Here is a 72,089-nt window from a genome sequence, read left to right on the forward strand (position 1 = left end):
TGCTGTACGTGCTATTAACATATGACTGTTCGGCTAAATATCCGGGCAATCATATTATGAAGTTTACTGATGACACGGCTTCTGACAGCGTTCCTGAGGAATCTTAACCCATTCCTCATGAGCAGAGGTCTTTTGTAGTCACTGGAGGGTTTTTCACAACCTGAATTCTCAGAAATCTGCTTACAGTCATTGATAGCTTCCTTTTTCTGCCCTGTCCAGGTATTCCATACATTTTCTACCCCTGGCCAGTTCAGGTATTTCATACATTTTCTACCCCTAGCCAGTTCAGGTATTTCATGTGTTCCAGCTCAGGCACACCTGCTGCAACTATTGAAGCCCTTGATTAGTATCAGGTGTGTTTGAGACAACACCTGCTCTGTATATTTGTGAGGGATTCTATTCAGGGGGTGAATAATTTTGAGACTGGAGAAGTCATAAGTTGAATTTTCAGTTGAATTTGGGGAAAACATTTGAAGCATTCGTTGTGTTGAACTATTTCAACTGATTTTGTTTGATCTATTCATTTCAGCTGAAAGTCAGTTTTGCAATGGGGGGTGAATAATTTTGATTGCAACTGCATATAAACATACAGTTTTCTATTATTGTTTATATTTCATATTATAATTGTTGATTTTATATTCCTTTTCCTTCATTTAGGTTTTACTACAATAACTAGTATTACATGATTTTATATTGTGAATTGTATCTCTGCGGTGTCCTCAGGTTCCCTAAAATCCACTTATGTTACTGTAAGCATCAGTTTAAGGCTCCATGTGTGTGTCCAGTTCCACAATAACACACAACTCAGAAAGCTAGGCCACAAAGGGTCACAAGTGTCACAGTGAGGTCAAAGGGCAAATCCAGGATAAGAAATCATAAAGCAAGGGTCAGGGTCAGGGTACACTAACAGGCAAACACATTTGATTAGATCTTACACTCAAGAACTAAATATCCTTACATAAACACACAATGTGAAGTTTACAGATGTACTGTATATACTGTGCAAACAGGAAGTGGACTTGTGAATAATGTTTAAGACTTAGGACAGAGGAGGAGACAAGACCTGAGCTGATGTCCCAGCTGTTCTTCTTCTCCATCTTCTTCTTATTATTATTATTATTATGAAAACTTTATTACACGAGCAGAACAACTGAGGTGCTACTACAGCTCCAATCTGTGTTTGGGTTGAATTTGATTGTGTCTTGTGTGTAAGCTGCTTTAATCATCTGCCAAGCAAATAAAGGGAAATCTGAGTCATATTTGTGCAGTGAAGGATTTATTTGTACATGAGCATGTGGATATGCAGGTGTTTATGGAAATCACAAAAACCCTGTAGAACCTGACACCCTGTTTATCCTGCTTGTTCAAAACTCAAGCACTAGGCAAAGTTAAGCAACCGCCTTGAAGCCAAGGACCCCCCAAACATGCTAAATATTTTTAATTATTAATGCTGAATAAAGTATGCTGAAAATTTAAATATCTACGTTAAAACACTGAATAGGGCCCCATTCCTATAGTTCGCCTATAGGGCCCTGTCACAATGTGAAGGTGCACAAAGTGTTGTAATGTGGGGGGAAAACAAACAAACAAAAAAAAAAAACAGGGAAAAAATTCAAAATCATAAGAGAGTCAAGGTTAAAAAAGGTAAAAATGTCAGGTGATCAGCGAACTGGGTAAACTAGACAGGACAAAGGTAACAAATAATAAATAAATAAATTGATCAGGTCAACAATAAAAAGACAAAATAGGAACAGATCCACGGTGCAAATTCTTTCCAAAACCCAATAATGTAATTAGCATTTTTCCTTCCCTCACCCTCATGAGAAAGTAACAGTTACCTGTAGGCTGTAAACGCTGCAGTCCGTTGGTATTAGGTCATTATGTATGAATGTAGGATCATTGCTAATAAATTATGGATTAATTAATTAATTTATTTATAAAGCACCTTTAATAACAGAAACAAACCAAAGTGCTGTACAAATAGTATAAAACAGATTCATAAACAAACATTTAATAATACCAAATACCGGTGGACAAATGAGAACTTTACACCCTAAGACTGACGTAAAAGATAAAGTATAAAAGTGGGTCTTCAAAGAAGATTTGAACATAGCAATAGAGGGTGAAGATCTAATATGAACAATGGGATTATTCCAGATCCTGGGAGCAGCTACTGAGAAAACCCGGTCACCTTTGGCTTTAAAACATGAACAAGGCACTGAAAAGAATACTTGACTGGATGATCGAAGAGATCTTAAGGCAATATTCGGGGTAAGGAGATCACACATGTACTGAGGATCAAGTCCATGCAAAGCTTTAAAAACGAACAACAAAATGTTTAAATCAATGTGGAAATCCTTTTAAAGTCCTTGTTAAATTTAGCTGGTCTGCAAACTAGGGCACATAGAAAGGAGGGAGGAAAATCAACCTTGGAAAGCTGCACCATTAAAACAGTTCGTAAAAATTGCTGGTGTTCCACCTCCACGACCTACAGCTCTTGGAGAATTAAGAAAACAAACAATCTAAAGGAGGAAGTTCCTTCAGGGCAGGAGAGTCACCAGGTCTCCCTCGCACGAGTGGCCAATATTTGCTCATCAACAGAGGTATCAGGGAGACTGGAAGTAGAAAGTTTCCATGAGCAGGGATGAACATAGCGTGGGTGGCGAGCAATTCCCAGTGCCACAGGTTTTGTAAACTCTGGCCGCCAGGGACGATGATGAATTCCAATGATAAACCTCTGCAGATGAGTACCGATAAAACATTGTAGGAAAGATATTGTGAAGAACAGCGCATAACAACTGTAGTTGACATGCCAGGAAAAAAGATTACAAAATAAAATGTCCATATGAAAATTAAAAGTCCATATGAAACATAAACTATGTAATCCAGTTTGCAAATTCACAACGTCGAACAGTATAATCCAGAAAGACAAACAAATATCAACCAAAAACACTTTAGAGCCTCAGCAGATAAACACGCCAGCGTTCACACTTATTCACACGTAGGGTCGATGTAGCACAGCCAGTCCAGCTACTGGCATGTGTTTGGGAGGTGAGAGGAAACCTAGGGTTAGTGATATTACCAACTGTTGTGCTGGAAGTTGCATTACTCAGGATCTGTCCTGACTGGATTGTATCGGACAGCACCCTCCTCCAAAACCACAGAACCTGAAACAAAAGGATGCACAACTATAAATTCCATGTTATTTTACTGAATACATTCTACACCACTCGAATGTGTCTTTAATTGATCAGGATTAAACCCATCAGTGAAGGAAGGTGTTTCTTTTTCCCCCTCAAGATGATTCACTGTATATTTGAATCGGATGTAAAATAATATAGAAGACATATTTAAAAGCAGACAGTGAATCATTACAATATGTTGTACTTTATGTAAATCTCTGGAGAAGTGATGTGATGCAGAGCGATAAGATGCATTAAAGGTTTATTATAATTTTATTAGGACTGGCAAAGTTTACATGTTAATAATTTCATTCTAATGCACGCAGCGAATGCAGCCAGTGTTCTGTTCTTCTGTTTGGAATTCTTATCACCTGAAAATCACTCACTGATGCTGAGGATGGAACCTCATGAACAGCCTAAAGATCACCGTGAGATTACTGAGGATGGTACCACTTAAAAACCATGAAGATGGTTGTGGATGTTCTTGCTTGGATAGCCTTAGGACTGCAATTGCTAACAACAGTTTACACTCAAGTCTCCATCACTGAACAGCTAATATCTTCAGTTTGATACAACAGACTTAAATTTAAGATTATAATGAATACAGAAATAACTCAAGTTTCTCACAAGCTCATGAATTCCTGGTTACACTACTGCACTTTTCGATTGCACTGGTGTCACCCAGATGAGGATGGGTTCCCTTTTGAGTCGGTTCCTCTCAAGGTTTTTTCATCATATTTTTGTTGAGTTTTTACTCACCACTGTCATCTCTGGCTCGCTCATTAGGGATAAATTGATCAATTTAGATATTATTTAATTTAATTTAAAATTTAAATTTTAGATATTTCTGTAAATCCAGATAGAAATGATCTCAAACCAAAAGAAATCAATTTTAATTAAAAAAAATATATCTGGATTTCTGTAAAGTTGCTTTGTGTCGTGTCTATTCTTAAAAGTTCTATACACTGTAAATATAATTGTTTGATGTAACAGTGGTGGAGACGGATGAAAGTGCAGATTGTAGTTTAGTGAAAAAACAAACAATACAAATAAAGTTGTTAGAAACACTAAAACATGAAAACATGACGTCAAGGCAAAAACGTACATAACTAAAGCAATGAACAGCAACGGAAGACAGACGCTAGACAATGGGTGAGGTGTCTCTGCAGAACAAAAACCGCGTTTTCCAATTATTGGACATTTTCAAACCGGCATAAGAGTTTTTCAACCCCCTAACCTGATGTGTTAAAATAACCCAAACCCTAACCATAACCGTAGTTTGGATGGTTGAACAATGTGTATCCGGTCTGAAGACGCCCATTAATGTTCCGCAGAAACCTTTACTTGAGACATTGTGTGAGGTGCTAGACATGACTTACGTAATAGTGCTCATTAAACCCTAAATGTGAAACATGTGACATGATCAGTGAGGTGCAATGGATGATGGGAAACGTAGTTCAGTGCAGATTATTTTGGCATAATCCTACCATTCAGTGTAAAGCAAAAACAAAAGAATTTGTCGTTTCAATACTTTCGGAGGGGACTGTGTAAGCTTTGGGAATTACACTAATATGTAAATAAGTACCAGGTGTGCGTGTTAACATCATGCCTAATATTGTAAATGTCATTAGTAACCGCTGTGGAGAGTTTGTTAGGGGGAATAAAATGTTGGTTAAAGACCTAATGTCAAAAGGCACCAATAAATGACCTCCCATTCTTTATAGTGAGTATGAGTAGAGCTTAAATGAAAAGAAGAACAAGTCAAGTAAAGACTTTCACATGATGCTGAGGATACCCCTTTTAGCAGTGCAGTCACATAAAGAGAGTAGCACAGGAAACGCTTCTTTATAGCTCTGAATGTGACCACACACTGTTCAGAGGGTCCACACCAATTCTGTCAATAATCTCTTCAGTAACATGGGTCTCGTCACATTCATGTAATTATCAGGTTTCTGTGTTCGTGAACACAAGTAGGTTCAGGGGGTGTAACAAGGCCAGATTAAGACAAGAGATAAAGTGAGTAAGGAGACAGTTTACAGCTGTCATCAGGTGCAGAACAACTTTTTGTAATTGCAGTGTCATTTATTATAATGTTTGTTAAATAGAAATGAAAACAAATACATCCTCAAGTTTAGGGCTAATAAGAAAACAAGGATGAATTAGATAGTTATTGAGGATGATGCTGTTTGGGTTAAAAAGCACTTTCAGATAACATCTTGTGTGTTAGTGTTTCCATCTGATACTCACCATGACCGTCCGGTGATGTGGTCAGCAGGAGATGTTCTCCTTGATCATTAGGATTTTCATCTGAAACATAAAGTTAAGTTTAGTGGTTAAAGAACATTTGCAAGGTTTAAAACAGCAATGATTCTCACCTGGACTTGTGTTTGCAGGATTTATTTGTGTATTAGGCAGCGAGTAGGTGTGTGGAGGATCAGGGTTTCTGCAGTTTTCTGCAGAAAAAAAAATCCCAAGTGAACTCACTTCAGAATCTTAATAATGGGTTAAGTCTAGTTAATTTACTGAGAAAATGATCTGTATGTGAAAGCAATGCAGAAGCTGTCATTTTATTCCTTGTAAACATTTACATGGATTTCTTTGTGAGAATAAATCACATCAGTCTTGTACAAAAATTTAAACATCCTTAAAAACTGTCAAAGTGACACAAAGTTATGTTTAATTTTGCTTCTGTAGCAGCCCTCTGGTTTAATTCTGCTAAAGAATTAAACACCATGTAACAGCTTTGTGGTAAACACAGCGTCCTCCTCTAATCATACGGTGCTACTCACGCTTTCTTCTTCTTTTATACCGGTACAGCACAGCAACAATCACTGCAATCACTGCAATCACTGCAATCACTGCAATAGTCCCAGCTGCTCCTACTCCTACTCCTGACCAAACCCCGGATAAAGGAAAGAAAGATCAGATGAACAATTGTGTTATAAAATACAGGTCGAGCAAAAACTACTACAGCTCTTGTTTATCCTAACAGTCACCCCACCTATAATCACAATTATATGACTTATTCAACAAATGTCTTTATGTACTGTATAATCACATTTATGAAATCACAACACAGTTAAACATTACACATCACATTTTGTCCATTTTTCCAATAATGAAATACGGATGTTTTATTTATAAGCAAAAATATTTTTCTCTACTGTAACAAAATGAACACTTAACATCTGTTATCATGAAATAACTAGAGTGCTATTACAGATGCTCTCATATAATTATTAACTGTTAATAACCCAGTGTTTCATGTTTTGAGTAAATAATGCTACAGGGATGCCAGAATTATAAGATTATAAGCTCGAGAACATGTTTTTTTGTTGTTGTTTTAAATAATAAGTAATAAGTAGGTAATGGGATGGTAAAACTGGTTTGTACTTGTTTACAAACAACACATCAATTTTCTAATGTGTACTCAATAATAATCAGTAACTGTAGCAGTGACATATCACCATATTAAAATTACCCATAAATGTAACTTTTCCAGTTAAAATATCATAATATGAATATCATTTAACGTTGAGTAATATCAAACAATTAGACATTATAGTGTACTTTTTAAACTTTACACCATTTTAGTCTCTTACAGCCAAAACATCTGCTTATTACTCCAGTGCTTCCAAAATGAACATTTTTTTCAGATGTCAGCACTTAACACTGATTATGTTCGGGATATATACCCCTCGCCTCCCAGTACACTTGTCGGAGTATTATAGTTCGATAGTAGATAGTTAACGTTACGTACCTCGATAGATTAATTTAGTTTAACGTTAGATTAGTTCTCTTAGACCACGCTGGTGTTTTCCGCTCCCAGTTCCCAGTCATAGTTTCATAGTTTCATGTTTCCTGTTTTGAACCCGTTTCCAGTGACTGCGACTTCGATTTCTGCCTCGCCCCGTTTATGCCTGTTTGACGATCGCCCGACCCGGTGACTGTTTCTGATTACTTCTCTGTTTTACGATTTGTATTTATCTGCATATCTCTCTTTAATAAAGCTCTTAACCGCAATTGCTTCTGCCTCCGTTCACGATTCGTGACACCAAGTTAGAAAATTAAAAACAAAAATAACAAAAAAATGAAGGACAGAATTCATTAGGGAGTAAAAAAGTCCAGTGAACGTAACATACTGAAATAAATGGAATGAATGTTACTGGTTGTATAAGAAATTAAATCTGCTTTACAGATAATTACATACACAAGTATATCTCACCTCTGGGAACTTCCTTTTCAGCTTCACGCTCTTCTTTCTGTTTTTCTGTAAGAGAAAAATCATTTGATCATCTTGGTACAATCACAGCTCTTCTGTGTGAACTCTTCTCAATGATGCTAAAGTGTTTTACTTTGTACCTGTAGATCAGGGACACATGTAGGTCAGGTCACTACTAATGTAGCTCAGTGTTTACATTCTCAGTCTTACCTTTAACTCCAGTACTGTTTTAACATGCCTTATTAACTCACCCTCTGCACTAAAATAAAAGCTTTCATATTAGTAACACTATAATATGTGATTATAATAAATGATCAAATATTTTAGAATAATGTCAACTGAATATTTTGACAATGAATATCACTTAAATAGTATTTCATAGGTAATACATTGTACAAATAACCAAGAGAATGATTTCAGCTCCACTGTTCCTGCTGTCTGGGGTAAAGACGTTCTGATTTAAAAATCTACTGCACATTCGTGTAATGAAAATGATTTAGATGTAAAGTTGTGATGCTTCTACAAGTGTGTGATGAAACAAAAAAGATGGACAGGTGTTGTGTGTTCTCCTGGCTCAATCTAACACACACACATAAAGAGCTTTGTAATTAGCTGTTCAGTGCAGAAGTCCTCAACTAGTAGTTAAAACACTGAGATCATTAAACTGCCCCATATGAACCGCTTTTGTTATACAGTAAGTAGGGATGCACTGAAATGAAAATTCTTGGCCGAAGCCGAAACTGAACACATTTTTTACCATTTATTTTGACTTTTTTTCACCATTGCATAAATTAAATAATCAAAATGTGCTTTTTACTATTTTGTCTTGTTTTTCAAAGCAAAAATCAATTTCAAAAACTACAATTTGAAAATATTTATTTAACACTGAACATTTTTTTCATTCCAGCAGGCACAGGCTACCAACAAGGCATGATATAACTTTAAATAAATAAAAGAGTAAAATATAAATATTGTGATGTGGTCATCTTTGAGCCCCTTGAATAGCCGATGTTGGGCCTGTAACTGACTGCTGAAAGAATGGAACACTCTGTAGACTACAACTAAAAGTGCATTAAAAAGTGCATTAAAAGAGTGCAGGAACTGGTTCTATTGGGTTCTATAGGGCTGATTATATTGGGGATATGTACCGCTCGCGCCCTGTACACCTCGCCGAGTATTAGAGTAGATATAGTAGAGTTAGATACGATGTTAATTTTCTGTTCCTTGATAGATTTAGTTAGTTTAAACTATAGATCAGTTCATTTCGTCCCTTTGCTTGTCTTGACTAAGTTTTTTGGATTAAGATGTGGATTTGTCTGCCTGTCCTTAAATAAATACGTCTTTACCTGCTTCCGTACTCTACTCCTTTACGTCTCGCGACGTGACAGAAACAAAAAAGTAAACATCCGAAGAGCACGTAGCTCGTGCACGCGCGCGCCCCCTCATCGAGGTCGTGACATTCGCGCGTCTCACTCTGGTTGCTAGGCTACTTGGTCGCGTCATCAAACACGTCACTGTTCAGTCAAATTTATTCGGCCTTTTCACTTATTCAGCCGAACACCGGAAATGCTTTTTTTTTTTCACTATTTTCGGCCGAATAATTTCGGTTGCCGAACATTCGGTGCATCTCTAACTGTAAACTTAGTGTCTTTCCAATTCTCCCTCATGTCCAGCTTTGATTTCTGATGTGTGTGATGGTCAGTGTGTGATCTACTGAGACTCACTCACTTACCTTCGACTGAGAGATAAACACGGCTGATCTCTACTGTTTCTGTCTTGCCATTTGTCTCTGTGTGTATCTTGTAGCTCCTGTAGACAGCTGCATCAGTATGTGTCAGATTGCGCAACACCAAGGAACAGTTCCCCTTATGCAGCTCTTCCTCAGGAACGTCCACACGCCCCTCATATCCCTCACCCTGATAGGTCTCCTCACCGCGTCGCTCAAACACAGTCTCAGATTTGATCTTCCAGATAACATACGGTGTTCCAGTGACTTCAGTCTGCAGTTCACACGGCAGGACAGCTGTAGACCCCACATGTCCAGATACAGGGAGCTCAGGTACTGCAGAGAGGGGGTCTGAGATGGGAAAATTAAAATCTAGATTACTTTCTTTCTTTTCTTTCTTCTTTTCACCCTTACTCTGCAACACCATGGAACAGTTCCTCTTACGCTTATCTTCCTCAGGAACGTCCACACGCTTCTCAAATCCTTCACCCTGATAGATCTCCTCACCGCATCGCTCAAACAGTCTCAGTTTCGATGTGCCAGATAATATGCGGTGTTCCATTGACTTCAGTCTGCGTTCTGATTTAAAAATCTACTGCACATTCGTGTAATGAAAATGATTTAGATGTAAAGTTGTGATGCTTCTACAAGTGTGTGATGAAACAAAAAAGATGGACGGGTGTTGTGTGTTCTCCTGCACTGTTAGCCCAGATTCATATCTACTTAATTTAATTACAACATACTTAAATTATTTAAGTTTGAGTGCATTTCTAAAAATTAAATAGATTCTACTAATTTGTAGACATATTTCAATGTGAATAATTTTAAGTTAAATGGATTAAAATAATTAAGTTTTTGTCCTGACCACGCCTCCACACAGGTCAGCTGTTGCAGAGTCAGGGGAAGACATTTTCTCTCGTGGTTGCAAGTGAATTCGAGGATCTGTTGAGCAGTTAGAAAGTATGTTTTAGCCAGTTTTTATTGTTTCTATTTTCCATTGAGAGGCTGTTTGTGAGAAATAAACAGTATAGTTTGAAACCATTCCGGATGTTTTCTCACTCTTGAACTTGAACCAGGTGAGTTCAGGGGACATTTTTTCTTCTGTTAATTTTTATTGTTTTTTTTTTTTTTTACTTTGTACCTGTAGATCAGGGACACATGTAGGTCAGGTCACTACTAATGTAGCTCAGTGTTTACATTCTCAGTCTTACCTTTAACTCCAGTACTGCTTTAACATGCCTTATTAACTTACCCTCTCCACTAAAATAAAAGCTTTCATATTAGTAACACTATAATATGTGATTATAATAAATGATCAAATATTTTAGAATAATGTCAACTGAATATTTTGACAATGAATATCACTTAAATAGTATTTCATAGGTAATACATTGTACAAATAACCAAGAGAATGATTTCAGCTCCACTGTTCCTGCTGTCTGGGGTAAAGACGTTCTGATTTAAAAATCTACTGCACATTCGTGTAATGAAAATGATTTAGATGTAAAGTTGTGATGCTTCTACAAGTGTGTGATGAAACAAAAAAGATGGACAGGTGTTGTGTGTTCTCCTGGCTCAATCTAACACACACACATAAAGAGCTTTGTAATTAGCTGTTCAGTGCAGAAGTCCTCAACTAGTAGTTAAAACACTGAGATCATTAAATTGCCCCATATGAACCGCTTTTGTTATACAGTAAGTAGGGATGCACCGAAATGAAAATTCTTGGCCGAAGCCGAACACGTTTTTTACCATTTATTTTGCCATTTTTTCACCATTGAATAAATTAAATAGTCAAAATGTGCTTTTTACTATTTTGTCTTGCTTTTCAAAGCAAAAATCAATTACAAAAACTACAATTTGAAAATATTTATTTAACACTGAACATTTTTTTTTTCATTCCAGCAGGCACAGGCTACCAACAAGGCACAATATAACTTTAAATAAATAAAAGATTAAAATAATATTTTGATGTGGTCATCTTTGAGCCCCTTGAATAGCCGATGTTGGGCCTATAACTGACTGCTGAAAGAATGGAACACTCTGTAGCCTACAACTAAAAGTGCATTAAAAAGTGCATTAAAAGAGTGCAGGAACTGGTTCTATTGGGTTCTATAGGGCTGATTATATTGGGGATATGTACCGCTCGCGCCCCTGTACACCTCGCCGAGTATTAGAGTAGATATAGTAGAGTTAGATACGATGTTAATGTTCTGTTCCTTGATAGATTTAGTTAGTTTAAACTATAGATCAGTTCATTTAGTCCCTTTGCTTGTCTTGACTAAGTTTTTTGGATTAAGATGTGGATTTGTCTGCCTGTCCTTAAATAAATACGTCTTTACCTGCTTCCGTACTCTACTCCTTTAGGTCTCGCGACGTGACAGAAACAAAAAAGTAAACATCCGAAGAACACGTAGCTCGTGCACGTGCGCGCCCCCTCATCGAGGTCGTGACATTCGCGCGTCTCACTCTGGTTGCTAGGCTACTTGTCGCGTCATCAAACACATCACTGTTCAGTCAAATTTATTCGGCCTTTTCAATTATTCAGCTGAACACCGGAAATGCTTTTTTCGCTATTTTCGGCCGAATAATTTCGGTTACCGAACATTCGGTGCATCTCTAACTGTAAACTTAGTGCCTTTCCAATTCTCCCTCATGTCCAGCTTTGATTTCTGATGTGTGTGATGGTCAGTGTGTGATCTACTGAGTCTCACTCACTTACCTTCGACGGAGAGATGAACACGGCTGATCTCTACTGTTTCTGTCTCTGTGTGTATCTGGGCGCTCAAGTAGTCAGCTGCATCAGTAGTTGTCAGATTGCGCAACACCAAGGAACAGTTCCCCTTACGCAGCTCTTCCTCAGGAACGTCCACACGCCCCTCATATCCCTCACCCTGATAGGTCTCCTCACCGACTCTCTCAAACACAGTCTCAGATAAGATGTGCCAGGTAATATACGGTGTTCCAGTGACTTCAGTCTGCAGTTCACACGGCAGGACAGCTGTAGACCCCACATGTCCAGATACAGTGAACTCAGGTACTGCAGAGAGGGGGTCTGAGATGGGAAAATTAAAATCTAGATTACTTTCTCACCTTTTAGACAATGATCTTATGTTAAGAGCTTTATTTCATCTATTTTATAACAAAAAGTTACTTACTCACACACACGGTACCCAAGACGATGCAGATGGAATAAAAGGAGGTCATGATGCCCCGAGAGTGTCTGGAGGAGCGTGTGAACATTTTCTAAAACAAGGAAAGGAAGGTGTGAAAAGAGAAATATATTTGAATATCAAAAGGTAACAGAGTGCTTATTGGTTTATATCAATCATTTCTCTTTTTATTTATTTATGCTATATTACTTATACAATATACTGTAATATTTAATTTCAGATTCCAATAGGACAGATAAAGTCATATCCTTGTAAATCACCACCAGTTCCACAGCGTCAAATACATCAATACTTTCACATGATAATCACCATCATCTCCTCCAATGGGCTTTTCTCAAGTTTCCCCTATGGAGCACGCAGCAAATATCCTTCAAATTTAATTTATATATAATCCATATATCTAAATTTATAATATTAATCTCTCTAATATATATATATATATATATATATATATATATATATATATATATATATATATATATATATATATATATATATACACACACACACATATACACACACCATTGTAACTGATGCTATGAATACATATTTGAGGTTCTAATTAGGTTTCACATTTATAGCTAATGTATTTAATCTTATAGTATGAATAACAAAATACAGTTAATAGTAATAACTATTTTCTCTATATATATAACTATTTATCTATTTATTTCTCTACAGTAAACAATTGTTTAAGGTAACAACAACAACAATAATAATAATAGTAATAATAATAATAATAATAATAATAATAATAATAATATTATTATTATTATTATTATTATTATTATTATTATTATTGTTATTATCATCATCATCATCATCATAATAATCTAAAAAAATAAAACAATAAAAAAAACCTCTCCTACTTAATACTGTAGGTCTGTAGGATATCAAACCCCAAAACAAGCAGCGAGTGTTCACTGTGATTAAAAAAAAAATAATTTTTTTAAAACCCTGTGTTGGTCAAATTTATCTACAACTGTTTAAACCATAGTTACATCATGCTGGCTCATAACACCTTCCAAATATTTCCAAACACTTTTTACTGTCAAACTGAATGTACTCTAAAGATACAGATGGAGAAACTGCTGAAAATTTTCCTTTTATGTATTCCATAATTATTGACACCCATATTTTAAATAATATATATTGTATAAAATAAACACTGCACAGCTAGTTAAGTTTTCTGTTCAGACAGTCCTTACAGTATGTTCAATTTATGTTGAAATGCAGTTCATTGGATGTTTACTGGCAATGATTTCTACAGTGAAGTGTTTTTTATATACAAAATGTACAAATTAAAATATGCCCTTATAACAAATACACATGAACTCCACCTATTTAAAATGAGCATTTCCTGTTTGAGAATTGAATATTCTGTAGAATATGCCTACAGTAAAAACAGCATGTATCAACACACACACACACACACACACACACACACACACACACACACACTATTCCTAGTGTCCCTGGCAGCCTAAACTACATTACACTACACCAAATCTTGGTCAAAGAAGCTTTTTTAAAACAATATTTACACACACCAGATGTTGGAGCAATTCCTGTTGCAATATTATTATTGACCGCTGAGTGGCAGTTGACTCAAGGGGATACATTAAGCACCTGTGTAGTAAGTCAGGTGATTGGGAATGGGGAGAGACACAGTTTCTTGACCGTTTGTGGATCTTGGTGTAAACATGTTCATGATGGATTATGTAATTTAATAATTTCTGGAAAAAATAAAGAAAGACCATGTACAAGACAAAAAGGATTTGGATTTATTGCACGTGTTAATGATTTGCTCACTCTAGTTACCAGTCACCTCTGGCTTTGCTGGGAAGTTATTACACTAGACACTAGTCAACAACTATAATTCAATTCAGTTCAGTTTTATTTGTATAACGCTTTTAACAGTGGACATTGTCCCAAAGCAGCTTCACAGAAATATATAACTTCAGGATATAGATTTTAAATGTATGAATTTATTTAATGAGCAGACAGAGGTGATGGTGGTGAGGAAAAACAGGATCCAGACTCAGAAGTAAGCCCGTCCTCATGACCACGGATAGTAGAATTATAAATAAATGTCTTCTATAACTGTGCTAACACTACATGGTCAGAGAGTGCAGTTGTGTAAGCAGGAAATGAATGACAGTTTTTATTATAGTGAAGTCTGTAACTTCCATGGACGCGCATAAGCACCAGTTAAAATACACGCTGTGAGTAATGTATTTGGTCTAATTTACATTTTTGTGGTCGTGAATTATTATTTATTTAAATTCAGAGTCGTGTGTTATTTTAATTAACAGTATTTTATCAGCTTTCTTCATTCACACTCAAGCCTTAAAATGACCTGAAGATAATATCTACACATCACCTTAATCATTTCACCATAATCATTTCATTTTGATGAACTGTGTGGGGAATTTATACTCGAGATATAACTTTATTAAAATGGTGACATTTATTTTCCCAGATAAAGTTAAATATTGACATTTTTCAGTATTAAAATTTAGTAGCAGTCTATGTGGAAGTTTAAAGATGTGGTTTCTACACTGTAAAGAAACAGATCTAGACTAACACATGGTCCAGAGGTGAGGATCCCGCTGTCGGAGAAGCGGCCGGGTTACAGTGCCACTCTCAGTGCTGTGAGGTGATCAGATGTTGAAGTGTTCAGGTGTTGAATCAGGACTCTGGTGAAAACTCTGTGCCAAATTAAATATACGGATCACACTGATGATCCTCTGTGACCCTTAACAGGAACAGCCTCAACACCACAGTGTATATAGAAGATCAGATTAAACCAGTAAGAGACTCCTGTTAGAGCTATTAAACGTGTTGTTTTGTTAAACGTTGAGTATCACCCTTCAAAAAGATACTTTTTCTAAAGTATAAAACACCTAATAGAAGCTGGATAAGAATTTAATAATAAAACAGTTTTACCTGAATTCACTCGATCAGAGCTTGTCCAGAAATGCCTACGTCACTGCAGAACCCGAGGCTGTATACTGGTGAAGGCGGAGCGTCGTGTTTACAGTCTTACACCCCTTATAACTACTCCCTCTATAACCACTTCCTCTATAACCTCTATAACTACTCCCTCTATAACCTACTATACTCTTTTATTGTTTTTTGTATGATGTAATTATTCCTCATGATGAGTTAAAGAGTATTTAATTAAATTAAACACATTCCGTTGTATTACATTATTCATAAACTAGAAGTCTATAAAAGTCAAATCTAACACAAGGAAGTCGATTCTTTTAGTTTCGTTTCATTCATTCTGTTTGGGTGGAGAAGAGAGTCGACTTTTTTTTTTTTTTTAATCCACACCCTCTCTAGTCTACTTACGTCACTGTAGTATCTCAGCAGGAAATGTCCTGAACTTTACAGGTCAGTAACAATACTTTATTTAATCTGACTGATGCTGTCTTTATGTGTATTTATATATTTGTTTAGTGTTGCATCATATAACTTAATCCCCCCACCCCCCACCCCCGCTTATTTATTTTGGAGATTTCCCCCTGATGGAAAAGTGAAATTAAATTGAAGACTAAGGAGACAGTGCATTTCTTGAATTGTTAGTATAAAAGGTTTATTGAACAGACACTTCTCACTCAAGATGATCAGCTGATCACTTCTCAGCAGATAAATATTTAAATAGCAGAATCAAGTTTATTGTCTTGTGTATAGAGAGACAAAGTTTGTGAACCCTTTGGAGTTACCAGGGTTTGTGCACTGATTACTGATATACTGTGATCTGATCTTTATCTGAGTCAGAATTATAGACAAACACAGTTTGACTAAACTAATAACACACATGTAGTAGTAGTTTTCAGGAGTTTATCGAGCATACTGAGTAATAACTCACAGTGCAGGCTGGAAAAAGTAAGTGAACCCCTGCACTAACAACTTCTCCAAAAGCTAATTGGAGTCAGGTGTTTAAATTGAGGAGATGAGATTGGAGGTGTGGGGTGTACAGGTGCTTTATCCTTTTTTTTTTTTTTTTTTGCCTGGTTTTTGACATTGAGTTTGGTTGTCCCTGTACCCGTTTATGTGCATTCTATCCACCATTTGTATATATATATATATTTTTGTGACGTATCAAGAAACTCTGGACTCCACTTCCCATCAGCCACTGCACTGCACTAGCTGTCACATGACCACCTGCACCTGATTCACGTTTTGTTAATGAGCACTCATGTGTATATAGAGTCCTTGTCTGCACTGTTTGCTGGTCTTTCGTTGTCCTAGACGCTGGTTGTTTATGGCTCGGTGTTTTGTTTCATGCCACAGTGTTATTCCACGGTGTCTTAGTTTCCTAGTATATCTGTTTCAATAAATGTTATTATCTGCACCTGCTTTTGGATCGACCATGATTCGTGAAGGAATGAAAGACCTACTATCAGAAGCAGCAGATCACCACGATGGATGCCTGGTTTGCAGCATATGTGGAGTGGTGTATATAGGACTACTGGAGCAGGGAAGAAGGACAGATGAACTGCTCGCTCAGAGTAACCGCATGCTAGACCTGCTGCAGCTGGACAGACCATGCACCAGGCCACACCCGGTGTTCATAAAGGACTATGCCATGACATGCTGACAGGAGGGGGAATTTGTGGTCGGGGCTGAGGCCAACTCCCACCCTCCCTCCCCTATTGTGGCTCTCGCCCTGCCTCCCTGCTCGGCCGAGGTCGTCGCTCCGCCTCCCTGCTCGGCCGAGGTCGTCGCTCCGCCTCCCTGCTCGGCCGAGGTCGTCGCTCCGCCTCCCTGCTCGGCCGAGGTCGTCGCTCCGCCTCCCTGCTCGGCCGAGGTCGTCGCTCCGCCTCCCTGCTCGGCCCAGGTCGTCGCTCCGCCTCCCTGCTCGGCCCAGGTCGTCGCTCCGCCTCCCTGCTCGGCCCAGGTCGTCGCTCCGCCTCCCTGCTCGGCCCAGGTCGTCGCTCCGCCTCCCTGCTCGGCCGAGGTCGTCGCTCCGCCTCCCTGCTCGGCCGAGGGCGTCGCTCCGCCTCCCTGCTCGGCCGAGGTCGTCGCTCCGCCTCCCTGCTCGGCCGAGGTCGTCGCTCCGCCTCCCTGCTCGGCCGAGGTCGTCGCTCCGCCTCCCTGCTCGGCCCAGGTCGTCGCTCCGCCTCCCTGCTCGGCCCAGGTCGTCGCTCCGCCTCCCTGCTCGGCCCAGGTCGTCGCTCCGCCTCCCTGCTCGGCCCAGGTCGTCGCTCCGCCTCCCTGCTCGGCCCAGGTCGTCGCTCCGCCTCCCTGCTCGGCCGAGGTCGTCGCTCCGCCTCCCTGCTCGGCCCAGGTCGTCGCTCCGCCTCCCTGCTCGGCCCAGGTCGTCGCTCCGCCTCCCTGCTCGGCCGAGGTCGTCGCTCCGCCTCCCTGCTCGGCCCAGGTCGTCGCTCCGCCTCCCTGCTCGGCCGAGGTCGTCGCTCCGCCTCCCTGCTCGGCCGAGGTCGTCGCTCCGCCTCCCTGCTCGGCCGAGGTCGTCGCTCCGCCTCCCTGCTCGGCCGAGGTCGTCGCTCCGCCTCCCTGCTCGGCCGAGGTCGTCGCTCCGCCTCCCTGCTCGGCCGAGGTCGTCGCTACTTTTCTTTGCTTCTCTGAGTGTCGCTCCCCCTTCCTGCTCCACGGAGGACGTCGTTCCTCTCCCTGGCCTTGCGGAGAACCTCGGTCCCCCCTGGAGTCTCATGGACAACATCGCTCACCTCTCCTGTCCCGTGGAGGATGTCGCCCCTTTTTCATGCTCTGCCGAGGACATCTCAGCCTCCCTGTGCCGTTGTGGAAGCCGCCTGGCCTCCTGGTTTTGCTGGGGACTTTTTTCCAGGGGTCCAGGACCACCAGATGGATGTATAAGTTTGGGCGCTCCGGGAGTAGCGCCCTTGGGGGAGGGTTCTGTCACGTATCAAGAAACTCTGGACTCTACTTCCCATCAGCCACTGCACTAGCTGTCACATGACCACCTGCACCTGATTCACGTTTTTGTTTGTGTGTGTGTGTGTGTAGTCCTTGTCTGCACTGTTTGCTAGTTTTTCGTTGTCCTAGACTCTGGTTGTTTGTTTCATGCCACAGTGTTATTCCACGTTGTCTTAGTGTCTTTGTTTCCTAGTACGTCTGTTTCAATAAATGTTATCTGCACTTGCTTCTGGATCGACCACGATTCGTGACAATTTTGCACTTGGTTCACCCGCAGTAGGGGTCTGGCTGCCATTTCTTTTGGGAGAGGGTCCTTTTTCTCTGTTTTTGGCTTAGGTAGTTAGGGAAGTATCTTTGTATTTTCTTTGCTATTTTCCTTTTGAGTAAGCTAGCTACCTAACAAAACAACTCCATTATTTTGGCCTTGGCCCACCCTGAAGTTTGTTTGGTTCTTTGTATAGTTGTATGTATATAATTGTGTTACAATATACCACAACTTTTGTTGAACAACCCTGTTTGTGGTGTTATTCCTGGCTTTCCTTATTTAAAAGGTTAAATTCCATTGAATCCTGAGCTGGTTACTCTGTGCGGCCTAACCTAGACTCCATCCCATCAACGTTCACAGGACTGTAAAAGACACATTATAGAGATGCACAAAGCTGGAAAAGGCTGAAAAGCATTTCTAAACACCTGGGTGTTCATCAATCCACAATAAGACAAAATTTCAAGTATAAACGGAGGAAATGTAGAAGTGTATTTTGAAAAAGTATGTTCTACCCCTCCTGTTGGTGTTCCAGAGACTTGTCATATATCTTTCAGATCTCTGGATCATTAATGATTATTTTTGTAAGAATAAAATGACAGGCTTTGAGTCTTTGACATTGTGTAAGTATACTAGTCTTCTCGTAAGGTTTTTTTTTTAAACACTCTGAAATCCTTACAATAATGTTACCTCTTACCTTTTACTATAAGTAGCAAGCAATTCACAATCATTAAGTGTAAAGTGAGTGAGATATGTAAAAACAATAATTATCATATACTACATCTATAGGAACTTAGTAGGCAATAATGTTTTAAAGCTTAATGTTATCCTGTCAATCATTTTGATTCACTTAACACGTGTTTTCACTCATTTTGTGTTTTATTCACTAAAGCAAAATGGATAATGTTGTCTTTCTAATAAGATCATTATATGTATATGGCCTGTAAAGAGAACCGAGAGCACAATGCAGAACATTCATTTAAATTGACTATCACAATGGGTCTCTTAAAGATTCACAACATTTGTTTGAATTTTGTAATAATATTTGGTAAACATATGGTTAAAAAGATGAACCTTAAAGTAGTTTAAATCACAAGAATGTGTTTTTATTGGTTTGGGAGGCTTTTTTTGCTTTATTGGGGTAGGGATAGTAGAGAAATGACAAGGCAATATAGGGTAGAAGAGTGGGGGTGTGATGGGGAAAATACCCTCTGAGCTGGGAAACGAACCCTTCACTGTAAGAAAGAAGCAGTTGATTTGTCACCTTTCTGTACATTTAGACTCAACAAAGAACTAACAAATAAATAGGTTATTTACATGAAGAATGTTCTGTTCAAGATGAGAAGAAACTGTCTCAGTAAATGTGACTGGGTGGACATAACATGGAATGGAGGATAAATGTCCCATTCCACACAACAGGACTGGTACAGCTGTGGAGTGTTTGTCATGCAGGTTGGATTTCCTCATTAAATTGTACGACATAAAGAAAAACAAGTTCTTATAATAAACTCTGACAGTTCTTATAAATTTGTGGAGCAGAATGTTGATTTAGTTCAGTCTTGTAAGACCCCTGGAGTGTACCTAGACAACAAACCAGAATGGAGCGGGTAAATTGAGGCTACACAGAGGAAGGTCAGAGCAAACTGTACTTTATGTGGAGGCTCAGGCTCTTCAATGTAGATTATGTAAATAGTGTATTGAATATGATTTATGGATTTAGATGTGTGTGTTTTGTTTGTTTGTATGTATGGCTGCTGTGGTGAAACAATCTCCCCTGGACAATAAAAAAAAACATGAACTTATCTTGTCTTATGTAGATGGCAAAATAATTTGTTGGTGCTTTTCCAAATATCCCTTGCCATTTGACTCTAAACTCATCCAAGGAGCACATGGAACATCTGCGATTGACAATGGCAGCGGAACTTCTGAAAGCCTCAGGTCATTTATTTATTGTACAAAAACACCTGTTATTTAGACTATGGTATAAAGTATAGATTTTTATCACAGAAAAACCACACATGTTGTAACTTTTGTAATGGGTGGTGGTGCAAAAACATTTTGAGTGGGAAATATAGCAATGATTGTTCCATGTGGCACGTCTTTCCATGTCAGAGAAGCAGTTCAACACGGTTCAAAAGGTTGACTGGAAATGCTGTAAATAATTTTTCATTTCTTTGGCTCCCATCCACAATCTAAACATCTACATAAGTAAATTAAAAGAAAACAAATAAACATGTTTGGAATATTAAAACTTTCACATATCATCAGTTCTTTTAATTATTTCATTAATAGGACATCTATTTTTTGAAGAAAACCATTCAATCCAGTACGGGTCATTTTGACCCCCTTTATGCATTTGTGTAGGTTTTTTTGGTTCATGCATTGTAGGGTTAAATATCAAAAATCTAAAGAAAAAATTTTTTAAAAAGGTGTGCATCAGACCTGACACGTTCATGAACAGTGGTTTTGTGACTGTAAGTCATTCCATTCAAATGCTATTGACGTTAGAAACGTGTATACCCATGTCATATGTAACTTTAGAGACAGTCCTTAATCTGCCAGTATCGACCGTCCAACGTCAAGCCAACTTTATTCCAGTAATAAACAGTGTTAGGCTTTTAGATTAAGGCTTTTGAGCAGTACACACCAGCTAAGGGGAAGGAGGAAGTGTTGTGCACGAATGCAGAAGAGAGGTAAGCAGGCTGGCCTCGTAGCCAGGCTAAAGGCTAATAACAGATCCATTTTCCCAACACTTTTTCTGGAAATGTCTGCTCGCTTGACAACAAGATGGACTTAATGTTACTTAGAGTAAGGGGAAACAACATAGTGGACTGTGTGTATACCAACAGACGGAAAGCATACAGAGCGGTGCCCCGCCCCCTCCTGGGCTTCTCTGAAATATTTCCATCCTGCTGGTTCCTGCTCACCGTCCTGTGCTGAAAGACTTTTGGATTGAAACCTTCACTTTGAAACTGGGTCCTGGACTTTTGAACGAACAGGCCACAGACTGTTAAAGTCCACGGCATCTCATGTTCACCTACCATCCTTAAAACCGGCTCCCCTCAGGGATGTGTCCTGAGCCCCCTGCTGTACATGCTATTGACATATGACTGCTCGGCTAAATATCCGGGCAATCATATTGTGAAGTTTACTGATGACACGACTTCTGTCAGCGTTCCTGAGGAATCTTAACCCATTCCTCATGAGCAGAGGTCTTTTGCGGTCACTGGAGGGTTTTTCTCAACCTGCCTTCTCAGAAATCTGCTTGCAGCCATTGATTGCTTCTTTTTCTGCCCCATCCAGGTATTCCATACATTTTCTACCCCTAGCCAGTTCAGGTATTTCATGTGTTCCAGCTCAGGCACACCTGCTGCAGCTGATGAAGCCCTTGATTAGTATCAGGTGTGTTTGAGACAACACCTGTTCTGTATATTTGTGAGGGATTCTATTCAGGGGGGTGAATAATTTTGAGACTGGAGAAATCATTATAAGTTGCATTTTCAGTTGAATTTGTGGAAAACACTTGAAGCATTCGTTGTGTTGAACTATTTCAACTGCTTTTGTTTGATTTGTTCATTTCAGCTGAAAGTCTGTAAATTTTGGCAATAAACCTGATTTGCAATGGGGGGTGAATAATTTGGATTGCAACTGCATATAAACATACAGTTTTCTATTATTGTTTATTTCATTTTATAATTGTTGATTTTATATTCCTTTTCCTTCATTTAGGTTTTCCTTCAATAACTAGTATTACATGATTTTATATTGTGAATTGTATCTCTGCGGTGTCCTCAGGTTCCCTAAAATACACTTATGTTACTGTAAGCATCAGTTTAAGGCTCCATGTGTGTGTCCAGTTCCACAATAACACACAACCCAGAAAGCTAGGGCACAAAGGGTCACAAGTGTCACAGTAAGGTCAAAGGGAAAATCCAGGATAAGAAATCATAAAGCAAGGTAAGGGTCAGGGTACACTAACAGGCAAACACATTTGATTAGATCTTACACTCAAGAACTAAATATCCTTACATAAACACACAATGTGAAGTTTACAGATGTACTGTATATACTGTGCAAACAGGAAGTGGACTAGTGAATAATGTTTAATACTTAGGACAGAGGAGGAGACAAGACCTGAGCTGATGTTCCAGCTGTTCTTCTCTTCCTTCTTCTTCATCTTATTATTATTATTATTATGAAAACTTTATTACAGAAGCAGAACACTGAGGTGCTACTACAGCTCCAATCTGTGTTTGGGTCGAATTTGATTGTGTCTTGTGTGTAAGCTGCTTTAATCATCTGCAAAGTAAATAAAGGGAAATATGAGTCATATCTGTACAGTGAAGGATTTATTTGTACATGAGCATGTGGATATGCAGGTGTTTATGGAAATCACAAAAACCCTGTAGAACCTGTAGAACCTGTTTATCCTGCTTGTTCAAAACTCAAATCAACTTCCCTATCAACTGTTCATGAAACATTCACTTGAGGATAGAGAGAGATAGTTTGTATATATTGTAACCGTAGTTTTGACAGGTATAGGTCAAAGGTCAAAAAGATACACATTCTAACTCTCTATATCTAGATCAAAGGTCATGATCATAAAAATATGAATAGTTATGTTAAATCTGGATCACATCCATTCGTGACCATATATGGTGCTGCCATGTGTGTTTTTCCGCCCCACACGTTGCGCACACCTGGTACATCTTTTCACATAGAATATGAAACTCTCTGTGGTAGGACATAAAAATATATATAGTTTTGTTAAATCTGGTTCACATCCAAATCGTGACCATACCTGGTACGGCCATGTGTATCCCACATCCAAACAAAAATATCACACACACACACCCACACACACACACACACACACACCCACACACACACACACACACACACAAACACACACGTGCATGTACAGACAAACGCATGCATACGAACCTGCTTATAAAAGTCGAGCATCCCTCTAGGCTTTATAATACTCTGTACTTAGAACAACGTGTGCGATCTTACAACATGGCTGATGTTTGTCCTAACGCGCCGAAAAAAGCTCACCCTTTTTTGGGAAGAATAGAAAAAATGTTAGAACATGAAAAGATTCAATATTGGGTAATGTCAAACGGATGTACAGCCGGGGTTTTTTTTCGATGCAGAAAAAGGAACCGTTTTGCTTTTCAAGTTCTCGGTCCCGGGACACATCCACTGGAGCCGTGCTACAGAGAACGTAACTTTTAACAAAGGTGACTGGAAAAAGTTCAGAAAATGGTGCAAGGATTTTGACTACATTGTTAGAATGGATTTCTTTTCCCCAGATGCGTACAGACGTAAATGGAACAGTACGTCTCTTCAATGCAAATACTGTATCAGAGCAAAAAATTTCTCCAAGAACCAAGTTTCACTGCACTGTGCTGCTGTATTAACCGGTGACAACGCCCCTGATAACAAAGAGAATTGTGAAGTGAGGTATGATCGAACCAGCTGGCACGATCTGCAACGCTACTTCCGGCAAATCGATGAATTATTCCAAAAAACTGGAAGAGACAAAGAAATGATGCAAATAAAAAAAAGGCTAGAAGAAGTCTTATTCTGAGATCGTCAATATACTATTCTTGATCAGAAACTCCACCTCCCCAAGACTCCTCCCACACGCTATATAAATGAGTCTGATTACATATCGAGCCAAAGTATTCTGAACGTCAACCAGCAATATGTCTTGTGAAATCAACCCCGTTTTCTACACCTCTGATGCAACCCTGTATGCTGCTGCTGATGATGATGATGATGATGATGATGTGACCAGTTCGGGTTTTGAAGACGGTGAAAGCCTAGGAAAAAGAAATCTGACCTATCTGACAACGAACGATGAAGCCGACGGGTGTATAACCAACACTGTGCTAACCATCATACGTGCTGTTACGGGGGAACTGGTGGACAGAGTTATCCAACAAGATCTGAAGGACAACTGTCACGGCTGCGCGATCGATCATCCGAGTCAACTCCAACACGCGTGTTTGTTCGATCCTGAAGAGTACTATCTACACCTAAACACCTACCGATTGCTGAAAAAACTGTTTAAACCATGGTTCAAATACACGTTGGCAAGAGGTCTGAAACTGTGTGGAATCAAACACACTGGAAAAAATTCAAGGCATCGCTGAATCATCGTTGTGTGAATGGCGAGACGAGCCTCACATCAAAACCGTGCTGAACGAGGTCAAGGAGAAAACCAAAGACGTTTTCAACGAGCAAGTGTGCGAAGACGTCGTAGATTACTGGAACTTTCACTCATCTCTGGAACCTGCTGAACCATCACATACATGGGAAAGTTCAAAACAAGCCATGTCTATTCTGACTGCGAGAAAAGCCTGAAGCCGATTAAAACAAAAATGCTGAAGACATTCGTAAATAGCGTGTGTCCTTAACACATAGGTGTGTAACAAGTTTTTTTTTTATATGTATTGCTGAATCAATTGAATGTAAACTAAACATGTATCTAAACCTGCGTGTGTTTAGAATGGAAAATGTTACTTTGATTGAATATGTAATACCTTACTCACGTGTTCTGAGATAAATGCTTATTCTACACTGGTATTTGATCATTCTTGCCTTGACACTCGAAATGACTGAACGATTGATGAAGAATATATATTATACACCGTCAGAACCTGGTTCGTACGGTGGTGTTGAGAGTTTGCAAAGAGCTATTGTTGAGAAAATAGGTAAAAGAGCTAATGATGCTGAAATAAAAAACTGGTTATCAGAGCAGGATGCATACAGTCGACATAAACCAGTATCTACAAAGTTTAAAAGAAACAAGGTTTTTGTGAAGAACATCGATGAACAATGGCAAGCTGATTTAGTCGATATGAGCAACTTGTCAGAGAGTAACGACAATGCGAAATTTATGATCACGTGTATAGATATTTTATCCAAATATGCCTGGGTACGTGTGTTACGAAACAAGACCGGAATCGAAGTAACTAAAGCTTTTGATTCCATTCTAAATGAAGGTAGGGTCCCCAGAAAACTACAAACTGATCAAGGGAAGGAGTTTAACAAAAATTTTCAAACATTAATGAAAAAACATGACATTATTCACTTTGCTACGGGTACGGGGCAAAAAGCATCAGTGTGTGAAAGGTTCAACAGAACGCTAAAGACCAGGATGTGGAGATATTTTACCGCTTTTAACACGAGAAAATACATCGACATAGTTCAGGATTTGATTCAAGCGTACAATCACAATTACCATTCCAGCATCAAAATGAAACCTGCCGAGGTCAACGAATCCAATTCCTTCAGAGTATTTAAACCCCTCTACGGACTGTTCACACCTAAATTAAAGAAACTAAATTTCAAGTTTAAAGTTGGTGATATCGTTAGAATTTCTCGTTTAAAAAGACAGTTTGAGAAAGGATACGAGCAAAACTTTACGGATGAATATTTTACAATCTCCGTACGGATACCGAGAGATCCCCCAGTGTATAAATTACGAGACTATGATGGTGAAAAAATTGACGGAACATTTTATGAACCCGAGCTACAAAAGATCATTATCGGTAAGGACAAGACGTTTAAAATTGAGAAAATCTTGTCTGAAAAGACCCGAAACCAGAAAAAAATCTGCCTGGTGAAATGGGTGGGTTGGCCCGATAAATTTAATTTGTGGGTTCCGGTCGAAGACGTAGTTAACATAACAAAAGTATCACCGTGAACAAAACTGAAAACTATACTCATTAAACCATGGAAGAGTGTGGTTTCTTTGTGACCCTTCCAAGCAACACGTCTTTGGATATTTACCCTAATAATAAGATCTCGCATTACACTACTAAATTCGCCAAATCAATCGATTTGAACGGAATATGGGAAGTATCGCTCGCAGAGGTTCAATATATCCAGAGTTGGTACTCGTTAACGGAGGAAGACAGTATGTGTCATATTATTCAGAGGGATGGAAAGAGAACACTAAACAGTAACTTTAATATCACTCCAGGATATTATAAAAATATCGATGAAGTGGTTAGTGAAATCAACAACAACTTAAAGAAAATGGAGCTCGGAATAGAGCTATTCTATAACCCTATGAAAAATAAAATACGCATCTTATCCCAAAAACATTTTGCGTTCAAAGCTAATGGAAACTTAGCATATATGCTCGGTATGAACCCCGGTGTTCCGATAACGGCCCGAGAACCAGAAGCGCCTAACCCCTCTGATATTCACGCAGGCTTTTATACGATGTATGTATATACAGACGTTATCGAGTATCAACGAGTTGGTGACAGTTTTGCTCCGTTACTGAGATGCGTACATATAACGGGTGAAAACAACAAAGTCGTCACAATTACTTATGATAAGTTGCATTACGTACCTCTCACCAAGAACCACATTACCGATATAGTAATCGAAGTCAAAACGGATCAGAACAAGCCTATACCTTTTAGTTACGGGAAATTTATTGCTAAACTACACTTTAGACCCGCTAAACATTCGTTCCGTGTGTAAAATGATGGATAGGGGCTACGTTCATCCGCAGACCTATGTGGATTATTATGTCCACCAGGCTGGAAATGGTCTTCCTGGGTTTCAAGGCGCCCCCACCATGTATGGGTCGGGGCTAGGAGGACTGTTCAAGGGTCTTTTAGAATGGCGGTTCCGTTCCTCAAAAGGGGTTTTGCTATTGCAAAGCCTCATTTAAAAACAGCTGCTAAAGGGTTCGTAAGTGACGTATTCAACAACATTATGAGCAAGACACAAGCTCAGAATCAAGACGGATCGGGGCTTGTGTTGACTGCGCGTAAAAAATCTAAAAGGCTCCCAGGGCGTCGACATGTGGTTCCTAATAAAAGACGTGAGGTTACTAAAATCAAGATCAGTGTGAAAAAGACCAAGCAGAGAGGCAACAGGCACCCTTACATCTCTCACAAGAGAAATCGGCGGAACATTTTCTAACATCATGGCGTTCTTACACAGTCTATCCTCAGAGTGTACCAAGACAGAATTGGATATTTTCACATTACCTTTTACCCAAAAGAGTATTGAAAAGTACACTTATGTCGAAATACCACCACTTTCCGCTCTTACGGACAACGGGCCCCTGGAGTTCTATGTGGCTGGAAACGGGGAGCATTACCTCGACTTGAACAACACTTTTTTGCATCTGACCTGTAAAATCGTGAACCCCGACGGTTCCAATATAGCTAATGATGCAAAGGTTGGGGTCGTTAACTACCCCGTAGCCTCACTTTTTTCACAAGTGGATGTCATGCTCGGGGATCGTCTTATTTCTCAATCTAGCAGTACATACCCATACCGAGCCACCTTTGAAAGTCTTATCAACTATGGAAAAGATACACTGGAAACACAATTTTGCACCGGGCTATTCTACAAAGACACAGCGGGGCATATGGACGCCACAGACCCGGACGGACGAAACGAAGGCCTCAAAAAAAGGGCCAGTTTCAGAGCTGAAAGCAACACCTTCGAGCTGATTGGACACATTCACTCGGATATATTTTTTCAGGATAAACTTTTACTGAACGGGATCGATTTGAGGATTAAAATGGTTTGCAGCAAAGCTGAATTCTGTTTGATGAAGGAAGGAAATGCAAATTTCAATCTGAAAATACTCAACGCTTCTCTTTTTGTGAAGAAAGTAACCGTCTCACCGTCTGTAAAAATCGGTCACGGACAAGCACTTCTCACCGCCACAGCCAAGTATCCGATCGAAAGAGTCCGTTTGAAGACCTTCAGTCTAGCTGCAGGGAGCCGCATTTGTTCACAAGAGAACCTTTTCCTCGGTCCCTTACCTAAAACCATTATCTTCGGGATGGTTGACAACGACGCCTTCAGCGGGTCGTACAATAAAAACCCTTTTTAATTTTAAACATTACGATGCAGAGTTTATCGTGCTGTACGTAGATGGTACGCAATATCCCGCAAAGCCGTTTCAGCCTGTTTTTCAGTCCGGTAACGTGGTCCGTGAATTCCATTCTTTAATTTTAGCATCAGGAAAGCAGCTGAAAGATCAGGCATTGTCGATAAACAGAGAAGAGTACCTGAACGGATATACTTTATTCGCTTTCAACCTGAATCCCGATGATGACTGTGGGCAACATTTGTCATTAATAAAATCGGGCAATATGCGATTGGAACTCAGATTTCGTCAACCACTTCCGATCACGGTGAATCTAATAGTGTACGCCAGTTTTGACAGCATTCTAGAAATAAACAATCGAAGAAACGTGCTCATCGATTACCAGTAACTCATGGATACCAGAGAACTAACGGAGGTTATGAGAAGTTGTCCTGAAATAGATAAAATATTTCATGGCGTGATGGTCTGTGACGAGCTACCTACAAGTACTCTGAGAAAGTTTCCAGCTTTATTCATCGTAAACACACATCCAAGACACATGCCGGGTGAGCACTGGCTAGCGTTATGCCTTAATGACGAAAACACAGGAGAATTTTTTGACTCTTACGGAAACCCTCCAGACTACGAACTCTTTCCTCGATCGATTCGTTATTTTTTGACAAAGAACTGTTGCAAAATAAAATATAACCCTGTACAAGTTCAAAACTTTACGTCTGTTTGCTGCGGGCAACACTGTGTGTTTTTTCTGTGTCACAAAGCTAAAGGTTATTCATTTAACCGTATTATGTCTATGTATAGCAAAGATTTAATTAGAAATGATAACACTGTTGTGTCATTCGTTAAAAAAATGTACCCTAGAGTAAATAAAAAGCATTCAATTACATGTGTACAATGTGTTAACTCTCTAGATATGTTTCATTTGCATATGTAGTGGAATGTTAAATGACGACGCTTCACAAGAAAAATGTTAAACAAAAGTTATTTTATTGAAATAAAGGGTAACATAACATAACATGCTTTGTCCCTCGTCCTTTTCAAAAATCAAACCAGTCAGTACGGTTAAAAACGGGGGATTTGAAAACTGGTTCGGAATCGTAGTCTTTGCTTTTAGGTGGGGAAATAAGATGAGAGATATCTTTAGATCTTTTTATGTCAGATATTTTGCGTCGAACACCGCCATTAGGTATTGCTGAAAAGGGTATATTTAGGTTGGCTACTGTCTGTAAGAACTCTTTCCAACCTAAAGGCCTCCGATTGTCGGATACTCGATGAGGGGCCGTGAGATTTTTTAGCAAATCCACCATGTGAGATCCTTTGATAGTGTTTCCTTTAAAAATAAATTCACCGCTATCGTTCCACGCAGCCCCGGCTTTTAAAAGTTTTTCCATAACGTACGAAGCGTTTCTTTTGTTTCTCGCAGAAATGTTAGCGAGGACCTCTTGCACGATCTCGTCTTTGGGTGGTTCGGTCACCGCTGCTTCCGTTTTGCTTTCCGATATTTTAGGTAGAGACAGGGTCAATTGGGCGGTTTCCTGCTCTCCTATTTTAACCAAGTTTAAAAAATTTTGCAGCACAGACGCGTAGAGTTTCGCCTTATCGTAATCATTCAGATCAGTCCTTGATAAAATACCACGTATTGCATCGTCCAAGTTGTTTTCAACAGTCTTTCTTATGGATTCCTTCTCCGCGGTGATGTTTCTAAGTTTATCGATCTGATGTTGAGGGACTAAATACATTTTCTCAGCAGTCTCCATGTTAATTGTTGCGGGACGCGATTAAGCTGCTTATAAAAGGAATGGCTACACTGAGCAAAGGCAGAAGAAATCCTCCGGATTGATTAATAACTTTCCTTTTTCTTTCAACGGACGCTCTTTTATCAGCAAATAGTTTGATCCATTTTTTTTGTTTTTTTAAAACCCGATACTGTTTTGTCGTCAGTGGTATGTTTCCCCTGAGCACGTTTAAAGCTAGTTCACATATGCTCAGGATGAGATCTGTGGGCGCATCGCGTAATATATCCTTTCTCCTTCGGGATGGAGACCTGTGTAATGAATTCAGCAACGGGAGGGTTTTTTTCAATCGCTCAGACATTTGGTGTCGATACTTTAAAGTTTTTTCTTCTTCTTCGGAACATACACAACCGGTTTCTCCCTCGGAAACAACCCTGAACGGAGACGAAGTTCTTCTGGCGTTTGTGCTTTCAGGTCAACAAATAAATACCGGTAAGGTCTAGAGACGGCGTCGAGAAAGCATTCTAAAAAATACTTGCTGTTACCCGGATACATTTGACGAGCCAGTATGCTGATCTGTAATTTATCTCTAGGGTTTTTAAAAAGAACCATGTAGTTGGTGTTCAGGTTGATTGTTCTACTGGTCTTTCCTTGAAAAAACAAGTTTTGAACGAGGTAGATGACGCTCAGATTTCTGTGGTGGGTGTATTTTGTAAAAGCCTTTTCTACTTCGTCATTTTTACTGGCGGTTTCCATCAAGTCATCGATTACCAACAAGTTTTTTTTATTTGGAGGAAATAGTTCGTCATCACACAAAGAATCAGGGATTCCTTGAAGAAAATGTATTTTTATTCTGGTCAATAATTTATCGTACAAAGGCTGCCAACACGTATAACACCAGACAATGTTTTCCGGAACAACCGACATTGCCTCTTTACAGTTTTCCAACAGCATTTTGATAAAAAAAGATTTTCCACTATTACTCGGTCCACATACGATACATGAAAAGGGAAGTTGCATCCTAGCGTCAAAAGCAGTCAAGTTCATATTTTCCATTACAAAACACATCAACAGAAACTATACACACATATATACAAGAATAGTCTTAATATCCGTAAGGGAGAGTTGTAAAATCAGATAATAAAACACGCTTATCGTACACAACCCTGAACCTTTTCAACTGTGATTTGTTTCTCAAATGAAACCCCTTTTTATCTCTCATGATTTGGTTATGCGTGGTTACGAGATGACCTGTATGATCCGGATTTTTCACTCGCTCGTCCACCAGTTCTGTTAGTGATTTCAAATTAACAATTTCAGAATTGATACAATTTAAAGTAATGCCTTTAGCTTTCATGGTTGTTTTTCCTTTCATGGTTTTGTAACCGTAGGTTTTAGGACCTGTGCTTACAAATTCCACGATTTGATCGCCATCATCTAGTTCGCTGGTAAGTCCACCCAAGTAATCGCTTAAGGGCGGCATCCAGTCACCTTCCTTACTTTTAAAAATGACGCTATCGGTGTCTGTGTACAAACAACGCTGATCCAATCGATCCATCAAATTGTACAGCTCAAGCCTAGCGTACGCTGTAGTGAAAATGCCGATGAATACATTAGCGTTCAGCGGTTTAATCAGTCTCTCGTCTGCGTAACGCCACTGTACCATAGCCACCTCCTCATTCAAAAAAGAGAACTGACTCACATTATAAATATCGGAGAACATGAACTGTAAAAACTCGGCAGGATCTCAAATTAAGGTCGTGTTAGATCTGTCTGGTCTTTGACACATCTTACCCCACAACGAGTTTAGTGCGAGTTTAGCCACGGATCTTTTGGCAGGATTAACAGTGATAAATTTCGGATCCAACGTAATCCCTTCGTTCTCCTCATATTTGCGAATGTACTCACGTTTAGATGATTCATCAACGATCCAGGACGGATAACCTGAACTTTCCTGTTTGGTCTTGAGGAACATTTTAATATATCTCGTAAAAAGCTTATCAGACCTTTTAGGAACGTGCCACACTTCAAACACTTTTAGAATTTTGTAACCTTTTTCGACGGCTTTCTCAATTTCGATAGATGCCCATGTTCCGGTAAGAGCTCTCTCCTGAGCCGTATGATCGCAATGTTTTAACTGATGTTCGGCACACGTTCTACATAGAGGAAAGAGGAGTTTGCTTTTTACACGAAATGGTAGAACAGGTGCCCACAGACCCCTAGGTGGTAATACCTTTGCTCTAATGATACCAAAGTAATATTTCAGAGGTTGAAAGTCACGATAAATGATGATAGGGTGATCGATCGGGTATGTCTTTGTCTTATTTACGAATGGGTAAAGCGATGTAAAGTCGAAATAATCGATTCTCTCACCGGGTTGAGCTACATAATGCAAGTTTAACGCGTTTGTTCGAACGCCGTAAAGAGCATCTCGAGGGTTTAAACGCTCAGGAAAGTCAAAGTCTTTTAGAAAATTTGCACGAGATTGTCGTTTTTCTTCATTTCATTCCACTCGTGTTCCCACATCAGAGTGACTTGCAAATTGAGAGTGTCTTGCAAATTCTTAATTCTCTCCATCGATTTTTGACGGATATCTCCGAAGGTTGCGTTTGATTTGGTAAGAGGATGCGGGGTCATTGAGGGAAAACACTTTTCACAGCCGTGATAAAAACATCCAAGAAACTCAAAAACCTTACGGTTTTCCCCTTCCTCACAGTAACCATCTACGTAATAGTTACCGAACCTGACTTCACCTTCGTTCAACGCGTGGCGAATGGGTAGGTTTTGCGTTTTTGAAACATATTCGAGCCATTATATGGAAGGTGTTGAGAAAGATTTCTGAGTGGTGATGTAATTATCAAGAGGCGGAATAGCTAAAGTGTCTTTACGCAGGAAGTTGGTTCTAAAGATTTTCATGCACACTGATGCGATCGTTATGCATTTAAAAGGATCGACCTTTGTACTATCCAGAATTTCTTGTCTGAAAGCTATACACCCCTTTCTCAAAATTTCTACATCGTTCACACAGTATTCCGCCATCTCTTTCTTGAAATCAAAAACTTTGTCAGAAACCGTTCTGTACCACTTAAAGAATTCTTCTCTATCCTTAGGCATCATGCCATCTACACCGTAAAACTTAGGGTCAGGATACGGCCCTACGTAATCCTGATGTTCTACGGTGTTCCAGAAATGGGGAAAATAGCCTTTCATGCTTTCCGAAAAACCCATGGCTTTTGGGATGCTACTCAATTTCATGGGTAAGAACGATAGACTATCAATGTAGGACTGACGGTATCGATGAAACACAAAATTTTACCGCCTTGCGCTATGATTTCGGGTGTGATTCCTTCTTTCACTAAATGGTTTAACAGAAGGTATGAATCGAACCCTCTAGCGTTATGGGCTATAAACTTGTATCCGTGGTATGCATTACACCGAAACTTCTTAAAGAAGGCACTGACGCAATCATCCCCTTCAGCTACCCACTCCTCTCCCTTAAAATCAATACAGCATATGAAATTAGCTACATGTGTTCCTGTTTCCTGCCTAGTCTCGAAATCGTAAAACACATAATCCGTATTTTCGCTTTCTTTCCTGGCCCTCTGTATAAAACATCTATGCTCGATCTCCTCATCGAGTTTTTGGCCACAGAGTATGCATTTCGAATGGGCACATACGTGATTCTCTCGATTAGAAGGTTTATCCCTTATCACACGTTTACATTTACTGCAGTAGAATCCCGTTTCACACATAGAATATTCGCCTTTGTGCGATTGAATCTTTGCTTTATGCCTCTCGAAACAGTATTGGGAGCTACACAGTCTCTGACACTCTGGACATTTAGTAACATTCTTAGGGTGTTTGTAACAATCAGGGTCGTGACAAACGTTGCAGCTATAAGCACATTTATGTTTCCATAAAACGTCAAACCCCGAATGGCAGAAATGACAAACATGACTCGTTCCTAAAAGTCCGTTGATACTTTTAACCCCGTAATAGTGGTTGTCATGTAAAAACAAGTAAATGTTTTTTTCGTGGGGAGTCTTGCTAGTTTGAAAGAAAGAGTATCCAGCTTTGCTAGCAGAACAGTGTACGATTACGATTTTGCAATTCAAATGTCTCTCAAATCTCGGTACGTCAGCGAAGCTGACCGCGGTGTTTACGGATAATCCCACATCGTGTTGTAATTGTCTAGCGATTTGTTCGGTTTCAAAATCATTTGTTTCACGATTCAAAAGTTGGCTAACACACAAGGCGAAGCACATGTTGTCTCTGTTGTGAAAAATGTATAGATGCTGCATTTTCTTCTGCAGGGTTTCTGATTTGAATATATGGCCTATTTTCCTTCTATTTCCACCACCCCGAGGTGGTCGGACGATTTGGACGACTGTTTCAAGGGTATTATCAGTATAAATTTCACGTTTACTCTGAATTGCATTTTCGAGCATGGTCAGAAAAGAACATAAATCGATGACACCATTGTCTATTTGAACGCGTGAAGAAACATTGACCGTATCACCTCTAATTTCAACGGTGACTACATCCTTGGCAGAAATTAAATTGTTAGCGATTTCAATCGCGTTGTTTAAAATCTCTAAAACATCATTATAAAAATCTGCAAAGCTGTCAACGTTCGCGATAGAAGAAAAATTCACTCTTCTCCTAATCTCAGTGTTGTTGAATCTTTCCCAATTAATTATTCTAATATTAGGATCTAATCCATCACCCTCTTGCTCTACTTGGATATCGGGCGAGTTTTCCATCTGAGAATCTTGGGTATCGGGCGAATGTGTGTTTTCCATTTGAGAATCTTGGGTATTAGGTGAGTGTATGTTTTCCATTGGGCGGTTGCGTTCATTATCGTTTTCCGAATTTTGTGCAATATTGTCAGGGTTTTCGATTAAGTTAACAAGACCGTCATTTATCCTCATAAGACTTTGATTAAGTTCGTGTATCATATCATGAGAAGATAACGGACTAGGTTCCTGAGCGTTTTCTGGAGTCGAGACGATATTCTGAACGGGAGATAATGACATATTTTCATTGATTTGATTCACCACGTCTATTAAACATGGATTTATCTGCAAAGATTCTCTTTGTTCGATTAGGTTATTTTGTAACTCTAACAGACATTGATTTAATTCGAAAAATATGTCGTGCGACGTGACCGGCGTACTTGATACAGTTTGACTGGAAATTCGTCTGGGGTTTTCATTTTGAGTATTGTTCTGTTCTGACGATCTTAAATTTTCATTCAACTGATTGACTGCATCGATTAGATCAGGGTTTATTTGTACTGAATGACCGTGTTCATTTAGGTTATTATGTAACTCTAACAGACATTGATTTAATTCAGAAAATATATCATTCGGTGTCACCGTTGTGTTTGATATGACGTGATTTGGACTCTGATTAGGTCTCTCACTAACGACTTGGTGTGACGTTATTAAACTTTCGTTCAGCCTGTTGATCGCTTCAGTTAAATATGGGTTCAGGGGTGTGTGCGAATCATTTGAAAAACTCTGGTTTCCGTCATAAAAGAAATCATGCGATAATGGAGAATTTTCGGTTCTCTTTTTTTTAGTCTCCATATCCGAACTGCATTTCAGTCGTTTCTGCGCCATATCTATCATACAATTTTCTAATCAACTTTATGCTCACTGAGAGACATCTATTCACATTTTCAAGCGTGCTGTACAGTAAAGGGATAAAATCTGTACCTCGACCAGATTCAAGTGTATAATCAATCTGTCCAAAGTTTTCCAATAAATCAGTCTTTGCTTCGAAGAATTCACGCCACACTGCGCAGATCTGTTGTAGTTCGATGTCTTGTTGAATGTCGGTTTCCGAGATGATTTCCTCTTGGTCTTCTATTGTAGCACTCGTATCTATAAGTCACAGAACATGTGAAAGAGCTTTTATTTATTTTATTTATTTATTTATTTATTTTTTTGTGCTGTGTAAATAGAAGGTAAATATACAACAACTCACCTGAAATATCTCCGTCGTAATCTCCTGTTAGACACGTTTCCCTCAACTTCTGAATATGATACAAACAATGTTATATTCACGTATGAAGGACTTTTACAGCATGAAACATTCACAATTTTATGTTTTGACTTACGTGTGGAACTCAGATTCAAAAGGTCCTGAGTGGTTGTTTCGGGAATCTCATCATCAGAAATAATCACCAAGCTGTCTATAAAACAGTAAAACATACTTTTAATAACTTAACATTCTCATTTTAGATCACTACATAGATCTAAGAGACAAATTTTAATTACCTATACACTAGAATCAGATGAGCTTAACTCGGTCTTGCACTGTAATATAAATGTAATGAATATTTACAATTTAGATAAAGTATCGTACCAGATTACATAATGACCAGATAAGGATGATGATTTTTGTACTCAGAATGATTAGTTCTAAGTTTATATCAATATCATTGCCTACTGGATAATTACATAAACATTGTATTTCAATTTATATTTAACTATTAATTGAATAAAATACAAATTTTTACCTGCCAAGAAATCCATGGGGTCTGGAAATTCTGTTGAACTTTGCCGATGTTCAAACTTTCGAAGTAGTGAAGAACTGACTCTGGAAATTCGGTCGAACCTTTTCCGATGTTAAAACTTTCGAAGTGCTCGACTTTATAAACAGGTTCGTATGCATTCGAGTGTGTGTGTGTGTGTGTGGGGGGGGGGTGTTTGTGCTCGGGAATGCATCAGAACGGGTGTTTTACGTTGTTGACCTTTTGACCTAGGCCTGACTCGGAGTGCTTCATATTCTACGTGAAAGGAAAAGATCGTGTGTTCCCGGGACCGAGAACTTGAAAAGCAAAACGGTTCCTTTTTCTGCATCGAAAAAAACCCCGGCTGTACATCCGTTTGACATTACCCAATATTGAATCTTTTCATGTTCTAACATTTTTTCTATTCTTCCCAAAAAAGGGTGAGCTTTTTTCGGCGCGTTAGGACAAACATCAGCCATGTTGTAAGATCGCACACGTTTTTCTAAGTACAGAGTATTATAAAACCTAGAGGGATGCTCGACTTTTATAAGCAGGTTCGTATGCATGCGTTTGTCTGTACATGCACGTGTGTGTTTGTGTGTGTGTGTGTTTGTGTGTGTGTGTGTGTGTGTGTGGGTGTGTGTGTGTGTGATATTTTTGCTTGGATGTGGGATACACATGGCCGTACCAGGTATGGTCACGATTTGGATGTGAACCAGATTCAACAAAACTATATATATTTTTATGTCCTACCACAGAGAGTTTCATATTCTATGTGAAGAGGAAAAACATGAGTATGCAACTTTTGTCTGTGTGGGTGGGGGGGGACACGACACATGGTCGATGACCTACCACAGAGTGTGAGAAAAACATGACTATGCAATTTGTGTCTGTGTGTGTGGGGTGGGGTGGGGTGAGGTGGGGGGAACAAATGGTCGTACCAGGTATGGTCACGATTTGGATGTGAACCAGATTTAACAAAACTATATATATTTTTATGTCCTACCACAGAGAGCTTCATATTCTATGTGAAAAGATGTACCAGGTGTGCGCAACGTGTGGGGCGGAAAAACACACATGGCAGCACCATATATGGTCACGAATGGATGTGATCCAGATTTAACATAACTATTCATATTTTTATGATCATGACCTTTGATCTAGATATAGAGAGTTAGAATGTGTATCTTTTTGACCTTTGACCTATACCTGTCAAAACTACGGTTACAATATATACAAACTATCTTCTCTCTGACACTTCTCACTCAAGATGATCAGCTGATCACTTCTTCAGCAGATAAATATTTAAATAGCAGAGTTAAGTTTATTGTCATGTGTATAGAGAGACAAAGTTTGTGAACCCTTTGGAGTTACCAGGGTTTGTGCACTGATTACTGATATACTGTGATCTGATCTTTATCTGAGTCAGAATTATAGACAAACACAGTTTGATTAAACTAATAACACACATGTAGTAGTAGTTTTCAGGAGTTTATCGAGCATACTGAGTAATAATTCACTGTGCAGGCTGGAAAAAGTAAGTGAACCCCTGCACTAACAACTTCTCCAAAAGCTAACTGGAGTCAGGTGTTTAAATTGAGGAGATGAGATTGGAGGTGTGGGGTGTACAGGTGCTTTACCCTTTAAATAAAGACACAAATTCCAGTTACTGACAAATCTGTTCTTCTTGAGAACAGCTGATTAGTGTTGTTACAACCCGCTATCTTGGGACGGGAAGTTTTTGTGTGCTGTGACATGTTTTGTGTGCAGGTCCGAACTTCCTCCCAGACTTTCAGCCTGCCCTAGCATGCCTTGATCCCGCCTCCCAGGATGACATCACTAAATGGTGGCCATATTTAAAGAGGAAGAGGAGTGAGAATGGTGTGGGATGTTGGACGTGGTTACAGGTGGTGGTTTAGAGAGTGTGTTTGTGCTGCTTGTAGTCTGACTGCTGTGTTGTTGTTGTTGTTGTTGTTGTTGTTGTTGTTGTTGTTGTTGTGGTGTGTTTTTTTTTCTTCTTTTTAAACCTTTGCCTGTTTTTTGACATTGCGTTTGGTTGTCCCTTTTGTCTCTGTTTTTGGCTTAGGTAGTTAGGGAAGTATCTTTGTATTTTCCTTGTTAGCTTCCTTTTAGGTAAGCTAGCTACCTAAAAAAAATAATTCTTTTGTTTATTATTTTGGCCTTGGCCCACCCTGAAGTTTTGTTTGGTTCTTTGTATAGTTGTATGTGTATATAATTGTGTGCTACAATATGCCACAACTTCTGTTGAACAACCCTGTTTGTGTTGTTATTCCTGGCTTTCCTTATTTAAAAGGTCAAATTCCATTGAATCCCGAGCTGGTTACTCTGTGCGGCCTAACCTAGACTGGGCCGTAACAGTGTGAACCATGCCTCCATCCCATCGACGTTCACAGGACTGTAAAAGACACATTAGAGATGCACAAAGCTGGAAAAGGCTGAAAAGTATTTCTAAACACCTGTTCATCAATCCACAATAAGACAAAATGTCAAGTGTAAACGGAGGAAATGTAAAATGTAGAAATATTTTGAAAAAAGTATGTTCTGTCCCTCCTGTTGGTGTTCCAGAGACTTGTCATAGATCTTTCAGATCTCTGGATCATTAATGATTATTTTCGTTAGAATAAAATGACAGGCTTCGAGTCTTTGACATTGTGTAAGTATACTAGTCTTCTCATAAGGTTTTTTTAAACACTGTAAAAATCCTTACAATAATGTTACCTCTTACCTTTTACTATACGTAGCAAGCAATTCACAATCATTAAGTGTAAAGTGAGTGAGATATGTAAAGACAATAATTACCAGATACTACATATATAGGAAATTAGTAGGCAATAATGTTTTAATGCTTAATGTTATCCTGTCAATCATTTTGATTCACTTAACACACTTGTTTTCACACATTTTGTGTTTTATGCACTAAAGCAAAATGCATAATGTTGTCTTTCTAATAAGATAATTATATTTATATGGACTGTAAAGAGAACAGAGAGCACAATGCAGAACATTCATTTAAATTGACTAACAAAGTGGGTCTCATAAATAAAGATTCACAGCAACATTTATTGTTGTTAAAAATCTATTTTTTATAAAGAACTAACAAATAAATAGCTTATTTACATGAAGAATGTTCTGTTCAAGATGAGAAGAAACTGTCTCAGTAAATGTGACTGGTTGGACATAACATGGAATGGAGGATAAATGTCCCATTCCACACAACAGGACTGGTACAGCTGTGGAGTGTTTGTCATGCAGGTTGGATTTCCTCATTAAATTGTACGACATAAAGAAAAACAAGTTCTTATAATAAACTCTGACAGTTCTTATAAATTTGTGGAGCAGAATGTTGATTTGGTTCAGTCTTGTAAGAACCCTGGAGTGTATCTAGACAACAAACCAGAATGGAGCGGGTAAATTGAGGCTACACAGAGGAAGGTCAGAGCAAACTGTACTTTATGTGGAGGCTCAGGCTCTTCAATGTTTGTTCAATGTAGATTATGTAAATAGTGTATTGAATATGATTTATGGATTTAGATGTGTGTGTTTTGTTTGTTTGTATGTATGGCTGCTGTGGTGAAACAATCTCCCCTGGACAATAAAAAAAAAAAAAAAAAAACTTATCTTGTCTTATGTAGATGGAAAAATAATTTGTTGGTGCTTTTCCAAATATCCCTTGCCATTTGACTCTAAACTCATCCAAGGAGCACATGGAACATCTGTGATTGACAATGGCAGAGGAACTTCTGAAAGCCTCAGGTCATTTATTTATTGTACAAAAACACCTGTTATTTAGACTATGGTATAAAGTATAGATTTTTATCTGGAAATGCTGTAAATAATTTTTCATTTCTTTGGCTCCCATCTGCAATCTAAACATGTACATGAATAAATTTAAAAGAAAACAAATAAACATGTTTGAAATATTAAAACATTCACATATCATCAGTTCTTTTAATTATTTCATTAATAGGACATCGATTTTTTTTTTTTTTTTTAAGAAAACCATTCAATCCAGTACGGATCATTTTGACCCCCTTTATGCATTCGTGTAGTTTTTTTTTTTGGTTCATGCATTGTAGGGTTAAATATCAAAAATCTAAAAAAAAAAAAAAAAAAAAAAGGTGTGCATCAGACCTGACGTTCATGAACAGTGGTTTTGTGACTGTAAGTCATTCCATTCAAATGCTATTGACGTTAGAAACGTGTATACCCATGTCGTATGTAACTTTAGAGACGGTCCCTTAATCTGCGAATATCGACCGTCCACCGTCAAGCCAACTTTATTCCAGTAATAAACAGTGTTAGGCAGATTAAGGCTTTTGAGCAGTACACACCAGCTAAGGGGAAGGAGGAAGTGTTGTGCACGAAGGCAGAAGAGGGGTAAGCGGGCCGGCCTCGTAGCCAGGCTAAAGGCTAATAACAGATCCATTTTTCCATCACTTTTTTTGGAAATGTCTGCTCGCTTGACAACAAGATGGACTTAATGTTACTCAGAGTGAGGAGAAACAACATACTGGACTGTGTGTATACCAACAGACGGAAAGCATACAGAGCGGTGCCCCGCCCCCTCCTGGGCTGCTCTGACCACATTTCCATCCTGCTGGTTCCTGCTCACTGTCCTGTGCTGAAAGACTTTTGGATTGAAACCTTCACTTTGAAACTGGGTCCTGGACTTTTGAACGAACAGGCCACAGACTGTTAAAGTCCACAGCAGCTCATGTTCACCTATCATCCTTAAAACCGGCTTCCCTCAGGGACGTGTCCTGAGCCCCTGCTGTACATGCTATTAACATATGACTGCTCGGCTAAATATCCGGGCAATCATATTGTGAAGTTTGCTGATGACACGACTTCTGGCAGCGTTCCTGAGGAATCTTAACCCATTCCTCATGAGCAGAGGTCTTTTGCAGTCACTGGAGGGTTTTTCACAACCTGCCTTCTCAGAAATCTGCTTGCAGTCATTGATAGCTTCCTTTTTCTGCCCTGTCCAGGTATTCCATACATTTTCTGCCCCTGGCCAGTTCAGGTATTTCATGTGTTCCAACTCAGGCACACCTGGTGCAGCTGATGAAGCCCTTGATTAGTATCAGGTGAGTAGTTATATCATACACTTTCTGTCAAACTGTCAATCAAAATGTTGTGTGTGATAATTTATGACCCTCTGTGCTTCCCTGACTGACAGGTCTGTAGGGGTGGTGAGGGGGGTAACCCTATGGAGTTTTTTCAGATGATCAATCTGGCTCCTTTGTGTCTGGGGGTGTTGTGGAGAGGTGTGTGTTTGAGACAACACCTGCTCTGTATATTTGTGAGGGATTCTATTCAGGGGGTGAATAATTTTGAAACTGGAGAAATCATTATAAGTTTCATTTTCAGTTGAATTTGGGGAAAACATTTGAAGCATTCGTTGTGTTGAACTATTTCACCTGCTTTTGTTTGATCTATTCATTTCAGCTGAAAGTCAGTTTTGCAATGGGGGGGTGAATAATTTTGATTGCAACTGCATATAAACATACAGTTTTCTATTATTGTTTATTTCATTTTATAATTGTTGATTTTATATTCCTTTTCCTTCATTTAGGTTTTACTACAATAACTAGTATTACATGATTTTATATTGTGAATTGTATCTCTGCGGTGTCCTCAGGTTCCCTAAAATACACTTATAATGTTACTGTAAGCATCAGTTTAAGGCTCCATGTGTGTGTCCAGTTCCACAATAACACACAACCCAGAAAGCTAGGCCACAAAGGGTCACAAGGGTCAAAAGGGTCACAGTGAGGTCAAAGGGCAAATCCAGGATAAGAAATCATAAAGCAAGGGTCAGGGTCAGGGTACACTAACAGGCAAACACATTTGATTAGATCTTACACTCAAGACTAAATATCCTTACATAAACACACAATGTGAAGTTTACAGATGTACTGTATATACTGTGCAAACAGGAAGTGGACTTGTGAATAATGTTTACTACTTAGGATAGAGGAGGAGACAAGACCTGAGCTGATGTTCCAGCTGTTCTTCTTCTCCTTCTTCTTCTTCTTCTTCTACTTCTTATTATTATTATCATGAAAACTTTATTACAGAAGCAGAACACTGAGGTGCTACTACAGCTCCAATCTGTGTCTGGGTTGAATTTGATTGTCTTGTGTGTAAGCTGCTTTAATCATCTGCACAGTAAATACAGGGAAATCTGAGTCATATCTGTGCAGTGAAGGATTTATTGGTACATGAGCATGTGGATATACAGGTGTTTATGGAAATCACAAAAACCCTGTAGAACCTGCAGAACCTGACACCCTGTTTATCCTGCTTGTTCAAAACTCAAATCAACTTCCCCATCAACTGCTCATGAAACATTCACTTGAGGATGATTAGCATAAGAATGAACTCTAGGCAGGGGCGGACTTAGCACTAGGCAAAGGAAGGCAATCGCCTTTATTTAATGCTAAATAAAGTATGCTGAAAATTTAAATATCTATGTTAAAACACTGAATAGGGCCCCATTCCTATATTTTGCCTCGGGCCCTGTCACAAAGTGAAGGTGCACAAAGTGTTGCAATGTAAAAAAAACAAATACAAAAAAACCCCCCAAAACTGACAAACAATTCTAAATCTTAAGACAGAGTCAAGGTTAAAAAAAGGTAAAAATGTCAGGTGATCAGCAAACTGGGTAAACTAGACAGGACAAAGTCAAGATAAAAACATTAAACAGATCAGGTCAACATTAAAGAGGAAAAACAGGAACAGATTCACGGTGCAAATTCTTTCCTAAACCCAACAATGTAATTAGCATTTTTCCTTCCCTCACCCTCATGAGAAAGAGAAAGTAAAAGTTACCTGTAGGCTGTAAACGCTGCAGTCGTTGGTGTTCAGACACGACATAATGGTGGTTGACAGCAGAGCCTCCTAAACTCAAACTTTTATTTAAATCATACTGAATTAGTAGAAATATTCTCCCACTCCAAGTTAAGGCTCAGTTTTAAATTCTTATCTATGTTTATCTAAATCTGTGGACTGTGATTTGATTAGTTATTTGTTCTACTAGACACCGCTCTGTCGGGAAAACTCACCGAGGGAAAATTGCTCTTTTATACGGAAGCCCTAAGCGGCCATGCATTATTACTTTTTTCTTTGTTTTCTCGTGATCTCGACTTAATTTTCCTGTGTACTCGACATCCATCATCCCGAAGTCAATGGGTTTTGAACAGTTAGTGTGATGGTTCTGGAAAGGGACTTTGAGCCACACTGAGTAGGTACTACTAAGCGTCGGTTGCTAATCGATCGCAGATTGCGTGAGGGAATGTAAGCCTTCAGGAGAGAGTTGAGGTAGGAGGATGCTGTTCCAGACAAGGCCTTGAATTTGATACGGGTGGATACAGGAAGCCAGTGGAGGGAGATGGCGAGGGGAGTGACATGAGTTCTCTTGGACTGGTTGAAGACGAGTTGTGCTGCAGCATTCTGAATCATCTGAAGGGGTTTGATGGAGCTGCTGGGAGGCCCGAGGGTAGTGAGTTGCAGTAGTCCAGTTTAGAGATAACAAGAGCCTGGACTAGTATCTGTGTAGCCTGTTCGGTACTTACAGGTTCATCTGCACCTGCAAGAAATTGGTCTGTTCTGGGAAAAATGTTTTAGCACAAGTTGCAAATCGTCTGTGAGAAACATCAAAGTTGAAGGTAGAAAACAAGGAAAAGTTGATGTCATTCAATTGCCCAAACAATGTGTTTGTGTTCAGCCCTGAACAATGCTGCGAGGTGGTGTCAGAAGAAGTGGACAACACAGTGTTATACAAGGTGTACACAAATTTACAGCCGTATCTGATGACACCGTGTGATTCTGTATGGAACATGTCTAACATTAGGCATTCTCAAATGCTTTGCCTAGACAGAAAGTCACTTCAGAGGAGGGTATTCACTGTGGAGGAAAACTATGGGATCAGAATCGTGCTGTCCATACTTCATTCTTTCTAGGGTGTGGCAAAATGTCTAGTGACTTGCTCTCCAGTGCCATTCACTTTTGAAAACTAGACCATGCAGGTAGAAAACAAGACCAAAAACAACCTAGATGTTTAGAGTACAACAAGAAAAAACATCAGAAGACATTTAAGCATGAGGAAAGTAGCCAATGGTCATCTTTTAATAGATAATTGTGTTCATTTCATTTGTGTATTGTAAGCTGAAATTACAGATTTATATGAACTTTACTTACATTTATTCACTTAGCGGATGCTTTTATCCAAAGGGACTTACAAATGAGAAAAATACAAGCAAAGTGATATATCTAGCAGAGAACAATACAAATAGTGCTACCATACAAGATCTTTAATTGGGTTCCAGAAGAAGCAAAGTGCACAGAGTAGAGTGCTTATTTATTTATTTATTATTTTTTTTATTATGAGTTGGTTAGGTGTTGACAGAAGAGGTGGGTCTTTAGATGTGTTTTGAAGATGGTGAGAGAGTCTGTGGTCTGGATTGAGATTGGAAGTTCATTCCACCACTCAGGAACAGTTAGTGTGCAGGTTCTTGAAAGGTGCCTTGTGCCACACTGAGTTGGAACTGCTAAGCGTTGGTTGCTAATCGATCGCAGATTACGAGAGGGAATGTAGGCCTTCAGGAGAGAGTTGAGGTAGGGGGCGCTGTTCCAGACAAGGTCTTGTAGGTGAGCATCAAGGCCTTGAATTTGATGCGGGCAGCTACAGGAAGCCAGTGGAGGGAGATGAAGAGGGGTGTGACATGGGTTCTCTTGGACTGGTTGAAGACGAGGCGCGCTGCAGCATTCTGAATCATCTGAAGGGGTTTGATGGAGCTGCTGGGAGGCCCGAGAGTAGTGAGTTGCAGTAGTCCAGTTTAGAGATAACAAGAGCCTGGACTAGTATCTGTGTAGCCTGTTCAGTTCTTACAGGTTTAGAGATAACAGGTTCATCTGCGTCATGTTGTGCTCCATTTCATTGAGCAAAATGAGGTTGAAGTGGCACCATCCTTGTGGTTAGAGTGGATCGATGGGGTAGGATTTAGTCCATATGTGTTTTTTTTAAATAAAATATAAATGATAAACAAGGTCAACTGCATACATATATAAATTAAATATGAAATCGAAGAAATGAAGAAATCAAATAAACTGTCAGGATCAACAGCAATGGCACCTGAGTGTAAGTAGAGTGTAAAAAAAAAAAAAAAGATTAAACTATTGAATATTTATTTTTGAATACACACACCAAAAACCCCAGAGTGTGGAGGAAATGATTGCTGTGACCCTAAAACATGCCCCAGATCGAGCAAAACCAGCCAATCAGGCGAGTGCATTATAACATTTAATTCTAGCAGTTATAAACAATCAGCCAAAAAAACATTTATTATTCTCACACTGACGGACGGACGACCAGAGACAGACAGACAGACAGACAGACAAACAGACAGAACATTATAATTTGTACCTGTTTGTCAGCATTATAGCTTTGGGTCACACACTTTGATCCAGATGATCAAACAGATAATGGAGGTCCAAATATCGCACGTAATTAACAAAAAGTTTCTTTAGCTTTACGCTTTATGTAACAACTCTCCAAATTTATACTGCAGACAATAATATCAGAACAATATCACAGATCATAAAATATCAACATAATTCAGTTTACATTACTTGATGTCACAGTAAAACATGAACAGAGGGCATTTTCACACACTGAGGTCATGACCTCTGATCTGTGACTGAGATGCCATGTGACGAGGTTGCCCTGGAAACGACACTAGATTATGAGCTCATACTCGTCATTTTTATTTTTTAAGCTTACGTGGCTTTGTCTCTAAAGAGATGGAGCAATAGCTATAGTTTAGTGTTGCTTTTACACTACACACACTGCGTAAGTGGGTGACACCAGTGTTTTAATCTAAAACAAGTAGCTAGCAGAACAGTTTACATATATAGTCTATAAATGTGGTTGGTGAGGGAGAAAGGGTCACGTGATCTGCTTTGGAAAAATTAAGTCACCCACCTAACCAGTTGATCCAGATGAAAAGCGTAATCGAGTACCAAGAGTCACGAATAATTAACAAAGAGTTCCGCTTTAAGCTGCAGACAATATCACAATAATATCAGAGATCCTAATAAAAACCATCAATATGTCATGAGATAACTTCCATTACTCGATGGCACAGTAAAATGAGAATAGAGGGGATTTTTCCTACAGTGAGTACATGATCTCTAAGCTGTGTCTGAGGGGTGTGTGTGTGTGTGTGTGTGTGTGTGTGTGTGTGTGTGTGTGTGTGTGTATAAAGTCTCCATGCAAACGAAGTTCCTTTATGAGTTACATTATGAGCTCATGTGTAGAGATCGAGCAGTATGATGTGTGCATTCACACACACGCACAACAGGTAACAACTATCCGAATTCACCCACTTTAACGTCTGAGTAAATGTTCACACCGATAAAGATAAACAGGTACACATTAAAATATCAGCTTCAAAAGAGACGTGTGTGAATGCTTTTCAGATCATAACACGACTGAATGTGTTCATTTCATTGTTTTAGGTTAGAAGCCAACGAGAAGAATTGCCAACGGAATAACTACGGCCACAGCTGACAATCCGACACACACACACACACACACACACTCTCTCTCTCTCTCTCTCTCTCTCACACACACACACACACACACACACACACACACACACTCACACACACACACACACACACACCCCACACACACACACACACACCCCACACACACACACACCCCACACACACACACACACACACACAGACACACACACAGACACACACACACACACACACACACACACACACAGAAAGAGAGAAAGCGCACAGCATCTTTACAATTGTTCAATTAAAATAAATGCACTTTGTTCCTTACAGTTTCTCAAGTGTCTGTTTTCTCTGGTTAGTCGAAAAGTTCAATAAAATGACGTTCAGAGGACTTTAAGCGAAAGTCTCCTAAGCGTCCCGAAAGGCCGCTGGACGTCCAGTGAACGTCTGTAGCACGTCAAGGAGACCCTACACATGGACGCTCGGGGGACGTTCACAGAGGCCGTTTAGGGGACGTTCTGGGGACCTTTTTTGTCAGCTGGAGCTTTTTGTGTATGATGTAATTATTCCTCATGATGAGTTAAAGAGTATTTAATTAAATTAAACACATTCCGTTGTATTACATTATTCATAAACTAGAAGTCTATAAAAGTCCAATCTAACACAAGGAAGTCGATTCTTTTAGTTTCGTTTCATTCCAGATTATTTGCATCTGTTTGGGTGGAGAAGACACTCAACATTTTTTCTCCAGGCAGCACACGCAGTGGCAAATAGAGATATAAAATGAGTGTGAAGTTTGTCAAATGTGCTGAAACTGCGCATTAATCATATTTAACGACATGAGATTTCATTATGATGAAGTGAATTTATGACCACACACAGGTACATCACACCCTGAATTAAATCCACAGCCAACATAACGGAAGTCTTTTAAAGATTATATAATAATAATAATACTAATAATAATAATAATAATAATAATAATAATAATAATAATAATAATAATAATAATAATAATAATAAGACCTGAAAATAATCTTAAAAAGGAAAAGAATATAATGTGGGCGGAGTAATTTGGGCGGAGTAAAGACAAGCATCAATTTAGGTTTTTCAGCAACGCGCGCAGTGTCAAATATTTCAGTTTGGGGAAAAACACGAAAAGAAATATGTTCATCTAATAAATAAAATATCAGCTCCACTAATAAAAAGGAAATGAATAAAAAGGACCAAAATAAATAAACATTCTGCGTACGTTTTCTCAGAATGGCCGGTTACTATAGAAACTTTATAAAAAACTTTCAGATGTAGTGAAGCCTCTCACAGATAACCTTCGAAAAGATGTTTCTTTTGTTTGGAATTCTAATTGTCTAATTGCCTTTGATTCTCTCAAAGATCTGTTGTGCAGTTCTCCTGTCCTTGCTGCCCAGATTTCACTAAACCATTTAAGCTCGAAGTGATGCCAGTGGAAGCGGTGAGGGTGCTGTAAATTAGAGAGGGAAGGAGATGGGACACCGCTGGTCTTGTGTTTCAGCTTTAAAAAGTAGAAACCGCGGCCATTTAACACTCATTCCACCTGATCATTCTCAGGACTGAATATGAATGTGTAATACAAATATTATCTTTATGATTTGCATTAACACTGCATCTGTTTTGTATGTTGGAAAATTATATAAAAGCAGAAATGTTGTTAAATAATGTCATCTCACTGGCTGTGTATAATTTATTTTTATTTGAAGATATTTTGAGACACTATTATTAAAAAGCCAATCAGACAGAGAGACAGAATGTACCATGTGATTTACCAGAACAATGTTCCTGTAAGTCACGTGGTTCAGTACCTGTTTACACTGTGGCTTGTTTAGAGTTACCCAGTGCAGTCATGCAGTATTATATTAGTGACTGATACGTACTGCAATAAAAACGGTCACAAAGGACACATTATGCCTCTATTTTTGTCTTTTTAAGATAGAAATAGTCAAAACTACATTCTTTTTGTATCCGAGTGCAAAAGAAGAAGAGGTACAACTAAAGGTTTTCTCTCAACTCCCTTATTAAACATTAAGCCTTGGTTTAATAAAAACTGTGGTGAGTTGATGAAGTAAATAAATACAGAGGCTTTTGTTGTTGCCATAATTCTTTTTGGTAAAGATGAGCGTGTTGGTTCTTCAGCTGCTTTGATAGCTTTCTGATTTTAAAAGCCCTGGTGGTGTATTCTGCATACATTTGGCATGTTTTACATACACACCCATTTACACAGAAACTTGTCCCTCATCAACCTCGAACCTGTTCTACGACTCGTGTAGAGAACGTTCAGTTGTGAGTTCACTGATAAATGAAACAGATTTTACCAGCTCTTATTAAGGACCCGAGGCCTTATATGACCTTAAGCTCTGGATCAGATTTGACTTTAGCCGATGTGATCCTTGCAGTTTATGCTGTTAACATGTGTTATGAGAACACAACTGGTTTTGTCATCATAGTCCCCGTGACATTTTAGGGTTAGAACAGAGGAAGAACAGAGTTTTGAGATCAGTAATGAACTGAAAATAGAAACAATGGGGTTTATGATTCCTTCATTTCTCCTCAGTAAAGGAATAGACCTTTAACTGACTCCTGTTTATTCCAATTCTCCTCCTTTTCCTTCTGTTTTCCAGAAAATGGTTAATACCTATAAAATACAGGTAAATACTTACCTAAATACGCTGAATGATAAAGTCGACTTTCACTGTGAATAAATGTGACATTTACAGTGCTGTGAAAAAGTATATGTACATACATATTTATTAATTTATAAATATATAAATTATAATCAGAGGTAACCTTAAACTATCTAATATATTTGAGCTTTCACTGTTGAGAAAGTATTTGCTGATCCTGATTTCTTTTGTTTATATCTCATACTAAATTGCTTTAAATCTTCAAACAAAATACAACAGAAAACAAAAGTAACCCGAGTAAATACATTATCGTTTTTATTAATTAATTTATTTAAAAATCTGGTTGTTCCACCTTCCGGGACAAATACATTTTCACACAGGCCCATTTGGTATTCGATAACTTTCTTGCTTCAATAAATAACATGATCATTTAAAAACTGTATTTTGTGTTTACTCAGGTTACTTTTGTTTTATCTTAGATGTTGTTTTAATTTCTGAAACTATTTAGTGTGAGACATACACAAAACAGAAGGTGGCAAATATTTTTTTCTCTCATGGATTCTATGAAAAACATCTACAGCTTAAAAAATAAAAAATAAAATAAAAATTTTAAAAAGGTGGCATTTTCTCCTCCAGCACAATCCAGTGACACTTCAAGTCTGTTCTGTTCTATTGAAAACAGGGCTTTTGATCAGTCAAGGCTTTTCTATGCCAAGTCTGGTATTTGTATGAAATCAGCACCACTGCTGGTTATGATGGAATGAAATGCTGTCACCAAAAACGTCTGCGTTGCTCTCTCTTACCTGAAAAACCCTCAAACTGTTTTTATTTACTGCTCAATAATTAATTTGTTCATTTTTAACAAAAAAAGCTTCAGTGCTGCAGCTTTAACAATATTTAACTGTTTTTGTGAGGATGATTGAAGCTTAAACACAAACAACTAGAGGGATCAGTCATTATCCAGAACTTATAAAAGTGTAATAAAGTTGTCTATTGATAACTGGGTTAAAAGGTATGAGGTATTGAATATAGAATGCACAGGTTCCCATTTTAGTTCTTTATTTTTAGTTCAACATGTAGATCAAGGTGTGGTTACTTTAGAAAGAAAAACAACACTAGAGCTCTCTAAAGACCGGTCACCTTTGGCTTTAAAACATGAACAAGGCACTGAAAGGAATACTTGACTGGATGATCGAAGAGATCTTGAGGCAGTATTCGGGGTAAGGAGATCACGTATGTACTGAGGAGCAAGTCCATGCAAAGCTTTAAGAACGAACAACAAACTGTTTAATAAGGATTTCCACATCGATTTAAAGTCCTTGTTAAATTTAGCTGGTCTGCAAACTAGCGCACATAGAAAGGAGGGAGGAAAATCAACCTTGGAAAGCTGCACCATTAAAACAGTTCTTAAAAATTGTTTGTGTTCCACCTCAATGACCTACAGCTCTTGGATAATTAAAAAACAAACAATCTAAAGGAGGAAGTTCCTTCAGGGCAGGAGAGTCACCAGGTCTCCCTCGTACAAGAGGTGAAGAAGTGGTTTAAAATAAATGATGTGTTGGACAACGACCTAGCATTTATTAAAGCAAATTTAACAGGAAGGTCTGTAATCCACACTGGGACTGACGTGGTGTGTATTGGTGAATATTCCAGTGCTGCCATTTCCAGCACATGATCTAGCACGTAAATGGCGAAAAGGAGACCAGATGGCCAATATTTGCTCATCAACAGAGGTATCAGGGAGACTGGAAGTAAAAAGTTTCCCTCATGAGCAGCGATGAACATAGCGTGGGTGACGAGCAATTCCCAGCGCCACACAGGTTTTGTAAACTCTGGCCGCCAGGGACGATGATAAATTCCAATGATAAAGCTCTGCAGAAGAGTACCGATAAAACATTGTAGGAAAGATATTGTGAAGAACAGCGCATAACAACTGTAGTTGACATGCCAGGAAAAAAAAGATTACAAAAAATGAAAAGTCCGTATGAAAATAAAAAGCAGATTTGTATTTAATAATTATATCATGTAGGGGAACCACATGCACCCTTTGATAATGCCCTGCAATAGACTGGTATCTCCACTAGGGTGCATCTCTGCCTTATACAATGATAAAGCTCAACCACACCCCTGACCAGGGAAAAGCAGTGAAGATTATAAATGAGTAAAGGGCCTAGAATGAATCTCTGTGTGAGTGAGTACACAGGGTAACATAATCACCACCATTTAAATAAAACTGAGCCAGAGAGAGGCAGATCCAGGTGGAGTTTCCGTGCTGAGATGGAAAACAACGTTGTGCGACAGGCCCTGTCAAATGTGACATTGTAAAGAAATGATTCTGAAAGCGGGAAATGAAGGAGTTCTGTTGGGGAATGCAGTGACTGTCATCAGTGTCATCATGATTAGGAGTTCATGGGCGTGTAGAAGAATCCAGCACAGCGTGAGTTAAAACTATACAAATGGACCAATCATAAAGCCTTTAGAAACTGAGTCATTTAAGAGGGGACACTGTGCGTGAGGTGGGAATACACCATCGGTGGGATACTGGTCCTTCAGAGGGTACAATTCACACACTTATTCACATGTAGGGTCAATGTCACATAGGGTCGATGTAGCACAGCCAGTCCCCCTACTGGCATGTTTTTGGGAGGTGAGAGGAAACCGGTCTTGACCGGACTGGACTGTATCGGGTAGCACCCTTCTCCAAAACCACAGAACCTGAAACAAAAGGATGCACAACTATAAATTCCATGTTATTTTATTGAATACATTCTACACCACTCAAATGTGTCTTTAATTGATCAGGATTAAACCCATCAGTGAAGGAAGGTGTTTCTTTTTCCCCTCAAGATGATTCACTGTATATTTGAATCGGATGTAAAAATAATATAGAAAACATGTTTAAAAGCAGACAGTGAATCATTACAATATGTTGTACTTAATGTAAATCTCTGGAGAAGTGATGTGATGCAGAGCGATAAGATGCATTAAAGGTTTATTATAATTTTATTAGGACTGGCAAAGTTTACATGTTAATAATTTCATTCTAATGCACGCAGCGAATGCAGCCAGTGTTCTGTTCTTCTGTTTGGAATTCTTATCACCTGAAAATCACTCACTGATGCTGAGGATGGAACCTCATGAACAGCCTAAAGATCACCGTGAGATTACTGAGGATGGTACCACTTAAAAACCATGAAGATGGTTGTGGATGTTCTTGCTTGGATAGCCTTAGGACTGCAATTGCTAAGAACAGTTTACACTCAAGTCTCCATCACTGAACAGGTAATGTCTTCAGTTTGATACAACAGACTTAAATTTAAAACTATAATGAATTCAGAAATAACTCTGATGATGTTCATAAGTTTCTCACAAGCTCATGAATTCCTGGTTACACTATTGCACTTTTTTCGATTGCACTGGTGTCACCCAGATGAGGATGAGTTCCCTTTTAAATCTGGTTCATCTCAAGGTTTTTTCATTATATTTTTTGTTAAAATGTATATATTTCTGTAAATCCAGATAGAAATGATCTCAAACCAAAAGAGATCCATTTTAATAAAAATATATATATCTGGATTTCTGTAAAGCTGCTTTGTGTCGTGTCTATTCTTAAAAGTTCTAGACACTGTAAATATAACTGTCTGATGTAACAGTGGTGGAGACGGATGAAAGTGCAGATTGTAGTTTAGTGAAAAAACAAACAATACAAATGTAGCTTAGAAACACTAAAACATGAATTGGGACGTCAAGGCAAAAACGTACATAACTAAAGCAATGAACAGCAAGGGAAGACAGACGCTAGACAATGGGTGAGGTGTCTCTGCAGAACAAAAACCATGTTTTCCAATTATTGGACATTTTCAAACCGGCATAAGAGTTTTTCAACCCCCTAACCTGATTTGTTAAAATAACCCAAACCCTAACCATAACCGTAGTTTGGATGGTTGAACAATGCGTATCCGGTCTGAAGACGCCCATTAATGTTCCGCAGAGACCTTTACTTGAGACATTGTGTGACGTCCTGGACATGACTTACGTAATAGTGCTCATTAAACCCTAAATGTGAAACATGTGACATGATCAGTGAGGTGCAATGGCTGATGGGAAACGTAGTTCAGTGCAGATTATTTTGGTATAATCCTACCATTCTGTGTAAAGCAAAAACAAAAGAATTTGTCTCTTCAATACTTTCGGAGGGGACTGTGTAAGCTTTGGGAATTACACTAATATGTAAATAAGTACCAGGTGTGCGTGTTAACATCATGCCTAATATTGTAAATGTCATTAGTAACCGCTGTGGAGAGTTTGTTAGGGGGAATAAAATGTTGTTTAAAGACCTAATGTCAAAAGGCACCAATAAATGATCTCCCATTCTTTATAGTGAGTATGAGTAGAGCTTAAATGAAAAGAAGAACAAGTCAAGTAAAGACTTTCACATGATGCTGAGGATACCCCTTTTAGCAGTGCAGTCACATAAAGAGAGTAGCACAGGAAACGCTTCTTTATAGCTCTGAATGTGACCACACACTGTTCAGAGGGTCCACACCAATTCTGTCAATAATCTCTTCAGTAACATGGGTCTCGTCACATTCATGTAATTATCAGGTTTCTGTGTTAGTGAACACAAGTAGGTTCAGGGGGTGTAACAAGGCCAGATCAAGACAAGAGATAAAGTGAGTAAGGAGACAGTTTACAGCTCTCATCAGGTGCAGAACAAGTTTTTCTAATTGCAGTGTCATTTATTATAATGTTTGTTAAATAGCAACGAAAACAAATACATCCTCAAGTTTAGGGCTAATAAGAAAACAAGGATGAATTAGATAGTTATTGAGTATGATGCTGTTTGGGTTAAAAAGCACTTTCAGATAACATCTTGTGCATTAGTGTTTCCATCTGATACTCACCATCATCGTCCTGTCATGTGTTTAGCAGATGTTGTTCTCCGTGATCATTAGGATTTTCATCTCAAACATAAAGTTAAGTTTGGTGGTTAAAGAACATTTAGAAGGGTTAAAACAGCAATGATTCTCACCTGGACTTGTGTTTGCAGGATTTATTTGTGTATTAGGCAGCGAGTAGGTTTGTGGAGGATCAGGGTTTCTGCGGTTTTCTGCAGAAAAAAAATCCCAAGTGAACTCACTTCAGAATCTTAATAATGGGTTAAGTCTAGTTAATTTACTGTGGAAATGATCTGTATGTGAAAGCAATGCAGAAGCTGTCATTTTATTCCTTGTAAACATTTACATGGATTTCTTTGTAAGAATAAATCACATCAGTCTTGTACAAAAATTCAAACATCCTTAAAAACTGTCAAAGTGACAAAAAGTTATGTTAATTTAGCTTCTGTAGCAGCCCTCTGGTTTAATTCTGCTAAAGAATTAAACACCATGTAACAGCTTTGTGGTAAACACAGCGTCCTCCTCTAATCATACGGTGCTACTCACGCTTTCTTCTTCTTTTACACCAGTACACCACAGCAACAATCACTCCAATCACTGCAATCACTGGAATAGTCCCAGTTACTCCTACTCCTGTCCAAACCCCGGATAAAGGAAAGAAAGATCAGATGAACAATTGTGTTATAAAATACAGGTCGAGCAAAAACTACTACAGCTGTTGTTTATCCTAACAGTCACCCCACCTATAATCACAATTATATGACTTATTCAACAAATGTCTTTATGTACTGTATAATCACATTTATGAAATCACAACACAGTTAAACATTACACATCACATTTTGTCCATTTTTCCAATAATGAAATACGGATGTTTTATTTATAAGCAAAAATATTTTTCACTATTGTAACAAAATGAACACTTAACATCTGTTATCATGAAATAACTAGAGTGCTATTACAGATGCTCTCATAATTATTAACTGTTAATAACCCAGTGTTTCATGTTTTGAGTAAATAATGCTACAGGGATACCAGAATTATAAGATTATAAACTCGAGAACATGTTTTTTGTTGTTGTTTTAAATAATTAGTAATAAGTAGGTAATGGGATGGTAAAACTGGTTTGTACTTGTTTACAAACAACACATCAATTTTCTAATGTGTTCTCAATAATAATCAGTAACTGTAGCAGTGACATATTACCATATTAAAATTACCCATAAATGTACCTTTTCCAGTTAAAATATCATAATATGAATATCATTTAATGTTCAGTAATATCAAACAATTAGACATTATAGTGTACTTTTTAAACTTTACACCATTTTAGTCTCTTACAGCCAAAACATCTGCTTATTACACCAGTGCTTCCAAAATGAACATTTTTAATATAAAGTTTTTCTATAAATATTATTATAATGATTATAAATTAATATTTAGTAAGAACTAGAAATAAATACCAACTTTTAACCATTACTGTACTAGTTACTAGTAACTGGTGTGTTGTGTTATTTGTGGATACGGAAAGCATGTTACTACAATATTACACTCCCATTACACACTCAAAACTGCACTGATGCGAACTTCCATTACAGTCTGAAGTGAGTGGCGTGGTTTTCTGCTGCTGCTCTTCAATGGTTGGGATGCTGCAGCTCCACACTAATTTAAAGTCAGAACCACATATGGGTGTAATGGTCCGGCCACATAAGTTTGGCCATGTATTATAATTAACCAAGTGTCACGCTCTCCCCTTTAGACAGAGCTGCAGCTTGCAGCGCGCTTGGAGAGCCGGAGCGAATGTTGATAACTGTGACATTGTTTACTGTGGACACGTGCGTTTGTTTTGTTTCTGTTCTGTCTCCTCCCTGTTCTGTCATTGGTTGTTGTTTGAGGGTGTCTCTTCATTGTTTTCAGCTGTCAGCACTTAACACTGATTATGTTCGGGATATATACCCCTCGCCTCCCAGTACACTTCACGGAGTATTATAGTTCGATAGTAGATAGTTAACGTTACGTACCTCGATAGATTAATTTAGTTTAACGTTAGATTAGTTCTCTTAGACCACGCTGGTGTTTTCCGGTCCCAGTTCCCAGTCATATTTTCATGTTTCCTGTTTTGACCCCGTTTCCAGTGACCGCGACTTCGATTTCTGCCTCGCCCCGTTTATGCCTGTTTGACGATCGCCCGACCCGGTGACTGTTTCTGATTACGTTCACGATTCGTGACACCAAGTTAGAAAATTAAAAACAAAAATAATAAAAAAAATGAAGGACAGAATTCATTAGGGAGTAAAAAAGTCCAGTGAACGTAACATACTGAAATAAATGGAATGAATGTTACTGGTTGTATAAGAAATTAAATCTGCTTTACAGATAATTAAATACACAAGTATATCTCACCTCTGGGAACTTCCTTTTCAGCTTCACGCTCTTCTTTCTGTTTCTCTGTAAGAGAAAAAACATTTGATCATCTTGGTACAATCACAGCTCTTCTGTGTGAACTCTTCTCAATGACGCTAAAGTGTTTTACTTTGTACCTGTAGATCAGGGACACATGTAGGTCAGGTCACTACTAATGTAGCTCAGTGTTTACATTCTCAGTCTTACCTTTAACTCCAGTACTGTTTTAACATGCCTTATTAACTCACCCTCTCCACTAAAATAAAAGCTTTCATATTAGTAACACTATAATATGTGATTATAATAAATGATCAAATAGTTTAGAATAATGTCAACTGAATATTTTGACAATGAATATCACTTAAATAGTATTTCATAGGTAATACATTGTACAAATAACCAAGAGAATGATTTCAGCTCCACTGTTCCTGCTGTCTGGGGTAAAGACGTTCTGATTTAAAAATCTACTGCACATTCGTGTAATGAAAATGATTTAGATGTAAAGTTGTGATGCTTCTACAAGTGTGTGATGAAACAAAAAAGATGGACAGGTGTTGTGTGTTCTCCTGGCTCAATCTAACACACACACATAAAGAGCTTTGTAATTAGCTGTTCAGTGCAGAAGTCCTCAACTAGTAGTTAAAACACTGAGATCATTAAATTGCCCCATATGAACCGCTTTTGTTATACAGTAAGTAGGGATGCACCGAAATGAAAATTCTTGGCCGAAGCCGAACACGTTTTTTTCATTTATTTTGCCATTTTTTCACCATTGAATAAATTAAATAGTCAAAATGTGCTTTTTACTATTTTGTCTTGCTTTTCAAAGCAAAAATCAATTACAAAAACTACAATTTCAAAATATTTATTTAACACTAAACATTTTTTTTTCATTCCAGCAGGCACAGGCTACCAACAAGGCACAATATAACTTTAAATAAATAAAAGTAAAATATAAATATTGTGATGTGGTCATCTTTGAGCCCCTTGAATAGCCGATGTTGGGCCTGTAACTGACTGCTGAAAGAATGGAACACTCTGTAGACTACACCTAAAAGTGCATTAAAAAGTGCATTAAAAGAGTGCAGGAACTGGTTCTATTGGGTTCTATAGGGCTGATTATATCGGAGATATATACCGCTCGCGCCCCTGTACACCTCGCCGAGTATTACAGTAGATATAGTAGAGTTAGATACGATGTTAATGTTCTGTTCCTTGATAGATTTAGTTAGTTTAAACTATAGATCAGTTCATTTCGTCCCTTTGCTTGTCTTGACTAAGTTTTTTGAATTAAGATGTGGATTTGTCTGCCTGTCCTTAAATAAATACGTCTTTACCTGCTTCCGTACTCTACTCCTTTACGTCTCGCGACGTGACAGAAACAAAAAAGTAAACATCCGAAGAGCACGTAGCTCGTGCACGCGCGCGCCCCCTCATCGAGGTCGTGACATTCACGCGTCTCACTCTGGTTGCTAGGCTACTTGGTCATCAAACACGTCACTGTTCAGTCAAATTTATTCGGCCTTTTCACTTATTCAGCTGAACACCGGAAATGATTTTTTCGCTATTTTCGGCCGAATAATTTCGGTTGCCGAACATTCGGTGCATCTCTAACTGTAAACTTAGTGCCTTTCCAATTCTCCCTCATGTCCAGCTTTGATTTCTGATGTGTGTGATGGTCAGTGTGTGATCTACTGAGACTCACTCACTTACCTTCGACTGAGAGATAAACACGGCTGATCTCTACTCTTTCTGTCTTGACAGATCTCTTGGTGCGACTCACTATCTTGGCGCTCCAGTAGACAGCTGCATCAGTAGGTGTCAGATTGCGCAACACCAAGGCACAGTTCCCCTTACGCAGCTCTTCCTCAGGAACGTCCACACGCCCCTCATATCCCTCACCCTGATAGGTCTCCTCACCGACTCTCTCAAACACAATCTCAGATTCGATCTCCCAGATAATATACGGTGTTCCAGTGACTTCAGTCTGCAGTTCACACAGCAGGACAGCTGTAGACCCCACATGTCCAGATACAGTGAGCTCAGGTACTGCAGAGAGGGGGTCTGAGATGGGAAAATTAAAATCTAGATTACTTTCTCACCTTCTAGACAATGATCTTATGTTAAGAGCTTTATTTCATCTATTTTATAACAAAAAGTTACTTACTCACACACACGGTACCCAAGACGATGCAGATGGAATAACAGGAGGTCATGATGCCCCGAGAGTGTCTGGAGGAGCGTGTGAACATTTTCTAAAACAAGGAAAGGAAGGTGTGAAAAAAGAAATATATTTGAATATCAAAAGGTAACAGAGTGCTTATTGGTTTATATCAATCATTTCTCTTTTTATTTATTTATGCTATATTACTTATACAATCTACTGTAATATTTAATTTCAGATTCCAATAGGACAGATAAAGTCATATCCTTGTAAATCACCACCAGTTCCACCGCGTCAAATACATCAATACTTTCACATGATAATCACCATCATCTCCTCCAATGGGCTTTTCTCAAGTTTCCCCTATGGAGCACGCAGCAAATATCCTTCAACATCTAACATACATCAAATTAATTTATATATATAATCTATATATCTAAATATATAATAATAATAATCTTTCTCTCTCATATATATATATATATATATATATATATTTATACTTATACATACACACACACTCACACACCATTGTAACTGATGCTATGAATAACTATTTGAGGTTCTAATTAGGTTTCACATTTATAGCTAATATATTTAATCTTACAGTATAACAAAATACAGTTAATAGTAATAAGAACTATTTATTTTCTCTACAGTAAACAACTGTTGAAGGTAACAACAACAACAACAACAACAATAATAATAATAATAATAATAATAATAATCTTTTAAAAAAAAAAAAAAAAAAAAAAAAAAACCCTTTCCTACTTAATACTGTAGGCCTGTAGGATATCACTGTGATAAAAATAAATAAATAAATAAATAAATAAAAACCCTGTGTTGGTCAAATTTATCTACAACCGTTTAAACCATAGTTACATCACACAGGCTCATAAGACCTTCCAAATATTTCCAAACACGTTTTACTGACAAACTGAATATACTCTAAAGATACAGTTGGAGAAACTGCTGAAAATTTTCCTTTAATGTATGCCAGAATTATTGGCACCCATATGTTAAATAATATATATTGTATAAAATAAACACTGCACTGCTAGTTAAGTTTTCCATTCAGACAGTCCTTACAGTATGTTCAATTTATGTTGAAATGCAGTTCATTGGATGTTTACTGGCAATGATTTATACAGTAAAGTTTTTTTTTTTTATATACAAAATAAAATATGCCCTTATAACAAATACACATGAACTCCATCTATTTAAAATGAGCATTTCCTATTTGAGAATTGTATATTCTGTAGAATATGCCTACAGTAAAAACAGCATGTATCAACAAACACACACGCACACCCACACACACACACACACACAATTCCTAGTGTCCCTGGCAGCCTAGACTACATTACACTACTCCAAAGCTTAGCCAGAGAAGCTGTTTTAAAACAATATTTACACACACTAGATGTTGGAACAATTCCTATGGCAATATTATTATTGACCGCTGAGTGGCAGTAGACTCAAGGGGATAAATTAAGCACCTGTGTAGTAAGTCAGGTGATTGGGAATAGGGAGACACACACAGTTTTTTGATCGTGTTGTGGATCTTGGTGTAAACATGTTCATGATGGATTATGTAATTTAATCATTTCTGGATAAAATAAAGAAAGACCATGCACAAGAACAAAAAGGATTTGGATTTACTGCACGTGTTAATGACTTGCTCACTCTAGTTACCAGTCACCTCTGGCTTTGCTGGGAACTCATAACACTAGACAACAACTATATTCAATTCAATTCAGTTTTATTTGTATAACGCTTTTAACAGTGGAATTTGTCCCAAAGCAGCTTCACAGAAATATATAACTTCAGGATATAGATTTTAAATGTAGGAATTTATTTAATGAGCAGACAGAGGAGATGGTGGTGAGGAAAAACAGGATCCAGACTCAGAAGTGAACCCGTCCTCATGACCACGGATAGTAGAATTATAAATAAATGTCTTCTATAACTGTGCTAACACTACATGGTCAGAGAGTGCAGTTGTGTAAGCAGGAAATGAATGACAGTTTGTACTATAGTGAAGGCTGTAGCTTCCATGCACGCGCATAAGCACCAGTTAAAATACACGCTGTGCGTAATGTATTTGGTCTAATTGACATTTTTGTGGTCGTGAATTATTATTTATTTAAATTCAGATTTGTGTGCTATTTTAATTAACAGTATTTTATCAGCTTTTTCATTCACGCTCAAGCCTTAAAATGACCTGAAGATAATATCTACACATCACCTTAATCATTTCACCATAATCATTTCATTTTGATGAACTGTGCGGGGAATTTATACTCGAGATACAACTTTATTAAAATGATGACATTTATTTTCACAGATAAAGTTTAATATTGACATTTTTCTCAGTATTAAAACTATTTAAAACATTATTAAAACCAGAGGTGTTGAGGTCTCTCAGTGCTGTGAGGTGATCAGGTGTTGAAGTGTTCAGGTGTTGAATCAGGACTCTGGTGTAAAGTCTGTAACCCTTAACAGGAACAGTCACAACACCACAGTGTATATAGAAGATCAGATTAAACCAGTAAGAGACTCCTGTTAGAGCTATTAAACGTGTTGTTTTGTTAAACGTTGAGTATCACCCTTCAAAAAGATACTTTTTCTAATGTATAAAACACCCGATAGAAGCTGGATAAGAATTTAATAGTAAAACAGTTTTACCTGAATTCACTCGATCAGAGCTTGTCCAGAAATGCCTATGTGCCTATGAGTCACTGCACTAACCGAGGCTGTAGAGAAGGCGGAGCGTCGTGTTTATAGTCGTACACTCCCTCTATAACTACTCCCTCTATAACCTCTATAACTAGTCCCTCTATAACCTCTATAACTACTCCCTCTATAACCTCTATAACTACTCCCTCTATAACCTCTATAACTACTCCCTCTATAACCTCTATAACTACTCCCTCTATAACCTCTATAACTACTCCCTCTATAACCTCTATAACTACTCCCTCTATAACCTCTATAACTACTCCCTCTATAACCTCTATAACCACTCCCTCTATAACCTCTATAACTACACCCTCTATAACTACACCCTCTATAACCTCTATAACCACTCCCTCTATAACCTCTATAACCTCTATAACTACACCCTCTACAACCTCTATAACTACTCCCTCTATAACCTCTATAACTACACCCTCTATAACCTCTATAACCACTCCCTCTATAACCTCTATAACTACTCCCTCTATAACCTCTATAACTACTCCCTCTATAACCTCTATAACTACTCCCTCTATAACCTCTATAACTACTCCCTCTATAACCTCTATAACTACTCCCTCTATAACCTCTATAACTACTCCCTCTATAACCTACTATACTCTTTTATTGTTTTTTTGTATGATGTAATTATTCCTCATGATGAGTTAAAGAGTATTTAATTAAATTGAATACATCCCGTTGTATTACATTATTCATAAACTAGAAGTCTATAAAAGTCAAATCTAACACAAGGAAGTCGATTCTTTTAGTTTCGTTTCATTCATTCTGTTTGGGTGGAGAAGAGAGTCGACTTTTTTTTTTTTTTTTTTTAATCCACACCCTCTCTAGTCTACTTACGTCACTGTAGTATCTCAGCAGGAAATGTCCTGAACTTTACAGGTCAGTAACAATACTTTATTTAATCTGACTGATGCTGTCTTTATGTATATTTCTATATTTGTTTAGTGTTGCATCATATAACTTAATTTTCACGGTTTTAAGATTTTGTGTGCAGGTCCGAACTTCCTCCCAGACTTTCCAGCCTGCCCTAGCATGCCTTGCTCCCGCCTCCCAGGATGACCTCACTAAATGGCAGCCATATTTAAAGAGGAAGAGGAGGGAGAATGGTGTGGGATGTTGGAGGTGGTGGTTTAGAGAGTGTGCTTGTGCTGCTTGTATGCTATATTCTGACTGCTGTGTTTTTTTGGTTTTTTTTTTAAATAACCTTTGCCTGGTTTTTGACATTGAGTTTGGTTGTCCCTGTACCTGTTTATGTGCATTCTATCCACCATTGTATATATATTTTGCACTTGGTTCACCTGCAGTAGGGGTGTGGCTGCCATTTCTTTTGGGAGAGGGTCCTTTCGTCTCTGTTTTTGGTTTAGGTAGTTAGGGAAGTATCTTTATTTTCTTTATTTTCCTAGGTAAGCTAGCTACCTAACAAAAGAATTCTTTTGTTTATTATTTTGGATTTGGCCCACCCTGAAGTTTTGTTTGCTGTTTGGTTCTTTGTATAGTTGTATGTATATAATTGTGTGTTACCACAACTTTTGTTGAACAACCCTGTTTGTGTTGTTATTCCTGGCTTTCCTTATTTAAAGGTCAACTTCCATTGAATCCCGAGCTGGTTACTCTGTGCGGCCTAACCTAGACTGGGCCGTAACAGTGTGAACCATGCCTACATCCCATCGACGATCACAGGACTGTAAAAGACACATTATAGAGATGCACAAAGCTGGAAAAGGCTGAAAAACACTTCTAAACATCTGGGTGTTCATCAATCCACAATAAGACAAAATGTCAAGTATAAATGGAGGAAATGTAAAATGTAGAAATATATTTTGGAAAAAATATGTTCTATCCCTCCTGTTGGTGTTCCAGAGACTTGTCATAGATCTTGCAGATCTCTGGATCCTTAATGATTATTATCGTAAGAATAAAATGACAGGCTTCGAGTCTTTGACATTGTGTAAGTATACTAGTCTTCTCATAAGGTTTTTTTTAAACACTGTAAAATCCTTACAATAATGTTACCTCTTACCTTTTACTATACGTAGCAAGCAATTCACAATCACTGTTAAGTGTAAAGTGAGTGAGATATGTAAAGACAATAATTACCAGATACTACATATATAGGAAATTAGTAGACAATAATGTTTTAATGCTTAATGTTATCCTGTCAATCATTTTGATTCACTTAACACACTTGTTTTCACACATTTTGTGTTTTAAGCACTAAAGCAAAATGGATAATGTTGTCTTTCTAATAAGATAATTATATTTATATGGACTGTAAAGAGAACAGAGAGCACAATGCAGAACATTCATTTAAATTGACTAACAAAGTGGGTCTCTTAAAGATTCACAACATTTATTGTTTGGATTTTGTAATAATATTTGGTAAACATATGGTTAAAAAGATGAACCTTAAAGTAGTTTAAATCACAATTATGTGTTTTTATTTATTTGGGAGGCTTTTTCGCTTTATTGGGGTAGGGATAGTAGAGAATTGACAAGGCAATATAGGGTAGAAGAGTGGGGGTGTGATCGGGAAAATACCCTCTGAGCTGGGAAACAAACCCTTCACTGTAAGAGAGAAGCAGTTGATTTGTCACCTTTCTCTACATTTAGACTAAACAAAGAACTAACAAATAAATAGCTTATTTACATGAAGAATGTTCTGTTCAAGATGAGAGAAACTGTCTCAGTAAATGTGACTGGGTGGACATAACATGGACTGGAGGATAAATGTCCCATTCCACACAACAGGACTGGTACAGCTGTGGAGTGTTTGTCATGCAGGTTGGATTTCCTCATTAAATTGTACGACATAAATAAAAACAAGTTCTTATAATAAACTCTGACAGTTCTTATAAATTTGTGGAGCAGAATGTTGATTTGGTTCAGTCTTGTAAGACCCCTGGAGTGTACCTAGACAACAAACCAGAATGGAGCGGGTAAATTGAGGCTACACAGAGGAAGGTCAGAGCAAACTGTACTTTATGTGGAGGCTCAGGCTCTTCAATGTTTGTTCAATGTAGATTATGTAAATAGTGTATTGAATATGATTTATGGATTTAGATGTGTGTGTTTTGTTTGTTTGTATGTATGGCTGCTGTGGTGAAACAATCTCCCCTGGACAATAAAAAAAAAAAAAAAAAAAACAAACAAAAAAAAAAAACAATAACTTGTCTTATGTAGATGGAAAAATAATTTGTTGGTGCTTTTCCAAATATCCCTTGCCATTTGACTCTAAACTCATCCAAGGAGCACATGGAACATCTGCGATTGACAATGGCAGAGGAACTTCTGAAAGCCTCAGGTCATTTATTTCTTGTACAAAAACACCTGTTATTTAGATTACGGTATAAAGTATAGATTTTTATCACAGAAAAACCACACATGTTGTAACTTTTGTAATGGGTGGGTAATATAGCAATGATTATACATTGTTTCATGTGGCACGTCTTTCCATGTCGGAGAAGCAGTTCAACACGGTTCAAAAGGTTGACTGGAAATGCTGTAAATAATTTTTCCATTTCTTTGGCTCCCATCCACAATCTAAACATCTAGATAAATAAATTAAAATAAAACAAATAAACATGTTTGAAATATTAAAACATTCACATATCATCAGTTCTTTTAATTATTTCATTAATAGGACATCGATTTTTTGAAGAAAACCATTCAATCCAGTACGGATCATTTTGACCCCCTTTATGCATTCGTGTAGGTTTTTTTGGTTCATGCATTGTAGGGTTAAATATCAAAAATCTTAAAAAAAAAAAAAAAAAAAAAAAAGTGTGCATCAGACCTGACACGTTCATGAACAGTGGTTTTGTGACTGTAAGTCATTCCATTCAAATGCTATTGACGTTAGAAACGTGTATACCCATGTCATATGTAACTTTAGAGACGGTCCCTTAATCTGCCAGTATCGACCGTCCAACGTCAAGCCAACTTTATTCCAGTAATAAACAGTGTTAGGCTTTTAGATTAAGGCTTTTGAGCAGTACACACCAGCTAAGGGGAAGGAGGAAGTGTTGTGCACGAAGGCAGAAGAGGGGTAAGCGGGCTGGCCTCGTAGCCAGGCTAAAGGCTAATAACAGATCCATTTTTCCAACACTTTTTCTGGAAATGTCTGCTCGCTTGACAAGATGTACTTAATGTGACTCAGAGTAAGGAGAAACAACATACTGGACTGTGTGTATACCAACAGACGGAAAGCATACAGAGCGGTGCCCCGCCCCCTCCTGGGCTTCTCTGACCACATTTCCATCCTGCTGGTTCCTGCTCACTGTCCTGTGCTGAAAGACTTTTCGATTGAAACCCTCACTTTGAAACTGGGTCCTGGACTTTTGAACGAACAGGCCACAGACTGTTAAAGTCCACAGCAGCTCATGTTCACCTATCATCCTTAAAACCGGCTCCCCTCAGGGATGTGTCCTGAGCCCCCTGCTGTACATGCTATTAACATATGACAGCTCGGCTAAATATCCGGGCAATCATATTGTGAAGTTTGCTGATGACACGACTTCTGTCAGCGTTCCTGAGGAATCTTAACCCATTCCTCATGAGCAGAGGTCTTTTGCAGTCACTGGAGGGTTTTTCACAACCTGCCTTCTCAGAAATCTGTTTGCAGTCATTAATAGCTTCCTTTTTCTGCCCCGACTTGGTATTCCATACATTTTCTGCCCCTGGCCAGTTCAGGTATTTCATGTGTTCCAGCTCAGGCATACCTGCTGCAGCTGATGAAGCCCTTGATTAGTATCAGGTGTGTTTGAGACAACACCTGTTCTGTATATTTGTGAGGGATTCTATTCAGGGGGTGAATAATTTTGAGACTGGAGAAATCATTATAAGTTGAATTTTCAGTTGAATTTGGGGAAAACACTTGAAGCATTCGTTGTGTCGAACTATTTCACCTGCTTTTGTTTGATCTGTTCATTTCAGCTGAAAGTCAGTTTTGCAATGGGGGGTGAATAATTTTGATTGCAACTGCATATAAACATACAGTTTTCTATTATTGTTTATATTTCATATTATAATTGTTGATTTTATATTCCTTTTCCTTTATTTAGGTTTTACTACAATAACTAGTATTACATGATTTTATATTGTGAATTGTATCTCTGCGGTGTCCTCAGGTTCCCTAAAATACACTTATGTTACTGTAAGCATCAGTTTAAGGCTCCATGTGTGTGTCCAGTTCCACAATAACACACAACCCAGAAAGCTAGGCCACAAAGGGTCAAAAGGGTCACGGTGAGGTCAAAGGGCAAATCCAGGATAAGAAATCATAAAGCAAGGGTCAGGGTCAGGGTACACTAACAGGCAAACACATTTGATTAGATCTTACACTCAAGAACTAAATATCCTTACATAAACACACAATGTGAAGTTTACAGATGTACTGTATATACTGTGCAAACAGGAAGTGGACTTGTGAATAATGTTTAAGACTTAGGATAGAGGAGGAGACAAGACCTGAGCTGATGTTCCAACTGTTCTTCTTCTCCTTCTTATTATTATTATTAATAAGAAAACTTTATTACAGAAGCAGAACACTGAGGTGCTACTACAGCTCCAATCTGTGTTGGAGTTTAATTTGATTGTGTCTTGTGTGTAAGCTGCTTTAATCATCTGCAAAGTAAATAAAGTGAAATATGAGTCATAATTGTGCAGTGAAGGATTTATTGGTACATGAGCATGTGGATATACAGGTGTTTATGGAAATCCCAAAAACCCTGTAGAACCTGTAGAACCTGACACCCTGTTTATCCTGCTTGTTCAAAACTCAAATCAACTTCCCTATCAACTGTTCATGAAACATTCACTTGAGGATGATTAGCATAAGAATGAACTCTAGGCAGGGGCGGACTTAGCACTAGGCAATGGTAGGCAATCGCCTTGAAGCCAAGGGCCCCCTAAACATGCAAAAATTTTAATTATTAATGCTAAATAATGTATGCTGAAAATTTAAATATCTATGTAAAAACACTGAATAGGGACCCATTCCAATATTTTGCCTCGGGCCCTGTCACAAAGTGAAGGTGCACAAAGTGTTGCAATGTAAAAAAAAAAAAATATGAAAAAACAAAACAAAAAACTGACAAACAATTCCAAATCTTAAGATCTCAAGGTTAAAAAAGGGTAAAAATGTCAGGTGATCAACAAACTGGGTAAACTAGACAGGACAAAGTCAAAATAAAAACATTAAACAGATCAGGTCAACATTAAAGAGGAAAAACAGGAACAGATCCACAATGCAAATTCTTTCCAAAACCCAACAATGTAATTAGCATTTTTCCTTCCCTCACCCTCATGAGAAAGAGAAAGTAGAAGTTACCTGTAGGCTGTAAACGCTGCAGTCGTTGGTGTTCAGACACGACATAATGGTGGTTGACAGCAGAGCCTCCTAAACTCAAACTTTTATTTAAATCATACTGAATTAGTAGAAATATTCTCCCACTCCAAGTTAAGGCTCAGTTTTAGATTCTTATCTATGTTTATCTAAATCTGTGGACTGTGATTTCATTAGTTATTTGTTCTACTAGACACCGCTCTGTCGGGAAAACTCACCGAGGGAAAATTGCTCTTTTATACGGAAGCCCTAAGCAGCCATGCATTATTACTTTTTTCTTTGTTTTCTCGTGATCTCAACTTAATTTTCCTGTGTACTCGACATCCATCATCCCGAAGTCAATGGGTTTTTGAACAGTTGGTTTGAAGGTTCTTGAAAGGGACTTTGAGCCACACTGAGTAGGTACTACTAAGTGTCGGTCATTGATTGATCGTAGATTGCGTGAGGGAACGTAGGCCTTCAGGAGAGAGTTGAGGTAGGGGGCGCTGTTGCAGACAAGGTCTTTTAGGTGAGCATCAAGGCCTTGAATTTGATACGGGTGGCTACAGGAAGCCAGTGGAGGAGATGAAGAGGGGTGTGACATGGGTTCTCTTGGACTGATTGAAGACGAGGTGTGCTGCTGCATTCTGAATCATCTGAAGGGGTTTGGTGGAGCTGCCGGGAGGCCCGAGAGTAGTGAGTTGCAGTAGTCTAGTTTACAGATAACAAGGGCCTGGACTAGAATCTGTGTAGCCTGTTCGGTACTTACAGCTTCATCTGCGTCATGTTGTGCTCCATTTCATTGAGCAAAATGAAGTTGAAGTGGCACCATCCTTGTGGTTAGAGTGGATCGATGCGGTAGGATTTAGTCCACATGTGTTTTTTTTAAATAAAATATAAATGATAAACAAGGTCAACTACATACATATAGAAATTAAGCAAGCATTCTTGTTTCTGTCTGACAGGTATTGTTGTGCTACTGGCCTAATTCAAATGTCAGGAACATGTAAAAAAAAAAAAAGTGCCTTCCCAGACAAACAGCTACGGGCAAAATACGAAATCGAAGAAATCAAATAAACTGTCAGGATCAACAGCGATGGCACCTGAGTATAAGTAGAGTGTTAAAAAAAAAAAAAAAGATTAAACTGTTGAATATTTGATTATTTGAAAATGTTAGGTGATAATCTAAAGAGTACAGAGAAGCCCCTTTCTGTGTTGTGCAAAAGTGGTCTAATTTAGGAAGGCCTACACATTTAGAAATATCAACAAACAACAACAACAAAAACAATCTTTCAAAGTCCCTGTGTAATTTTTCCCCAAACAGACTCATGTTGACTTATGGCAGTGTTCATTTTTTCATTGCTGTAGTCAGTAATGTCTTTGATGTTTCAAAACAAATTCTGGACAGAAATCTACAAGTTATTTGAGAGTTTGGAGAATCACGCTGAAACGAGACCAAATCCAGGACAACATCACAGCAGCGGCCGGAACAATGCAGCGGTCAATGAGCCAGCCAAGCACCACGGTCTCTGATCTTACAGAGGTGCTAGAGGTGCCTTGTAAGACTGTGGAGGAATTAAAAGAGCTGTGTGATAAGCTGAAAGATGCTGACTTTTGAAAGAAGATGGTATGTGCCACAACACAAGCAACATTACTAGTCGTTGTTAACCTGAAATAATTTTAAAACTACTTACTCTTGTGATTAATTTCGGATTGTTGTTGTTTGTAGATTCGTTATCTGTGTCTTCAGAGTGGAGGCAGCTTGGGAGATGGAATTAGGAGGATGCTGAAAAAAATTGGAGATATCTCCTTATAGAAACATTACAGTCACAAAGGGAGAAAAGGAAAACAAATTTCAGCTGCTCCTAATCAATGATGTCATCATACACAAGTTTCAAAACTTGCCACTAATGACTAATAATTTGTCTGTTCCAATTCCCAAGATCTCAAATTATGTGGAATGCAAATAGGTTGTAAATAAGAATGTAAAAGTTGTTAGTTCTCAGTACATAAATATTCGTACCATGGTCTATTATGAAAACAAGAGTGATGTTGATGCTTTTTGAATAGAACTTAAGTCTGAGTTCTAGTTTTAATAACTGTGATGTCTGTATTGGATCAAGGTGCCTGCAGAAAGGCATACACACACCAAAAACCCCAGAGTGTGGAGGAAATGATTGCTGTGACCCTAAAACATGCCACAGATCGAGCAAAACCAGCCAATCAGGCGAGTGCATTATAACATTTCATTCTAGCAGTTATAAACAATCAGCCAAAAAAACATTTATTATTCTCACACTGACGGACTGACAACCAGAGACAGACAGACAGACAGACAGACAGACAGACCATTATAATTTGTACCTGTTTGTCAGCATTATAGCTTTGGGTCACACACTTTGATCCAGATGATCAAACAGATAATGGAGGTCCAAATATCGCACGTAATTAACAAAAAGTTTCTTTATCTTTACGCTTTATGTAACAACTCTCCAAATTTATACTGCAGACAATAATATCAGAACAATATCCCAGATCATAAAATATCAACATAATTCAGTTTACATTACTTGATGTCACAGTAAAACATGAACAGAGGGCATTTTCACACACTGAGGTCATGACCTCTGATCTGTGACTGAGATGCCATGTGACGAGGTTGCCCTGGAAACGACACTAGATTATGAGCTCATACTCAAGTCATTTTTATCTTTGTCTCTAAAGAGACGGAGCAATAGCTATATTTTAGTGTTTGCTTTTACACTACACACACTGCATAAGTGGGTCACACCAGTGTTTTAATCTAAAACAAGTAGCTAGCAGAACAGTTTACATATATAGTCTATAAATGTGGTTGGTGAGGGAGAAAGGGTCACGTGAACTGCTTTGGAAAAATTAAGTCACCCACTTCTCAAGTGTCTGTTTTCTCTGGTTAGCCGAAAAGTTCAATAAAACGACGTTCAGAGGACTCTAAGTGAAAGTCTCCTAAGCGTCCCGAAAGGCCACTGGACATCCTGTGAACGTCTGTAGCACGTCAAGGAGACCCTACACATGGACGCCCGGGGGACGTTCACAGAGGCCGTTTAGGGGACGTTCTGGGGACCTTTTTTGTCAGCTGCAGCTTTTTGTGTATGATGTAATTATTCCTCATGATGAGTTAAAGAGTATTTAATTAAATTAAATACATTCCGTTGTATTACATTATTCATAAACTAGAAGTCTGTAAAAGTCAAATCTAACACAAGGAAGTCGATTCTTTTAGTTCCGTTTAGTTTCCAGATTATTTGCATCTGTTTGGGTGGAGAAGACACTCAACATTTGTTCTCCAGGCAGCACACGCAGTGGCAAATAGAGATATAAAATGAGTGTGAAGTTTGTCAAATGTGCTGAAACTGCGCATTAATCATATTTAACGACATGAGATTTCATTATGATGAAGTGAATTTATGACCACACACAGGTACATCACACCCTGAATTAAATCCACAGACAACATAACGGAAGTCTTTTAAAGATTATATAATAATAATAATAATAATAAGCGAGAAAATAATCTTAAAAAGGAAAATAATATAATGTGGGCGGAGTAAAGACAAGAATCAAGTTAGGTTTTTCAGCAAAGCGCGCAGTGGCAAATATTTCAGTTTGGGGAAAAACACGAAAAGAAATATGTTCATCTAATAAATAAAATATCAGCTCCACTAATAAAAGGGAAATGAATAAAAA

General features: G+C 38.4%; 1 protein-coding gene and 1 long non-coding RNA gene across 6 annotated transcripts; one reads left to right on the forward strand and one right to left on the reverse strand.

Moving 5' to 3' along the window:
• Nucleotides 1–1,259: 1,259 nt before the first annotated feature.
• LOC108274796 (uncharacterized) lies at nt 1,260–59,711 on the reverse strand. Of its 5 annotated transcripts, XM_053685864.1 has the most exons (11): nt 59,609–59,709; nt 59,285–59,372; nt 58,831–59,181; nt 11,853–12,185; nt 9,137–9,481; nt 7,408–7,452; nt 5,972–6,073; nt 5,558–5,635; nt 5,430–5,489; nt 3,083–3,167; nt 1,260–2,737 (listed from the first exon to the last, which is right to left on the reverse strand). In XM_053685864.1, the coding sequence occupies exons 1-10, from the start codon at nt 59,612–59,614 to the stop codon at nt 3,106–3,108; spliced, it is 1,470 nt and encodes a 489-aa protein (XP_053541839.1). In that variant the 5' UTR covers nt 59,615–59,709; the 3' UTR covers nt 1,260–2,737; nt 3,083–3,105. The 5 variants fall into 5 exon arrangements, with proteins under 5 accessions (XP_053541839.1, XP_053541840.1, XP_053541838.1 ...); XM_053685865.1 differs by lacking the exon at nt 5,430–5,489 and having other exon boundaries at nt 59,609–59,710; XM_053685863.1 differs by having other exon boundaries at nt 1,260–3,167; nt 59,609–59,707.
• A 3,020-nt stretch (nt 59,712–62,731) lies between these two features.
• On the forward strand, nt 62,732–70,571 carry LOC128634981 (uncharacterized). The gene is made up of 3 exons (XR_008397891.1): nt 62,732–62,920; nt 63,036–65,342; nt 70,487–70,571. It is a non-coding gene; the product is annotated as an uncharacterized LOC128634981 (long non-coding RNA).
• Nucleotides 70,572–72,089: the final 1,518 nt, after the last annotated feature.

Source organism: Ictalurus punctatus, chromosome 14 (assembly GCF_001660625.3).
Source record: "Ictalurus punctatus breed USDA103 chromosome 14, Coco_2.0, whole genome shotgun sequence".
Classification (NCBI taxonomy): Eukaryota; Metazoa; Chordata; class Actinopteri; order Siluriformes; family Ictaluridae; genus Ictalurus; species Ictalurus punctatus.

Excerpts from the sequence above, each read along its gene's own strand:
- LOC108274796 (XM_053685864.1), bottom strand. Across the intron at positions 59,182-59,284 it reads CTTGGGTACCGTGTGTGTGA|ACCCCCTCTCTGCAGTACCT; the intron begins GTAAGTAACTTT and ends TTCCCATCTCAG. Across the intron at positions 5,636-5,971 it reads GTATAAAAGAAGAAGAAAGC|AAAACTGCAGAAACCCTGAT; the intron begins GTGAGTAGCACC and ends TTTTTTCTGCAG.